Consider the following 72,089-nt stretch of genomic DNA (forward strand, 5'->3'; position numbering starts at 1 on the left):
TTGTTTTGTGTGAAGCCTTTACAAGTGAAGGATACTGAATGGTGCGCTCTCAGTTGTGAATCAAACTTTCTATCGAAATTCTCTAAAGTATGGAGTGTGCTCAATCTAAGTCGTAAAGCTGTTGAGGATGTTCGTGTACTACATGATCTTGTCCAATATAGACAATGACTTAGAAAATTCTTGAGCAATAAGGCGAAAAATAGAAAGAGGAGAAGAATTAAAAAAATGGAACAAAAACATTGTTTAGAAGAAAATGGAAAAAGCTACCTAGAGGAGTCCAATGAAGACCGTTCTTCTAGTGTGGGAGCTACCACTTCTAAGTCAAAATCCAGATGGAAAAAGCTACCTAGAGGAGTCCCATGAAGACCGTTCCTCTAGAGTGGGAGTTACCATGTCTGAAATAAAAATGTTTAAGAAAGTTTGAGTCCAACTTGTGAGTGTTGCCAAGAGGTGTTGCCAACACCTAACTACAGACTGATCACAGTTTGATCACATGCGTGTACATTTCATTTTTGATCATATTTTAGGAATAAATTTTAAGATTTTCATATTGCTGTTATGTAAATTCATCATGTCCAGTGGGCTATCAGTTCTTGACTAATGAAATACGAAGAAAAACCCCAACCAACCCAATCTTGAAATACATTGTTATCTAACGGTTAGTGGGGTTAATTCGATGTGGCGTTTCATTCTGCCTGATTTTTTTAATGATTACACTGGCTCGGAAAGTTACCGTTGGATGAGAGTAAACTTTGATTTGGAAAGAGGCTGCAGTTACGGGTCGAGAGAATGTTACCGTTGGAGGGGTATGCTTAATACTTAGGAATGGATGATGCACAACTTTACTGTCTGTGATTTTCTCGCACATTATAAAAATATTGTCCTGCTCTCACTATTCATTTGTTGCGAAAAATTATCTCTGTCTTCGGATTTTCTTGTGTCCCTTCGATCCACACTATTTCTTGTGTTCTTTATTCTACAGATGGCTGGCTTCGATCGTCACGACATCAAAAATGAAATGGCTGCGAGGTTGGGGGAAAAATCACCTGACCCAACACCCTCAGCCGAAACCAATGTGGAAGGGATGGCAATGGTCAGTGTACCAGAAGAACCAGTGCCGCTGGAAATTATTGCTCTTGGTGAACCCGGGAATGCAATCGACATTGAAAATCCACCAGATTTTGAGGCCGTGAATAGAGCTTTTCCCCCTTTCCCTATGCGTCGTACGTCAAAGAGACAAGCAGGGTTCGACCCTGACTTTGTCCCTACAAAGAAACCAAGGGCATCTACCGTCCCATTCATTCTGGACCCTGACTTCTCATCAGGAGACGAATCCAATGATGAGGACTTTGAATTGGTGGCTCGCCCGAAACCAACTGCTGCAGCAACGGAAAGTGGCTCGTCTTCTGGTGTCCAAAAGCAACACCCAGTCATGGACAGTCAAGATGATTCTGAAGAAAGGGTTCTTGATGAGGCTGAAAACGATGAGCAATCACTGGCCGAGTTTCTTGCACAGCTTAAAGAAGATAAGGCAGCCAAGAAACAAATGGCTCAGGAGGAAGAACCTGATTCAGAAATGATGAAGGAATTTGAACAAAACCGGCCTGGCGCTTCTGACGACTCATCCTCATCGTCTGTATCTGACTTTGAATCAGAGGAACAAGGTGATGATGCATCTGAGGACACTGACTCTGAAGCTAACGAGTCCTCTGAGAATGCTGCTGCTGCACCCTGTGTTGAGGAGGATGTTGACAACACCTCCCACAACACTGACTCTGCTGAATATGATCTCAGTAAGTCCTTCTCTCCGAAGTTTTACTCAGAAGAGGCCTTGGCATTGTGGCCCATATTTATTCATCGAGAGTTGATTGAAGAAAAAAACATTGACTTTGATACGTATGGAAAGCAAAATCTGATTGAATTTTTGAAGAGCCGAAGGCTGCTCTCAACTGTCACCGCAGTCATGCCCTACTGTCGTGGAGTGGTATTGGAGTTTTATTGCAATCTTTTGAGGAGTGTGGCCGATGAGGACTCGGTGAAATACGGCAGAGTGTTTGTTCGGGATCGAATTTACAATTTCTCACCGACTGTGATAAATGTATTTTATGACACCCCAGATATTGAAGAGGCTGCAGAGGATTTAGACATTCATGTTGTTACCACTGTGCTTACTGGAGGAGTGGTACAAATTTTCCCTGATCATCCCAAGAAATTGAGTGCTGCCAATCTCACCTCCTTCTTTTTTGTCCTACACAAAACCGCTATTTGGAACTGGACACCGTCGACCAACACCACAACAGTGACTCGATCACAGGCCATGATGCTATTTGCTATTGGAACCGGGCGGGCTTTTAACTTTGGGAAGCTGGTTTTCCAGAATGCATTGCAATACGCTCAAGGAGACTTCAAGAAAACCAAGCTCCCTTACCCTTCGCTCATCTATGGAATCCTGGAATCTCAAGGTTTCATTCCGGATATTGATGAAGAGCTCTGCCCTGTTGGCGATTCCCTGAAGATTTCACCAGCTTACTTCAAAGGCAACAGAAAAATCGATCTGCCTTGGCTAGGTTCGAGTGCTGCTGCAGATGTTGGCCACACTGGTGAAACAACATCTGACCCTCTGCCTGACATTTCTAATCTGCCCCCGACACCGCCTGCTGGCTATGTTACATTGTCCATCTCCTACATTCGTGCTCAAATCGCCTATGGTCGACAACAGATTGTTAATGCGAAGGCGACCATCGAGCATTATGAAAATCAAGTGGCTGATTATGAGCTTCTGCTAGCTGCGAGTATCCATTCTGGACAAAAAGGGGGAGTAGACACTGCTGGAACCAGTGGGACAAAAATGGCTGATGAAGATGATGACGCGGACAGGAGTGAAGGAAACTGACTGATGTTTTGTGGTTGTTGGACTGACTCTAATTCTGACTACTTTGGTGCTTTAACTGCTTCTGTTCTGTTCTTAGTCTTTCCTTGTTATTGAACTAATCGATGTTATAATCTGAGTGTTACAACATCTAACCTACAACATCTAACTTGCAAATTTTTACTGGGTTTGTTTTTCAGGGGGAGTCAACAACTGGTTGACTAATCCAGGGGGAGTTACCATTTTACTAAGTTTTGTTCAGAAAGGCAAAAAAGGGGAGATTGAAAGGAATTTTATTCCTTGAAATATTTCCTTCTTTTAATACTTACCTTGTTTAAAAAGATCTTTGCTGTTTTGCCTTTCTAGAAATATTATATGATCTCCTATAAAATTTAATATAGTCATCGATAATATAGAAAAGATATGATATGATCTTTAAGATATGTTATCCTTAATTTAAAAAGAGTTTGTTTCCTTATAAAATTGGTTTTCCATATTTTATAGGACTGAGAAGACAAGTTAGTATAAATAGGAGAGGAAGATACAGAACTAGGTGACGGGAAGAGACGATTTGCAGAGACGTTTACCGAAGCATAGCAATCTCGTGATTGATAACTTGTTGCTGTGAAGTGCTGCCAACATCTGAAGACAACACCTAATTACGGTTGTGATTGGTGTGTTGAGTCTCGAAGAGTTTTCACTTCTCGGTTGATGCATCCGACATAGTTTGGTTATACAGTTTGTTAGAGGTGTAAGATGCAATTTGTTACTCGCCTTTATAAGGGAGTTGCTTGATTCTTTCACCAGTATTGGTTTTTTTTTGTAAACTTACAAGTTTTTCTAGTGAATTATTTTGCCCTGAGGCACCGCACAAGTATTTGATACTTGTGCATAATTAACTATCTCGTCTCCTGTTTTGTTATTATTTCAATTCCGTGTTGATGTGTTAAATATATAGTTTCCGCTGCATGTTGTAGTGAGTGTTACAACACCTACGTACAACACCTACTTTCTTACTCACACAACACTCACCCTCATCACACTCACACTGTGGGAACAGAACTTTCAAGATCCTCCAAATAACGCTCTCCCACATCTTCCAAGCACTTAGAGTGATCAATTGGTTTAAGAAACCCCTCTGCCACCCACAATTTGATTAGCTTAGAAACATCAATATGAGAATCTTCTGGAAATGCCGCAATGTAGAGAAAACATGGCTTTAGTCGAAGAGGTAACCGATCATAACTCAAACATAGAATCTTTGAGCATTGCATCTCAATTGTGGATTCCTTTGAACTTATATTTTCCGAAATATTTTCCCACAATTCTTCTTTTGTCATGTTTCCAGGAGACTGGAATAATCCGGCAACCACCACGATGGTAAGAGGAAGTCCCCCACAATTTCTTGCAATCTTCTTCCCAATTCCTACCAACTGAGGAGGACAAGATCCTTGTCCAAGATCCTTTTTTGAAGTAGTTCCCAACTTTGATCTTCATTCAAAAACTTCATTTGGTGGATCAGAGTACTAGAATATCCTGCATAAACAGCAATATCTGATAGCCTCGTAGTTAGCGAAATTCGACTTCCATTGTCATCATTTGGAAAGATCTTCTTCAAATCATCCCAATCCTTGGTAGTCCATATATCATCAATCACAATGAGATATCGCCTACCTGTGAGATACTGGTAAACTATTTTTTCCAATTGGGCAGTGCTCACATCACCTCTTCCCATATAAAATCAACCCTTTCAAACGCCATGTTTAAATCTTGATCCAATGCCATCTTCTCCGACGGACTCCATTCATCGATATTCGCTGATATCGAACACATATACGAATCAATGAAATCTTGAGCTTCATATGCAGCTCTTCTGATTTCATCTCCCACAACGCTATACTTGTCGGAATAATCCTCAAGGAAATTGAGGATGAAACAAACCTTCTCGTGGAGGGAAACAATTTTCCCTTTGTGAAGATCAGGATCGATGTACTTTTCAAGATTCAGAATCTGGTGTAGTGATCGAGTAAGGGAAAGAAGCGCGGCGTAAACAGCCATGGGAAGACAAAGTTGGAGGGCTTACGAGTTACAAATGAGAGAGACGTAGTCATGTATTTGTATCGCTTAATTAACTCACTTAAACTTATCATTTAGCATGTGGGGAACAACAAATGGTTAAAATGTTAATATTTAAATAATGTTATACTTAATTAATATTTTTTATGTGAGAACTGAGAACCAGTATTACATTAGATAAACGTCTGATCTAATGCAATAATCTGTTAACCATGTTTGACAGATCATGTATAACATGTTCATTTCAGAAAATATCGTTAGTCAAATACTCACTTAATACACTTACTGAAAATGTGGACATTATTGCTAAATGTACTTTATTAATCATTTGGGAGCAAGAGCTGGATAATGTGTTATTTATTTAAGAGTGGGTCTCATGTGAGACCGTCTCACGGATCTTAATCTGTGAGACGGACCAACCCTATCCATATTCACAATAAAAAATAATACTCTTAGCATAAAAAGTAATACCTTTCAATGGATAACCCAAATAAGAGATCCGTCTCACAAATATGACCCGTGAGACCATCTCACACAAGTTTTTGTCTTTATTTAAACAATATACTACTTGGTTTGATGTTGATTAGTTTATTAGCAAATATAAATAAGGATTTAAAACATAGTTGACTGACCTTATTTAATCAATCATTTTTATAGCATGTGGGAAATTAAACAGGTGTGGTATTTGACAAACCCTTTGTTTTAGTTAATCATTTAGGACGAGGAAATAACGGGTCGCATGGTATCAATATAATTCATCGTTATTCTAAGAAAAGATACTGATATTTTTACTGATTTAATTATTTATGTTAAGTGTGTGTGCGTGTGCGTGTGTGTATATATAATATATATATATACAATAGAATTAGATAAAACAATTTTTATGAAAAAGAGAAAATTGTATTTTCGGATTAGTATATTTGTATCTTCGTGATTTTGATTCTTTATATTGTGGATCCGATATTGACGTGACACTGACGTTTCCAGTGTCACATATCACTTTTGATGGAGAAAAAAACTAAAATTACAAAAATAAGAACATAAATGTTTAAAACTAAAATTTGGTAACACGGACGACTAAAATTGCAAATAATGATATATAATATTGGATATATTTGAAAACCAAAATTAAACTGCTTAATGATATTTCACATATCGTTTCCCTACTTCGTTCTCTAAACTTATCCAAGATCAACCATATATGTAATGCACATGGGCTGTTCCCGGTTGGACTGATGCAACACGGTTATCCCATTACCCATTACTCATAGAACTTCTCCAGCCCAGGCACTAGAGTTTTTGCCTTCCCCAGGATTAGAACCCAAGACCTCCTGGACTTATATAGATCTTGGCAGCAATCCTGGTACCAGTTGATCTAGTAGCTCAACTGGTTCCAGGATTGCTGCCAAGATCTATATAAGTCCAGGAGGTCTTGGGTTCTAATCCTGGAGAAGGCAAAAACTCCAGTGCCATCAGTCCAACCGGGAACAGCCCATGTGCATTACAAAAAAAGGAAAATTTTCTAAATAAATAATTAACTTGCCCAATTTATAAAATAAACATGTAAATAATTTTAACTTTAAAATAACAGCGGAAGTCAACATTGTATTTCAAACAACAATTTAAAAATAATCCAACATGTTAAAATCGAGTTTGAATGATAAATGATAAAAAGTGCATAAACTAAATCATGATGTCCTCGGGTCTACTACTGTTGTCCCAAGATCGCTCACTGGTCTCCGCCCGCGGTCTCGGCCTCATCAATATCTACAACAATCAAGTCTAGTGAGTCTAATGACTCAACATGTATATATCGTGAATAACAAGTAAATATATCATAAAATCGCATGCAACGTAAAAATAACGTATCGTAAAGCGTACGGTGAAAATCGTATCATGAATAATTATAACTACGTGCATATCTGAAAATCATACGTAAAAGCTTTGCTCAATAGAGCTCTGTCATAACATATTATAATTTTCTGGTAGAGATAATGTTTCTAAGCAAGTGGCCCATAACGTAGCGTAAGCGCATGATCAGACTAAACCACAGTATACTGGGCGGTAGAGATCAATCAAAGCCCTTGGACTGGATGTCCGTACCCATACATAATCATAAACCGGTCGTAAGTCACCGGGCGGAGAGGTCCTCGGTTGCGCCTACCGACTTCCAAACCCATAAGCATAAGGTGGCCACAAGACATATAGCATATATCTCAAAAATAAACATTTTGAATTTTATGCACGTAATATAATTATAATCTTATTTTTACCGGATGAGTTGGATCTCTCCCAGGCTCGCTGCGACTTAATTCTAATATGTGACACATGCAAATAATATTATCTTGACCTAAACTTGACAATAGTACCAAAACTTAACCATAAAACCAACAAAGAGACTATTAGGACCAACCACTTGATTTAAAATCATGGTATCATACTAACTCGAACCAACATTAAACCGACGTTTAACCACGATTAAAATACCCCAAACTTACTGAAAAATATGCATAAGAATTGCAAAACACGAAAATAGGTGAAAGGAATCCAAAAACATAAAACACTCTTTCGAGAGTCATTTTGGCACCTTTCACCGTAAATTCTCGTACGACCTCTAAACTCAACCAAATCACGAACGGTCAAAAACATGACCTTCCTAACTCATTGAGGTATTGTCCAGTCCAAGGCCATGGGCTAAAAGCCAACCAAGAACTCATACCAACCTCAGAAACCGAACTCAAGTCTGCTGTCAAAAAATAAAATACAGCAGCGGATATTGCGCGTGTGAGGGGAAAAATCCGAAATTTCATGACCATTGGCTTGAACCACCAACTAGAGACTCTTACCAACATCCTAAGGCATGGCTTGGACCATGGCTAAGGGCTAAAAGCCAGCCACAAACCGAGCCAACACATAGGACCATGCAACATGCTAGCCGAGAATGCATATTCTGTGCAGTGGTGTGTATATTGAATTGTTTTGCTGTCAATCTTCGTTCCAGTGGCTATATAATTAACCTTGGCTCGATCTTGACATTATGAAGTGTGGTATGAACCATGGTTATGAGCTACAAGCCAACCACAATCCATACAACACCCAAAAACCGAAACCATACTCACACAAATCAGAAACTAAAAGAGATCAAGTGATGCTTGTGTTGCTGTTTTAAAATATGATGGAACCATGAACCAGGATTTGAAAGGATACCTTGGTCACGTCCTAGACATGATAAATGAGGGTTCTAACCATGGCTATAGTCCCTAGGACAGCCAATATTCGAACACACTCTATAACCACCCAAATGACCAAAACCGTGACTTATTTCTGCACCTAAGGGAAGTTGCTGTCATTTTCATTGTTTGTGCGTGTATGGATGTAAACCAATGGACCAATAAAACCCTAACACACTCTAAATCATGCCTAGAAGCAGCCTTGTGAGCCTGGAACCGAAACAACTCCTGAAACCAACAAAAATACAGCAGCCGTTAAGCATGAACATAAACCGAGAGGCCTGCACAGAATTTTTTGTTAAAAAGTTGCTGTCCATTTCGTGATGCTGCTTGATTCATGAACATATACTACTTAAAAATATCTAATATGACTTGATTGAAGAGCAAAGAAATAATATATACATGCCTGGAATTTGTTTTGAAGAAAAACAAATCAAAACGACAATACGACGCGACGGAACCGAGTTGGATATCTTGTCTTGTTCCTGCTGTGATTTTCACGATTTCTGCAGCTGGTTTCTTCTTGATATTTCGGTCATAGGGATGGGGGAAATGTTATGTAATGGAGGTGGTGGTTACAAGAAGTGTTAAATGGGTATTCAAGTGCATTTAGTTGAGAGTTACAAGTGATGAAATTGGATGGAATTTGAAACACATTTTTATTCCCATTTTTCTGCCGATCCTTGTTCTTATTCTTGCTGTATACCCACGTGGATTTGCTAGGAAATGAGTTGAGGAAGAATTATGTGCATTATAGTATTTGAATGTACTAATAACTAGTGAATTAAAGGTGATGAATTGTATTCATTTTAAAGGTTATTGAGGTGACTTGAATGAATTTACTATACTTTTGAATTGTCTTGACCAAATATTATTACTACTTCTTACATGGCATAATTTAAATCTTGCATTTTAAATTCTTAAGGTTTAATACACTCATTATATATATTTTTAGTGAATGACAAATTACTTTAGGATAGAATATTGCATGGCATGCTTGACTTAAAATTTAAGTATTTAAATGTTATGTTTCATTTTTTTTGAATATTTGATACCTAGATTAATTCATCCTTATTTGTTTACACATTTTAATTTAAGCTTTAATTAAATATTTACCTAAAGAACTTATTTACCAATTTAGCTCTAATTAATTTATAAAATCCCAAGGATATTCTTTTTCTTTAAATTAAATTATTCTTTGACTTAAATTAAATTTAGGAATATTTTCTTATTATTAATCTTATTATTAATCTTATCTCTAATCTCCAAACTCCGGTCCGGCCTCGCGTATTTATCCTGAAAAGATAAAACTAAACATCTACTTTTAAAATAAATAATCATGATTTAAAATTATTTAAAATGACTTAAAAACTTCATATATTTAATTAAAAATTCATTTTTAATTTAAATAGTAGCAATTATGCATGGCTTATACGTAGTCTGATTTTCGGGTCGTTACAATCTTCCCCCCTTAAATTGAATTTCGTTCCCGAAATTCGCTAATCCTCGATAATCCAAAAGTTTAGATTCTTAATTCTATTATCCCAACAATCCACACTACCGCTGCGCTACTCTGATAAAAATTAAGTCATAGGTTGTCCTTACGTTTCTTCAATCCTAATTAGATCGTCTACCAAAAATCTCATTTGCGAATCGCAACTTAAAACGACTTATGGTAACTTAGCTTTACTTTACTATGACCTCGAATTCTAACTTTTCTCATCGTTCCCAATATTAGAATTGGTGGTTCAAACTTATCATGCCTTACCTTCCTTATACTATACCCGTAATATTCAACGATCTATTACATTAGCATTTACGCAGTTCAACTTAAAGACTCTTAGCACCAAAGGTTACTGATCAACTTCCCTCCTCGGTGATACACTTAAAAGTTAAATCTTATCTCAGCTCCATAACAAAATTAGTCTAAGATCCTTGAATCGAATCTTTATCTTACAGCCCAAACTTATATAACTTAACTATTTACGAGTATACCCCAAATATAAAATTGTTGCAAATCTTAAACCTCAAATAACGTTAATCCATAAAACCCAATTATACAACATCGACCTTCTACCAATATTTTAAAGCCCTTCAAGTCTCAATTATATGCTTAAACCATTTTCTTTCCAATTACAATATAGTTGAGGCCTAAGACTCTGGACTTTACTCATTGAAACAAATATCGCATTCTTAAGTTTCATCAATGCTTAATTAAGTCTAGTGTATAAAACTTAATAAGTTATCTCATGTTAGCGATAAGCTTACTCTAATAATTCAACTTCGCTCATATCACCCATAGAGTTCTAAAATTCCCATATCAAGATTTCGGATTTCTTACTCAATTAAAATCTCAATGTTAGTTCATTGGTACTCTATGTTGAACGCCTCTAATTCTCTTGTTGTTTTTATTTCACCCAAAACTTATGTAAGAACACCTATCCTATAAATCTTGAAATTCAAGCTTATGCAACCCAAATAATATTAGATAGTATAACTCTAGCCCACATATCCGCTTAGTCCCAAATTTCTTAATGACTTTCAAAATTCCTCAAGATAAGGTGTCTAATTCAATTCTTACATGCGTCTATCGAGTAACCTAACCATCCATCATACTCAACTTTCCAGAAAAATCAAATTCCCCCAAAGGTATAATTCTAACTATTAAGATCCTAGTTAAAACTTACGACACATCAAACTTAAATTCTCAAAAAAATTCGCTAACTCAATGTTTACTCTTATAACTTAGCTAGCCGATAAATTTTTACGTTAACTTGTCGTCACTTTAAATTCTTAATTTGCCCCGACGTTACATCACCAACGCTTAAATTTTCAAGCCCAAGATTTATTCATCCTACAGTGTCCTTGATTGTCATTCCTTATAACATTATAATCCAGCTATTTCGAGGTTCTAATCATCTTTCCAAGCTTAAATTACCGAAAATTCTTATCATTTAAACCTTTCAATTTTCATCTCAAGATTTTTTTTTAAATCCCGAAAATTCTACAATTACCTATGAGTTCTCAGTATTCCCAATTTCATTTTATAGATTTTCTGTATCATAAGGTTCAATAGCCTTAAGTTTATTAAACCTAAAATTAATTCCCATAACACGTCTTACATTTCTATAAATACTCAAAATCCCAAGTGTTCCTCAAAAGTTCGCATTTATTCCTTAAAAATTTTGAAAATTGCAACCTGACCCTTACAGTTCTCCCAATTTACATTTCGGCCCTACAACTCTTCGAAATTTGCATCATTGTCCCCATAAAATGTTCCATCTTTACCTCATTAAACTTTTAGATTCTCGAACTCGAACTTTAATCCCCAAAATTTGGTAAATTCGAAAATAGTCCCTTAGAATTTTTTTTTCACTTAGGTCCTCAAATTATTAGTTATTACAATTAGGTCCCTAAAATTCTCAACTCATGCAATTCCATCCTTAAATGTAACTAGGTAGAGGATGTATCCTAAATAAATTCTCATAATTAATCTTACATTTCCGTAGATACTTAAAATGTAATGCACATGGGCTGTTCCCGATTGGGCTGTATCCCTCTCGGTTGTCCCATTACCCATTACTCATAGAACTTCTCCAGCCCAGGAATTGAAGCTTTTGCCTTCCCCAGGATTAGAACCCAAGACCTCCTGGACTTATATAGATCTTGGCAGCAATCCTGGTACCAGTTGAGCGTCTTGGGTTCTAATCCTGGGGAAGGCAAAAGCTCCAGTTCCTGGGCTGGAGAAGTTCTATGAGTAATGGGTAATGGGCCAACCGAGAGGGATACAGCCCAATCGGGAACAGCCCATGTGCATTACAAAAAAAAAAGGCGCCTTTTTTGTAATGCACATGGGCTGTTCCCGATTGGGCTGTATCCCTCTCGGTTGTCCCATTACCCATTACTCATAGAACTTCTCCAGCCCAGGAACTGGAGCTTTTGCCTTCCCCAGGATTAGAACCCAAGACCTCCTGGACTTATATAGATCTTGGCAGCAATCCCGGTACCAGTTGAGCTACTAGATCAACTGGTACCAGGATTGCTGCCAAGATCTATATAAGTCCAGGAGGTAGCTCAACTGGTACCAGGATTGCTGCCAAGATCTATATAAGTCCAGGAGGTCTTGGGTTCTAATCCTGGGGAAGGCAAAAGCTCCAGTTCCTGGGCTGGAGAAGTTCTATGAGTAATGGGTAATGGGACAACCGAGAGGGATACAGCCCAATCGGGAACAGCCCATGTGTATTACATAAAATCATCAAATTGTACATTTATAATCCTAAAGATTGTCGTAATATTTGAATCGCTATTGCTTATATGAAATCCTCAAAAATTTACTCGACTAGCAACCAAGAACCATCAATAATTTCTTAGAAATTCTATAAGTCTCAAAAGCATTCATAATTTTCAAGATTAACTTATGACCCATAAGGAGGACATCAGTACTACTGACCTAAAAAATTAATATAGTCAAATCATTTTCAACTTCTCCTAAAGCCCAATATTCGAATTCTTAGACATTTCCAATTTCAAACGTAACCAACATGCATAATTACATTATTTCTTTAAATTTAAATAAATACTGCATAATCAAAATCTGAACGTAAAATATTTCATGAAAACAAGCTGTTAAAATATTTCATACTTTAAACAAAGTGCGTAAACGTAAAACTTACATACCGAAGACGTGACTTCATGAGCTTCTCGAGAGCAGTAGTAGTACAACCCTTTACAAGATCATAGGCTCTGATACCAACTGTAGAGGCCCGTATTTCGTATTCATAATTTTGCGGAATTATTAAAAATTTTCTAAATAAATAATTAACTTGACCAATTTATAAAATAAACATGTAAATAATTTTAACTTTAAAATAACAGCGGAAGTCAACATTGTATTTCAAACAACAATTTAAAAATAATCCAACATGTTAAAATCGAGTTTGAATGATAACTGATAAAAGGTGCATAAACTAAATCATGATGTCCTCGGGTCTATGGTCTCCGCCCGCGGTCTCGGCCTCATCAATACCTACAACAATCAAGTCTAGTGAGTCTAATGACTCAACATGTATATATCGTGAATAACAAGTAAATATATCATAAAATCGCATGCAACGTAAAAATAACGTATCGTAAAGCGTACGGTGAAAATCGTATCATGAATAATTATAACTACGTGCATATCTGAAAATCATACGTAAAAGCTTTGCTCAATAGAGCTCTATCATAACATATTATAATTTTCTGGTAGAGATAATGTTTCTAAGCAAGTGGCCCATAACGTAGCGTAAGCGCATGATCAGACTAAACCACAGTATACTGGTCGGTAGAGATCAATCACAGCCCTTGGACTGGATGTCCATACCCATACATAATCATAAACCGGTCGTAAGTCACCGGGCAGAGAGGTCCTCGGTTGCGCCTACCGACTTCCAAACCCATAAGCATAAGGTGGCCACAAGACATATAGCATATATCTCAAAAATAAACATTTTGAATTTTATGCACGTAATATAATTATAACCTTATTTTTACCGGATGAGTTGGATCGCTCCCAGGCTCGCTGCGACTTAATTCTAATATGTGACACATGAAAATAATATTATCTTGACCTAAACTTGACAATAGTACCAAAACTTAACCATAAAACCAACAATGAGACTATTAGGACCAACCACTTGATTTAAAATCATGGTATCATACTAACTCGAACCAACATTAAACCTACGTTTAACCACGATTAAAATACCCCAAACTTACTGAAAAATATGCATAAGAATTGCAAAACACGAAAATAGGTGAAAGGAATCCAAAAACATAAAACACTCTTCCGAGAGTCATTTTGGCACCTTTCACCGTAAATTCTCGTACGACCTCTAAACTCAACCAAATCACGAACGGTCAAAAACATGACCTTCCTAACTCATTGAGGTATTGTCCAGTCCAAGGCCATGGGCTAAAAGCCAACCAAGAACTCATACCAACCTCAGAAACCGAACTCAAGTCTGCTGTCAAAAAATAAAATACAGCAGCGGCTATTGCGCGTGTGAGGGGAAAAATCCGAAATTTCATGACCATTGGCTTGAACCACCAACTAGAGACTCTTACCAACATCCTAAGGCATGGCTTGGACCATGGCTAAGGGCTAAAAGCCAGCCACAAACCGAGCCAACACATAGGACCATGCAACATGCTAGCCGAGAATGCATATTCCGTGCAGTGGTGTGTATATTGAATTGTTTTGCTGTCAATCTTCGTTCCAGTGGCTATATAATTAACCTTGGCTCGATCTTGACATTATGAAGTGTGGTATGAACCATGGTTATGAGCTACAAGCCAACCACAATCCATACAACACCAAAAAACCGAAACCATACTCACACAAATCGGAAACTAAAAGAGATCAAGTGATGCTTGTGTTGCTGTTTTAAAAATCTGATGGAACCATGAACCAGGATTTGAAAGGATACCTTGGTCACGTCCTAGACATGATAAATGAGGGTTCTAACCATGGCTATAGTCCCTAGGACAGCCAATATTCGAACACACTCTATAACCACCCAAATGACCAAAACCGTGACTTATTTCTGCACCTAAGGGAAGTTGCTGTCATTTTCTTTGTTTGTGCGTGTATGGATGTAAACCAATGGACCAATAAAACCCTAACACACTCTAAATCATGCCTAGAAGCAGCCTTGTGAGCCTGGAACCGAAACAACTCCTGAAACCAACAAAAATACAGCAGCCGTTAAGCATGAACATAAACCGAGAGGCCTGCACAAAATTTTTTGTTAAAAAGTTGATGTCCATTTCGTGATTCTGCTTGATTCATGAACATATACTACTTAAAAATATCTAATATGACTTGATTGAAGAGCAAAGAAATAATATATACATGCCTGGAATTTGTTTTGAAGAAAAACAAATCAAAACGACAATACGACGCGACGGAACCGAGTTGGATATCTTGTCTTGTTCCTGCTGTGATTTTCACGATTTCTGCAGCTGGTTTCTTCTTGATATTTCGGTCATAGGGATGGGGGAAATGTTATGTAATGGAGGTGGTGGTTACAAGAAGTGTTAAATGGGTATTCAAGTGCATTTAGTTGAGAGTTACAAGTGATGAAATTGGATGGAATTTGAAACACATTTTTATTCCCATTTTTCTGCCGATCCTTGTTCTTATTCTTGCTGTATACCCACGTGGATTTGCTAGGAAATGAGTTGAGGAAGAATTATGTGCATTATAGTATTTGAATGTACTAATAACTAGTGAATTAAAGGTGATGAATTGTATTCATTTTAAAGGTTATTGAGGTGACTTGAATGAATTTACTATACTTTTGAATTGTCTTGACCAAATATTATTACTACTTCTTACATGGCATAATTTAAATCTTGCATTTTAAATTCTTAAGGTTTAATACACTCATTATATATATTTTTAGTGAATGACAAATTACTTTAGGATAGAATATTGCATGGCATGCTTGACTTAAAATTTAAGTATTTAAATGTTATGTTTCATTTTTTTTGAATATTTTATACCTAGATTAATTCATCCTTATTTGTTTACACATTTTAATTTAAGCTTTAATTAAATATTTACCTAAAGAACTTATTTACCAATTTAGCTCTAATTAATTTATAAAATCCCAAGGATATTCTTTTTCTTTAAATTAAATTATTCTTTGACTTAAATTAAATTTAGGAATATTTTCTTATTATTAATCTTATTATTAATCTTATCTCTAATCTCCAAACTCCGGTCCGGCCTCGCGTATTTATCCTGAAAAGATAAAACTAAACATCTACTTTTAAAATAAATAATCATGATTTAAAATTATTTAAAATGACTTAAACACTTCATATATTTAATTAAAAATTCATTTTTAATTTAAATAGTAGCAATTATGCATGGCTTATACGTAGTCTGATTTTCGGGTCGTTACAATATATGCTTGAGTTTTGGATGTTAATTATGGTTGTATTTAGATAGTTTATAATTAAAAGGTGATCGGTAAGTGCAGGGGCGGATCCAGGATTTAAAATTACTTGGGGCTGGCTCCGTCCCATGCTGTATTTAATAAAATAAATAATTAACTAAAAAATTTAAAATAAAAAATATGAAAACATTGACTTCATGAAAACATAGAACAAAAGTATTTAATATTTAATACCTTCAAAAACATGGAGCTAAAACACTACTGAATATAAATTCGAAAATCCCATTTACTTAATTCTGAATTTTTCCAAAATTCCTACAAAATTCCATAAATTCGCATTTATATTTTCTATAGCATCTAAACATCCAAATAATAAATAATCCACACTAAAAATCGACAATACTCAATATAAAATCTGGAAATTCGAAATAATGCTCAAATAAATTCTAAAAAATTATCAATATCATCAATCGGCTCAAAATAGTAACTACAATAAAAAATTTAATATATATCAATTATCGAAATTAAAAAAAAAACCAAAATACCCAAATTTTGAAGTACTAAAATCTGAAATTACCTTTAAAATTCGAAATCTAACGAAGAATAACAAGAACAAGCCGTATAAAGTCTAACATTAAGATTTTCTCATATTTTCTGTGAAAATGGCGACCAATGGGCGGCGGCTGATTTCAAAACGACAAAGAAACTTCGAAAATTTGATATTAAAAAAAAGCTTATTCCGTGGATTTTCCGAATCTACAATCGATCTTTAAAACTGGCGACCGATTATGAAGTTACGACAATTTGAAGTAATCAAAATTGTGATGATTTGAGAGAGAAGAATAGAGAAGTTAAAGAAGAAAAAAATACAGATTGGGGCTAATAAACAAATTTTTTAAAATAAAACATATTTATTTTTTTAAAAAAAAATTAGGGGGGGCTGGAGCCCAACCCAGCCCCCTTAGTGCCTCCGCCCCTGGGTAAGTGATTGGTGCAAATATGGAAATCGTACATGATTAACATAATTTTTATGTATCCTTCAAATTAACTTTAAAGTTTGTGATAATAATTTTCATGTATACATCAAAAAAGTGTTGATGTAATAATAATTTTCATATATATCTTGACATAATTCTCGTTAACATAATTTTCATATATCCTTAAAAAAAAGGGACCGGTCCATCACCATGAAATCTTGTAATAATGAGATTATGAGAGCATTAAAAAAAATGATGGCATCTTAATCTTTTCAATTAAAACTGATTGTTAGTGTATCGATCCACGCGTTTCTTGCTTCAATAATATTATTTATAATTCATTTTCTTTATATTTAAATAAAGATCAAAATATAATTATAAGAAATAGTGAATGATCATTATATGTAATTTTGATATATGAATTAAAAAAATAAATAGAAAATAAAAGAAAAAAATACCTTTAAGAGTTATTTGGTTCATTCATGTTTTACGTGTGAGTGTGTTGTTTTAGCTTGGATGTTTATTTAGTTTGTTGGTTTGAGAGATTTTTGAAATACCGGAAACCATAAGAAGTGGAGAAGTTGGGAATTGTAAGTGAGATGATTCGTTGAGAGATATTATGTGTCAAGGAATATTTTAGGGGTGAAAAATCACCATAATAGTAAAAACGGTTTATATATATTGCTTAGACTTAATAAGATAGTAAAAGATATAAGATATGCTAATTTTTTTTTCAGAATATTTATTAAAGAAATTTAATGTTAATTCAAATTTCTATGTAGGAAAGTAAATATGCAATATGAAGTATTAGAAGCACCGATTCAAAAATCGTGAAAGTTGAATTGGATGTTGACTTTTTCGCATGTACCCTATCTTCTATGCAATTTTTCTAAATATATTTTTGTTTTCAAATTTTCATATAAATAAAAGTTGAACGTGATATTAACTTTTTCGCATGAATATTTTTTAAGTTTTGACATTATGTGTAAGGTTCAAAATACGATAACATAATCCAACTACATGCAAATCTAGGAAAATAGAAAATGATTAATCGAATTGCTTTAATTGTGTTAATTAAATGCGGTAGGCATATTTACATGTTTAAAATATATTTTTCTACTACAATGCCTAAAATAATGTTTTTAAAAGTTATTCGAGACGCGATCGAGGAACAGAGACCGGAGACCATAAAAAGAATATATTTTTATTAAATTATTATTTTTTAATTATTTAATATATGGTATTTTAAATGTTATTTTCGAAAATTATGCTTTTGAGATGTTTTTACGTGCCGAGTCGTATTTTTAATTGGTAATCGATTTTTGACGAAAATGAGAACTTTTTGATAATTCGGGTAATAATTTCAAAAACTTTCTTAAACAAAATATTTTACCTACACTATAATGGGTCTAATGAGCCTATTATAATAGGGTTATTGTGTTAGCTTTCTACCCAATTATTTATCAAAAGATAGAGTTTCTTAAACACAAAACACTTCAAACCACATGTTTAAAACACTTCCACCATTAGCACACAAACACACACCAAACATTTTTTTAAAGCTATTTATGTGGATTTTAAGGAATTTTAGCAAGGTATTCTTCCCCGTCTCTCCGACAACGTCCCTCGCGTCAAGGATTGTTTTCGTGCGTAAAATACGCAAAGGCTCGCCTTAATCTTATTTCAACTATCGTTTATACAATATTATATGTATTGATACATGTATGCATAAAAAATATGAAACACTATCTTATATTTTCGTTTTTATGGAAAAACATGAACAAAACTTGAGTTTTTATGTTTCTAAATTCATGATTATGATGCACAAAGGGGCTGCCGTGATAGGGCTATGGGAAGGGACGTTTTTCAACATGTTTAAGGGTCCATAGATGCATAGCTGAGGGCTGGACAAGGAGGGTAAGAGGGTTGAACGAAAATTGAGTTGTAAGGAGGTTAGGGTTTCGATTTAGTGGCTAGGAAAGTAGGATGCTAGCTGATGTAGGGGCATGTTCATGGGTCCAATAAGGTCGATTCATGGTCCGAGATAGCTCGAGGGAAGGCTGGTGCAAGGCCTAGGGCTGTAGTGGAAGCAAGGGTCGCGTGAGTCAAGGTTGTGCACGAGTTTATGGCTGCAAGTGCTAGGGCTGTAGGGCTTGGTCCATTAGCTTGTCTAGGCTTTGTTCTAGGTCCTAGGATGGTCAGCTAGGGTTTGGTTGGGTCAGCCGTGGCTACGGTCGAAGGGGTTGAGGGTTTGTTCGAGCTAGGGTTTCAAAAATAAGGCAAGAAGTTCAATAGCTGTCTATACTTGTTCAAGGGTTTTAATTGGCTTGATTTGGATCGCATATGGTATGGTTATGTGTTAATAAGCTATGGGTTCAATTTGGTAAAATTTTGTTAAGTTTCGAGGCAATTCGGGTTAAAACCGAGACGTAGGTTTAAGTTTTAAAACGAACAGAAAAATTAGTCGAGGAGCTTAAGTTTACGTCTAAGAAATATTTATGGGTGTAATTTAAGGTGTTACGTTAAGTTTGGATAGATTTGGGTCGTCGTTTTAAGGTCTAAGGGTAAATTGGGAAAGTTAGGGTTTCAGGAGCAAAAAGATCATTTTACACCGGAAAAATGTTAGACGTCCTGGCAGTGTCCTGAATGTTGTACGTAATGAATGTTAGAATGATTACTTTGAAAGTTCATAGAATTTTATGATGCAAAACGATAAATGGTAAAAGATGTTTTGTATGTTTAGTTTAAAAGAAAATGATATTATTGCATGTATTTTTATAAAGTGATGGAAACGAGGAAAAATGTTTTGAAAGAAGTGATTTGATAGGCTCATAATAGTTAGTATTTTTATTTTCATATTTCTCGTTATTTCAACCTCCGATATGTTTAGTTGATACATTTTTGTGTAATTTCATTGTAGGAGGAACTTTTACGGTCTTGGAGCAAATTTGAGCAAAAAAGATGATGTTTATCACATTTGAAGTTTCCAAGATAGAGTTTTAAAGAGAACGGCCAAATCAGAAGAAGTCCTGGAATAAGGCGTGGCCACGCCTTATGACGATACTTCAGCTGCCAAAAAATTACAAGAAGAGAAAATCTAAATAAAATATTATCTATTATTTTATATTTTATGATTAGGGTTAATTAAGAGGTTAGTGGGCTTTTAGCAAAAATTTAGACCCAAACAAATCTACTAATCAAGGAGGCGGCAGCTTTTCTTTTTCTCTCCAATCACAAACCAATTTCATTCCATTTTCTCACGTGAAGGAAGAGAGAGGCGCAAGACTCCAAATTTTCCTCCAACAAAATCGTTTGCTCCTTTATGCTTTCTTATTTCTTTTTCATGAATATTTTATATCAAACTATGTTAGGCTAATTTTCTTAGACTGATTCAAGGGATAGTTTACTGTTTAATTTTATCACTGTGAGGTTTTGCACTTTAATTTATTATTCTTGTTTGCCCAAATATTCGTTGATTTATGATTTAATTATATGAATGTTATACGTCAATTAATCTGACAATTTAATTTGATGTATGATTTTCTAATGCTAACCATGAATTCAGTGATCCGTAATTGTCATGAACGATCGGTACATGAGTAGCGATAGATTAGGCGTGTTGTGCTATCATAACATATTTAATCTAAATAAATCGGTGAAACTCGATCTATCAATTGCAGCTATCTCGATTGTTAGATTTTAGGATTAACTGTTTTCACGAAACTAAAATGATGTCTTTAATTAATATGGAACGCTATCGTGCCCAGTTGATTATTGGTAAGTTTTGACTGGATGCTGGGTTTGGTCAATTAATTTAGGAAAACACAAGAATTTTAGCGGCTATCCCTATTATTCTAAGGTTAATTGTTTGGAATAACACGAATAAATGATTGGTTAACCGATGAACAGTGAGATAATTAAATAGTGGAATCCCCTTGAATCAGTATTTTTCTCGTATTAATTTCTTCAATTTATTCTCGTCGATTAATTTTCAATTCTAGATTCATTATTCTTTCTTGCTTGGTAATTCTAGTTTAGATTATTTTATTTAGTAATTATCAAAACAAATCCCCCCTTTTTTATTTTTATTATCAAAAGAAAATATATCTACTGTTCCCTGTGGATTCGACCCTACTCACCATTACACTCGTTTTTATTTAAAAGAGTAGGAATTAATTGGGTGGTCAACGACAGCACACCAAATTTTGGCGCCGTTGCCGGGGAGCGGTGTAAGGTTAATTTCTTTTGATTTTTTTTATTTTTTATGCCTCGTTCTTCTCGTACAGGTAAACTTGAATACAATCCGGAAATCGAGAAGACAGCTAAGAGATTGAGAAAAGAAGCAAGATTAAAGCGTGAAAATCAACCATCATCATCATCTCCTGATTTGAACGTATCATCGGACTCCAACGATATAGAAAGCGAATCGGACATTGATCTTGAGGTTGAAAGAAGTGAAAGTGACGAAAAAAAAAATGGCAGGACAAGCTCAAAGAACACTCAGGGAGTTAGCTAATCCTAATGTTATTCAACAACCATTATCATTCAATTCCCTACTACTGGTGCTACTTTTGAATTAAAATCTGGCTTGATTCATTTATTGCCTACTTTTCGTGGTCTTGCAGGTGAAGATCCCCATAAACATCTGAAAGAGTTTCATATTGTTTGCACAGCCATGAAACCTCAAGGGATTACAGAGGAGCAAATTTCATTGCGAGCTTTTCCCTTCTCTTTAGCCGACAAAGCTAAAGATTGGCTCTACTACTTGCCCTCTGGGACGATAACGACTTGGGATAATATGAAACAACAATTTTTGGAGAAGTTCTTCCCAGCTTCGCGAGCAGCCAACATCAGGAAGGACATTTGTGGGATTAGACAGTTACAAGGAGAGACATTATATGAATATTGGGAGAGATTTAAGCAGTTATGTGCCAGTTGTCCTCAACATCAGATTCCAGAACAGCTCCTAGTCCAATATTTCTACGAGGGTCTCTCACTTTTTGATAGGAACATGATTGATGCTGCAAGTGGAGGTGCATTGGTAAACAAAACGCCTCAAGAGGCACGAGCTCTAATCTCCAACATGGCCGCCAATGCACAACAGTTTGGAACTAGACAAGATAACCCTCCACGACAAGTCAATGAGGTAATTGTTACTCCTATCGATCAAAAGTTAGATTCTTTGACATCTCTTTTGGAAAAGTTGGTTGTAGGGCAGGTACAACATGCCAAAGCTTGTGGCACATGTGCGATGGTTGGACATTCGACGGACACGTGCCCTACATTACAGGAAAATCCAACGCAGCAGGTTAATGCAATCAATGGATTTCCTGGACAGCCTCAACACCGATATGATCCGTATTCTAATAGCTACAATCCAGGATGGAAAGATCACCCAAATTTCAGCTACAGGAATCAAGGAGGTCAACAAGGATATCCACAACAAAATTTTCACAAATATCCATCACCTGCGCAAGCCTCTAACTCAGGTATATCCCTAGATGAAATCGTGAAGGCCTTAGCTGAGAACACTCAAAAATTTCAACAGGAAACGAGGGCTAGCATTCAGAATTTGAGCACTCAAGTAGGACAGTTGGCGACCTCAATTCACAAGTTGGAAGCAAAAAATTTAGGTAATATACCTTCTCAGACAGTGGTGAATCCAAGAGAGAATGTGAGTGCAATTACTTTGAGAAATTGTAAAGAATTAGATGTTCAAGAAATTGGGGTACAAGTATCAATCAAGCAAAAGGAAGAGAATGAGATAAAGGTTGAGGATAAAATAATCAATCAAGATGATGCTCCGAAAGATAAGTTTTCTCCTCTATTTGAGTATAAACCTATTCCCCCATTCCCTCTTGCATTGAACAGGAAATGTGAAAGTATTAAGGAGTTGAATGACACTCTTTGTAGAGGCGAGGTAAATATTCCTTCATTAGATGTTATTAAACCAGTACCTCGTTGTGCTAAAATTTTAAAAGAATTGTGTACTACAAAAAAAAAGACATAAATTGAAGGGATGTAAAAGGGAAAAGATAGGAGAACATGTTTCTGCTGTTATTCCAAAAACTATTCCTATCAAATGCAGTGATCCAGGTATGTTTTCTATCCCTTGTACTATTGGCGATACTAGACTTGAAAAGGCTATGTTGGATTTAGGTGCTTCTATCAATGTCATGTCTGATTCTGTTTATAATTATTTGAAACTTGGACCTCTGACTGAAACTGACATTGTGATCCAGTTGGCTGATAGGTCCACTGTATATCCTAGAGCTGTAATTGAAGATGTTCTTGTGAAAGTTGAAAATTTGGTTTTTCTCGCTGACTTTTATGTGCTTGACATGGAAAATGATGATTTAAACAGTAAAATTTTGCTAGGAAGACCATTTTTGAAAACTTCAAAGTCTGTCATAGATGTTAATAGTGGTACCATTACTATGGAATTTGATGGTGAGATTGCAAAGTTTAATATTTATGATACCATGAAATATCCTCTTAGTGAAAGCACTATTAATACTCTTGATATCGCTAATCACTTGTCACAAGAAAATTCAAAATTTGTGGATAAGAATGATTTAGAGGAGATTATTGAAAGACATTTTGAAAATTCTAATACTAGATTTTCTCTCTCTGATTCGCAGATATCTAAAATTGAGCGAAGACTCCCTCCAGATCGACCCAAGCATGTACTCATGAAAAAAGGAGGAAATATCCAAGGGAAAGAGATTTCCAAGAAATTCAAAGAAAACATGCACATGCTGAAATTTGCTATGAAAATATTCAAGCGGGATAAAGTGGACAAAGTGACCATCTATGAACCACCATGAGCAACAAGAAAGAATGAATGTCGAGCATAACGACTTAAAAAAATTGCGCTTTTGGGAGGAAACCCAAATTTTAGTTCTTGTATTTTTTTTATTTATTTTTCCAGTAGAGGTTTTAGCATAAGGTGTGACCACGCCTTACTGAAACACCTCTACTGTTTTTAAAAAAAAAAAAAAATTTACAGCAGAGGTTTTAGCATAAGGCGTGACCACGCCTTACTAAAACACCTCTACTGTTTTGAAAAAACAAAAAAAAAAAAAAATTTACAGCAGAGGTTTTACCATAAGACGTGGTCACGCCTTATTGAAACACCTCTACTGTTAAAAAAATAAAAAAAAATTACAGAAGAGGTTTTCGCATAAGACGTGGCCACGCCTTATTGAAACACCTCTTCTGCTAGGAATTTTTTCATTTTCAAAAAAAAAAAAAAATTTAACCTATTTCTTTTGTTTCTCTACAGCGCCGTCCAAGCACAACTGTGCATCTCCAAATCTTCCCTCCCATCTAGCGTCTCCCACTGTACAAATTTCAACACCATCACCACCTCTTACGTCTTCTCACAGCGCCGCCGCACACACCGCCGCAGCGCCACCTCCGTCTGCATCCCAACCAGAAACCCGCTCGCACCACACCGTTCCCCCACCGTAGCAGTAGATGATGTTTCTTTTCGATGCTCAACATTTTTCAGGGGAGTTCTATACCTTTTCCTACTATGTTATCGTTTTAGTTGACCATCTACTTTTTGTCATTGAGGACAATGCCAAGTTTAGGTGTGGGAGTTCTTGATTTGATTGTGAGAAGTTTGACTTGATTGTGGGATTTTTTTGATTTTTTTTTTAATTTTTCTATTTGATTTTTAGTATTTTGATTTAAATTTTTTGCATTTTTTTTTTAAAAAAAATAAAAATAGTGACGTTGTTAGTTCCTAGCATCTAGTTCATTTGTTATCTCTTTCTTCTGAATCATGATTGCTTCCGATGCGAAAAAAAATGATGTTTTCTTTGCATGCAAATGTTTTTGCATTCTCATGTTTGCATTATGAATAAGTTGCTCTTGATGATAGTTAGAGAGGACAAGTGTGTGGGATTTAACACAATTGCTATATTTTTTTTTTGGTGAGCTTTGAGCCTATGAGCAATCATGATATCTTGCTCCATTTTCTTTGATTGTGTGTTGTCATTGCATTGTTAATTTTTCTAGAACTTGCATTGTTATACATGTCTTTGTCAACACTTTGTGGTGGATTAGGTGCATAGACAAAATGATAAGGGCATTAGGTTTAAACCATTTTCTTTCGCATCATCTGAGCCGTTCTTTGAGCCTACCTTGATTCATAGACCCTTAGTGAACCAAGTTTGAGCCGCAGCCTTTTTTCTTTGAATAAAAATAACCACATTACAAACCGTGATAAATCGTTTTTGTTGGTTATCCCCTTTTTTTTGAACTTGGAATTGGAGAATCATGTAAACTTTTCACAAATAGCACCACTCAATCCAAAATAGTGTGAATTGTTGGAATTTAGTCAATCTCGAATCCTTATCGTCACCGTCTACAAAAAAAAAAAAAACAAAAACAAAAAAAAAACAAAAAAGAAAAGAAAGAGAAAGAAGAGAAGTAGACGAAGTGAGAAAGAAAAAAAGAACCGAAAAAAAAAATTTGCTCTTGATGTTATTACGAGGTTGAAGATGTTATTATTTGGATGCAATTGTTTTTGTGAAAAGTGCATATGATTTCTCTAATTCTATAGCTCATTGTGTTCTTTTATTATACCTTACCCCTAGCCACATTACAACCCATTTATAGCCTTTTTTTGTTTGTGTATTTTAATTCATTCATTTAGTGGAAGGATGTGATATATTTGCAAGCCTATGGTAAAAAATTTCAATGCATTTGACATGAGAGTTTGTTGATATATATCCTAGACACTAATGAGCGGAATGAGCGAACCTTGTGAGGAGTTGTTAAATCCCATGCATTTTACTTTCTACACATTCTGATTGCAGTGATTGTTCATGATGTTATTTTGTGAGATGCTCTGAAATTAAAATGTCTTGTTGCATGAAAAATGTTTTGGATAAGTAAAGGAAGCAGAAGGAGGACGAAAAATTGAGATAATGAATTGATCTATTTTATACTTGAGGACAAGCATCGTTTAGGTGTGGGGGATTTTGATAGGCTCATAATAGTTAGTATTTTTATTTTCATATTTCTCGTTATTTCAACCTCCGATATGTTTAGTTGATACATTTTTGTGTAATTTCATTGTAGGAGGAACTTTTACGGTCTTAGAGCAAATTTGAGCAAAAAAGATGATGTTTATCACATTTGAAGTTTCCAAGATAGAGTTTTAAAGAGAATGGCCAAATCAGAAGAAGTCCTGGAATAAGGCGTGGCCACGCCTTATGACGATACTTCAGCTGCCAAAAAATTACAAGAAGAGAAAATCTAAATAAAATATTATCTATTATTTTATATTTTATGATTAGGGTTAATTAAGAGGTTAGTGGGCTTTTAGCAAAAATTTAGACCCAAACAAATCTACTAATCAAGGAGGCGGCAGCTTTTCTTTTTCTCTCCAATCACAAACCAATTTCATTCCATTTTCTCACGTGAAGGAAGAGAGAGGCGCAAGACTCCAAATTTTCCTCCAACAAAATCGTTTGCTCCTTTATGCTTTCTTATTTCTTTTTCATGAATATTTTATATCAAACTGTGTTAGGCTAATTTTCTTAAACTGATTCAAGGGATAGTTTACTGTTTAATTTTATCACTGTGAGGTTTTGCACTTTAATTTATTATTCTTGTTTGCCCAAATATTCGTTGATTTATGATTTAATTATATGAATGTTATACGTCAATTAATCTGACAATTTAATTTGATGTATGATTTTCTAATGCTAACCATGAATTCAGTGATCCGTAATTGTCATGAACGATCGGTACATGAGTAGCGATAGATTAGGCGTGTTGTGCTATCATAACATATTTAATCTAAATAAATCGGTGAAACTCGATCTATCAATTGCAGCTATCTCGATTGTTAGATTTTAGGATTAACTGTTTTCACGAAACTAAAATGCTGTCTTTAATTAATATGGAACGCTATCGTGCCCAGTTGATTATTGGTAAGTTTTGACTGGATGCTGGGTTTGGTCAATTAATTTAGGAAAACACAAGAATTTTAGCGGCTATCCCTATTATTCTAAGGTTAATTGTTTGGAATAACACGAATAAATGATTGGTTAACCGATGAACAGTGAGATAATTAAATAGTGGAATCCCCTTGAATCAGTATTTTTCTCGTATTAATTTCTTCAATTTATTCTCGTCGATTAATTTTCAATTCTAGATTCATTATTCTTTCTTGCTTGGTAATTTTAGTTTAGATTATTTTATTTAGTAATTATCAAAACAAATCCCCCCTTTTTTATTTTTATTATCAAAAGAAATATATCTACTGTTCCCTATGGATTCGACCCTACTCACCATTACACTCGTTTTTATTTAAAAGAGTAGGAATTAATTGGGTGGTCAACGACAGCACACCATGATTTAATTGTGACGGTAAGAAAATTATAGGGATTCGTGAGGGACAAGGCCCGAGAGGGAGCCCGTTTATGGAAGAAGGCTTCCGAGGGAGCCCAATCGAATTTCCATCGAAAGTATATGATGATGATATGTAAGTTCAAGGCTCAGTTGACGGGTGAGAGTGTCGTTGATGTCCCCGCCGACTATAGGCCAAGGCACATAACAGAAAAGTGGTTAATGTTTCCTTGCCGCCTGGTACCATGGTTACAGCTGAGATTGATCAATCGACCGAATGATATAAAGATGTTCCAATTAATGAATGAAATTCGCCTTAAAGGAAATATATATGTATATGTTTATGATGAAAGGAAAAAAGGTTTAAAGGATGCATATTCATGAAAAATATATTTATTAAAAGTATTTTTCACTGTCGTATGTGAATGTATATGTATTACTTGTTCTCATGGTTAATATTTGTTGAGTCAATAGACTCACTAGTTGTGAATGATGTAGGTGAGCATGATTTTGATGATGTTGGAGTACCTGATGATTGAACTAGTTGGACTGATGGTGCACATAACCCGAGGACCTTTGCTAGTGTAATGCCCGAGATTCTTGTTAATATATCTGAATGGATTATATTGTATAAATAAGAAATGCAAGAACAGAAGGAGAGAAACGATGTGGCGAAACTTGAACTTATTGCCAAAGTAAGACCGCACCCGCGGTGCCAGACATGACCGCACCCACGGTGCATGGACAGAAAATGGAACAATTTTCCAGTAGCCACACCGCACCCGCGGTGCAAGAATGACCGCACCCACGGTACGAACAAGACCGCACCCGCGGTCGTCGAAATTCAGAAAATGAAAGTGCTGCCGAAACATGAGCGCACCCGCGGTGCAAGCATGACCGCACCCGCGGTGCGACGTTCAGTGCAAAGAGCTATGCCACGTTTCATGTTATTGCATGGCTATATATATACGTGGAACTCAATGCTTTGTCATTGTTTCAGAAGGGAAATCGAGAGCTTTGGAGAGAATTTTATTTCTTGAGTTTAGAATTTGATTTACAAAGGATCCGTCCATTAGAATTCGAATCTGACTTTAGTTCTGAGTTCCTCTCGACACGAGCTACACAAGGACGTAAGTTTTGTTACGTTCTGAGATGATTTGAAGTTATGATATTGTCAGAATTGAATATGAATCGGATATGATGTTTCTGCTACAGTAGACATTGTATAATTGAAGTCAGATTAAAGAATAAACTGTTTATACAATTGTTATGATTTTCAGAGTTGAATTGATCGAGATTTGATATCAGAGTTGTGTTGTTACTAATCTTAAGGGTACAGATATTGAGATTATGAATTGTACTGATACTGATTATAGTTCTAGTATTATATCTATGATGTTGAGATTGACGGGGTTATTCAGATTGTATTTTTATGCCGTCGAAACATCAGCAGACTGACATCTGATCAGATTTGATATTGATTAAGATTGCATTGTTATGTCGTTGATTTTGATCAGATTATGTATTGAGTTGAGGATTAATCAGAACAGATTCTGAACTGATTTATATACTGATATGGTATTTTTATGAATTGTCATTATTAGATTGATATGGACAGATTGGGTACCAGACTTCGTCTTCGTCAGACCTGGAAGACAAAGGTATAATTCATGTTTTGTTTGAGGAAGATACAACTCAAATTAGATCTAATTTGAGTTTCCCAACCAAAATCACATACTAGAATGATTATTTATATTATGATTTGTTTATAGAATTTGTATTCAAATATTTTGAGATGTTTATGCTTTGTTTATAGATTGATATTCATTGCATTTAAGATAGGTGAGTTTTGACAGAAACAGTCAAACTTCTAGATGTTCGGTGATATCGCAGCTTAGGGGAAGATCATTCTCCTATTGTAGATGTCGATACAGATCAGACCGAGTTCTAGGAATAAGACGTACAGTCACCCTGATTGGGAGGGTAGGTGACAACCATTGACGTCTTATTCACACCGGGATCCCTAGAGTTAGAATCGAGTCGAGTCAAGACATGATTTGATTTGACTAGCATGTTTAGATAGATTGGTTCCTAGACCAGGGAATCTATTGTTATTATTTGCATGCCTATTTTATTGTGATTTCAGAGATTTTGGAAACCATTGTTATTGCATGCTTATTTGATTTAGTTTCATAGACCGTGGAACCTATTGTTATTGATTATATGCATGATAGTATGCTTTATGATTTATATGGCGTTCTTGCATGTTTATCATGTTTTATACTGGGATATTTATATCTCACCGGAGTATCCGGCTGTTGTCTTGTTTGTATGTGTGCATGACAACAGGTGGGACATGATCAGGGTCGAGAAGATGATGAGAGATCAAGATTAGAGTGGTGATTCCGGACTTGGATATAGATAGGTTTCATTACTTGATTATAGTAGTTGAACCTTAGTTGAACTAGATGAATGTTATACAAGATTTGTATTTTTATACTGGTTTGTATAATAGCATGATTCCATTACCTTCCGCACTTGTATTTAAAAGAAAAAAATTTTAGACCCTGTTTATCTTAATTAATAATTAAATCTCAAAGATGATTAAGAGATTGATTAGCGTCCGGGTCCCCACAGCTAGTTTTTCCGAATTAGTATGATTTTAAAGATTTTACGACGTTTATGATTTTTTGGATGCTTTTGTGTAGTTTTGAGAGGAATTAAGATGTTTATACATTAATTTGAAAAATATTGGTTTTAGGTTTGGTTGACATTTTACGATTTTATGTTTTTCACTGCGTTTTGGATTTTCAAATAATTAGCCGATGAGTTTATTTTAAATGGTGCAAAGTATTTATACGTATATGTAAGTATATTCGGCCGAAAGTATTTTAAAAAATAAAGAAAAAAATAATTATATAGTATATTTTAAAGAAAACGAGTAGTAGACGCATCATTATATTTACCTATATTTATGTATTACATTATACACAGACAAAATATATGTAGAACGGCTAATAACAATGTTGGGTGCAATAATTGTCCTTGCTTGGTAGAGCGATCGAACCATGGTGCTTGTGCTGCTGTGCGGTTTAAAAGATTTGAGTTGCACCATTACCACTAGCTATAGCTTTTGGTAAAGCGGTAAGCACTCGGTCCTACAATTGGTATCAGAGCCAAGGTCATGGGTTCGATTCCCATTGATTGCAAGGAGTGCAATTATTAGGAGGGAGATTGTTGGGTGCAATAATTGTCCTTGCTTGGTAGAGCGATCGAACCATGGTGCTTGTGCTGCTGTGCAGTTTAAACGATTTGAGTTGCACCATTACCACTAGCTATAGCTTTTGGTAAAGCGGTAAGCACTCGGTCCTACAAACAATTAAAGAAAAATACCAGATAATAACTATCTTAGACCATGATTGTTATACTGAAATAGAATAAAGTAGGAATGAAATCAATTTTGAAATAGAATAAAAAATATATAATGAATGATAGATTTATTTCGTTCAAATAATTGGTAAAAAATGAAATATGAATTTTATGAAATTATTTTAATTATCAAAAAATTTATTAATTAAATTTCAAAATACTACTACTACTATTATTATTAAAAAATAATATAATTATAAATATGGAACTTAATATTTTATTTATTAAATAATTGTTTTTCAATAATTATTTTATTTTATTATATACTTTTATATTATTACTACGATACCCAAATAGTTCGGAAGGACTTTAGGACACCCTTGGGAGATTGTGTTATGCCTTGAAAGTCCTGTCAGTAGTTAGAAGATCGTTCGAGAGGGGTGTCCTAAAGTTCTTCCCCCAAACTATTTGGGTATCCCTCTTGATGCGGAGATAGATTGAGATCAGCTGATTTTAGTACGCTTAATTATGTGCAAGGAATTGCCTTATTGAGTAACGAAAAGAAGACTACTTCCTGAAACTTTAACAAACTCCGCACCAGTGTATTAATCCATTTTTAATTAAATTATAATTTTAATTATTATCATCATCATTATTATTTTTGGTATATAAATTTTATGATTGTAATTGTAATAAAATATTATTATTATTATGAAGATATAAATTTATACTAGTGAAGCTAAATAAAGAAAACATCACTTTGCAGCCTTCTTTCCTCTATTCTTCTTGTTTTCAATCGGAGATGGCAGAAGTTAGGATGGAAAGCCTCACACGTTGGATCAATTTTTATTTATATGAGCTTATATTTGAATAATTATACGTTTTTTGTGTTGTCTTTTAAGTTAAGTCTAAAAATAAAATGATCAGTTAAAGTTTTGACTATTCATGAGCTTTAATCTATCTAATAGATTGCTATCAAAAAATAATTAAAGAATAAAACATTCCATTCATATGTAAATATAAATTGCTCATATTTATACGAAACAAGCACCCAAAAATCAGAATTTAATTAAGTATTGTTTTGTTAAACTAGTATACAAGTATACAACGTCACTATATTTATTTATTTGTCAAACGTAGCATCTTTTTCCATGGGCCCATTATCGAAGGAAGGTGGCTTTTTTGTATGAGGGTGGTGGAGAAAAGGGATCTAAGAAAATACGAGGGAGCCACCACCACTCTTGCATGAAAATGGCACGTAGCCAAATATATTCTTATTTAAAATTTCATATAATAAAGTCATGTAATACGTCTGCTGTATAAAGGAGCACATCATCACATGTTTCAGCTCACATGTGTGGTTATTCTCTATAAGCTTGTAGAATATTGGAGAGCCTAACAAACTAACAGGATTGATTCTTTTATTGTTAATTTGTTAATTATAGATTATCTCTCTTACACATGTATATAAATACCCATGTAATTTCTCAGTTGAATATAGTGAAGATACTTAATATTCTTCCAATTAAATTCTCCCTTTTCTATTTTCTATCTTGGTATCAGAGCACTCAATGGCGGAAGCCACTTCTCACGCAGACTCCAGTGTCTACACCATACCCAATCTTAGCCTCAACCCTCCGTTTGTAAACCCAGCAAATCAAATTAATGATGTGAAACTAAATGACGACAATTTTCTTCTCTAGCAACTACAGATTCTCTCGGGTATTAGAGGACTGGCTGCCAAGCGTGTTTTGTGCTTGTCGACCTCACCATTCTCCTTTAACTTTGTCTTGTAAACCAACTTTACACCAATTGTCTTATGCCCTTTTGGAAGATCACATAGCTTTCATGAATCATTTCTTTCAATGGCTATAATTTCAGCATCCATATCCTTTCTCCATTTTGATTCTTTGACAACCACTTCAAAAATGGTAGGATCACAATCTCCCTTAGAATGTCTGTTATTGGCCCACAAATGTCGGAATGAACAATCCCCAATGCCTTCTTTGCCCTCCAGGATTTTCCTTGTGGGAATTGATTATGGTGTTGTTTTCTAACAACACATTCATCACAAACTTGAGAAGAAACTATAATTTGAGGAAGCCCTGTCACCATGTTATTTTACTGTAGCGTTTTCAATCAACCAAAATTCAGATGCACGTAGCGAAAGTGCCATAGCCATGCCTTGTCTTCTAACTTTGCTGAGAAGCATGAATGTGTAGTGTTGTGGAGATAAAGTGGGAACATATGATTCGCCGTCATGTTAACTTGAGCATTTAAGGCCAACTTTGGGTCTTGAATTTGACATACTCTATCTTTGATAAAAAATCTCATATATTTTTTCTTGCAACTGACTCACACTACGCAAGTTGGCCTTTAAATCTGGCACAAAAAGAACATTAGCAATAGTGTGGGCGGAATTTCCTTTGGTTTGGATTGTTACCTTTCCTTTTTCCCATAACAGAAATTTTAGAGTTGTCACCAAACTTAACAGAGCTGCAAAAGAATTCTTCCAATTCAGAAAATGCCTTCTTCTCTCCACACATGTGGTTGCTACAACCAGTGTCTATATACCACATGTTTTGTTCAGTTTCTTTCTTCACGTGACACACGATCAAAAGAGACACATCTTCTTCCTTTTCTCGAAAATTAGATTGACCTCCACTTTGTTTATTCAAATCTGTTTGACATTCTAATTTATAAAGTCCATACCTATGACATTTGAAACATTCAACATTGGACTTATCTGATGACTTTGATCTATAATTTGTTGGATGGTGGCCTCCACGTCCTCTACCTCTTCTTTGATGATGATGATTTTTTTGTTGGTTCACATGATCATTGTTTCTTCTTCCTCCTCTTCTTCGTCCTCTATTAGCTCTACCAGGTGTAGAGTGATTTTCTGATAGGGCTTTCAATGCTTGTTCTTCTTTTTCTTGCCGGTTAATTTTTTGATCATGAACCAAAAAAACTTTGTAATAAATCAGTTGACATTAAACCAACATCATTTGCTTCTTCTATATCACAGACAACAAAATTAATTTTGGTGTCAGGGATCGAAGAATTTTCTCAACAATGAGAACATCCTCTGTCTTGTCGCCATGGATCTGCATCTTGTTAACAATTGTCATTGTTCTTGAAAAATATTCTATAACTGATTCTCCTGACTTCATTCGAAGTATTTCGAACTCCGAACGAGGTGCATGCTGCCTCTTAGCTCTCGTTGTACCTCGGTACTTCTTCTTCATGGAATACCAAATACGCTTGGATGTGTCTTGGCAAAGATGTTTTCCAAGATTGAGTGGTCAATAGCTCGGAAGAGAATTCTTTGCTTCAAGATCCTTTAATTTCAGCCCTTCAACATCTGTCTTTTGCGCATTTGTCATCACAACACTTGTTGTTGGTTCTGATACTGCAGAAACTACAACGTCCCATATTCTTTGGACCTCAAGAAGTTCTCCATGACCATGCTCCAGTGATCAGAGTTACCAACAAAGCATGGAATGGCTGCCAGTACAAAACTTTCGGAAGCCATCAGTTTCACTTTTTCCTCCTTGGAACTCAACCTTCTCTGGTACCACGGATGGAAACCAAAAAATACTGTATGACGTGTTTTTCACAAACAATAAGAAGCAGAGGATAAATATTTGATAAACAAAATACATAACTTAAAGTAACATGAAAATAGACATTATCCAACATTCAAAAACAAACTCCTATTGACTAGATAAATAGAAACAAACTTATAGACACTCCTAAAGACTAGGACAACCCAAACATGTAGAAACAAAAGAAATTAAAATTTCTAAAAAATAGGCTCGATTTTTGTTAGCGTAAACCCCACATGACGCGAGAAGAGGGGCAAGGAAGGCGGCTTGGGTGAAGCCAGGTATAGACTGAGATAACTCCACAGGGCCTAAAATCACTTCCGTCGACAGATTGGAAAATCAATGATAGAAGAGAGTATCTTGATGGTAGAAGATGGCGATACCGATGTGGTAAATTACGTATATGTAATTCTTTTAAGACGAGTGGTAATACTTCATGTTTCACTCTAGATATTAGCTTGTCTTTCAGAAGTAGTTTTCGATTTTTTTATTACAATTCATGTTTGATATTATTTAAAATATCAAAGATTGAAATATTAAAAAAAATATTATCTTTAGGACTTCTGCTTCAACTTCTCTTTATTGTTTAAAAATTTCAATTTCTCAATGAAAATTTATAATTTTCCTTTTCTTTTTAACTTTTTCACAATTTAATTGTTTAAATGTCAAATTTGTTTCTATCAGGTTTTTGCACTTTTTTTGGGTACAATTTATTTGGATAATAATTTATTGGTTGATATTTGTTTTGTTTATTAAGCTAGTTCCATTTAATCAATTCTAAATTAATTTAAATCTGATTCATAGAAAAAATTTGAAATTACATGTCCTATGTACATACTATTTTAAATGAAATTTCGATACATCTGATATAAGTTAAAATGAGTCATATGCATCTTTCATAAAATAATTATCTGAACTATACATAAAGATATTATATTCAAAATAATTACATGAATCATATGTAAAGATATTGGGTTTTTTTTAAAAAAAATTAAAAATTATTTAATTCAAAAATAAGGTAGGTTGTGGAGTTTGGCAAAATTTAGCTAAAATGCCATTATCAATGACGGACGTTGCAAAATAGCAATGTCCAAGCTATCATGTGCAGCTGCACATGCAGCAGATAATACTTTTTATTTTTAATTATTTTCATTATTATTATTTCTTTATTGAATTTGGACACATATCTTATTAGTAAAATAAGAAGGCTACATGGAAAAAATGAGAATTGAAACTTAAGTTCGATAATTTTAAAAATAGATCACTTTAGATAGTGAGTTATTCAACAAATTTTTTTAGAAAACAATTCCTTTATATGTAAATTAAAATATGATTAATTAATTTATCTTTTAAAAAAATTTGAACTTATTTAAGTTTTTTTTAAAAAAAACTTATTTAAATATATGAGGGTTTAGTTTTCGAAAAAAATATATATGCGTATCCATCCATTTCCTATTTTACTAAGGGCATCTCCAATCCCTACACCAAAATTGCGTTTCGATACAGGGGTTGTTCTCAATGTAGCGCAGCTCCATTTCCATCTGCGCCAAATGAGTTTTATTGTTTTAAATTTTTTTGTTTTTTTAATTATAAATATTTATATTAAAAATTATAATTATTATTTATATAATAATATGATATTATTATATTATTTTAATAATTAGATTATTTAATTTAATAATAAAAATTGAAATATTTAATTATTAAAATTTATATATAAATTTTAAAATAATTTTATAATTAAACATCTAACACACAAATTTATTGAATAATATTTAAACATTCAAGCACACAATTAAAATAAACATACGAATTCGAATTCAGATAATAAAAATGTAAATATAATAAAAGATAAACAAACAAAATAAAAATATGAATTTTTCGTTCGATATAAAAAAAAATTAAAGACAAAGAAGCTCATTATGCGTTACGAAATGCTATAATTGATAATTTATAAGATGAATATGGTCGTTCAAATATTTAAAATGATATTCGTAATATGTTATTTAATTTAATTTTGGGTATTAATTTTATTTCACCAATTTTAATTATTTTTATTTCAATTCGTATAATATAGATTTCTATAATATATTTCAAACAATTAATTTAATCATTTAATAATATTATCTTTATTATTAATAATATAATATTAATTATATCAAATATAAAATATAATTATAATTATATCACTAAATTTAAAAAATACACATTTAATAATTAATAAGAAAAAAATTAAATAAATCAAATAAAAAAAATATTTCGAGAATATTCTTTTTTAGAGTAAGATTTGAAGTAGATAGGTTGAAGATGAATATTGTATTTGACGCAGAAATTGCACTATTTTAAAATAGAGTTGTTTTAAAATAGAGTTTTGGGTTGGAGATACCTAATAGATATGAGTCCAAATTCATAAAAGTGCATATACAGATATAAAAGTGATTTTTTTAGAAATTTGTTGTAATTAGATCTCAAACTTGAAATTTTGTCTCAAATTTGAGATCTTGGTGCGAGTGAAGCTATAAGTAATTGGCCATAAAATGATAATTCTTATTTCCTCGTCCCACTATTTCCTTGGCATAATTGTCAAACAAAAAACTTTCATCGAAAGAAATGCAAAATCTTTCTATATTCTCTCTAAAATGTGACTTCAACTTAAATATTCGTATGAATAGTACTTAAAGACACGAACATGGAAATCATCGTTTCCATTTTCATGTTGATGCTTTTGCATTTGCTTCGCTGAGATTACCAATGATTTTTTACATTGCCGCAACTCAATATATCGAAGTGTCTCTATTTCTCCTATACCACTAGGAATCTCATTAATCCGCTCGACACGCTCAAGAATCAACCTTTCAAGACATGGGAAATGCTCTTTTTCCATTTCCCACGTCGACAGAGAATCCAAGGAAGAGTGGAAGTACTTGAGTTGAAGAAATTGACCTTCCATCATCACCCACTTTGAATCTTTATTGACTGCCATCCTTGTCATCTCGAGTACTTGAAGATTCGGAAGCGACCCAATTATGGTCATATTTTCCCAAGGAAAAAGGATTCCTCGTAGAGATAACTTCTTTAGACCGATTGGAAAAGCATGGTTCCATGTCATCGAGCGAGCAGGCCTAGTGCGCATTGAGATTTGCAAATCCTCGAGGCTTTGTAAATGGCAAAGGTTTTCGAGATTATAATAATCCCAATCATGATTCTTCATATAATATACAACAGCCAATTTCTTCAGATTCACAAGTTTTTTGATGATCTCTTCGGTAAATATGAAATCGGCCACTGTCTCAATTGTTTGTAGATCACTTTCATGAACAACTCCTATATCAGAGGGATAGGAAAAATGAATATTATCGTTCCAGATCAGATGCCTTAACTTCGGCATCTTCAAAATTTCATATGGTACTTGCAATTTACTTTCTCGTCCCCAGTCGACTACGCAAACATCTATAGTTTCGAGATTGGGATGTTTGGATATTGAGAATGGAAATCCATCGGGGCATGATGCATAGTCTAAGGCAAAAGCAAAGTACCTTAAATGGACGAATGTAGAGATTACAGATGAAAAATTCGTCCAAGTTACTTGGGGTGCATCCAAGATACCGATGTTCCTAGAACATAGATGTAATCTTGGCTCCTGATATCCCTGGGAGAAAAGTAGAACCGAATGTACGCTCGAATCTAGGATTTTCCATTCTTGAAAATCCTTCGTGCAATGAATTCTTAGGCGGCGATATGGATTCTCTACAAATTCTGTTCTGGAATTGGTTTTGGATGACACATGATAAAGAAACCCCTCTTCTTCAGCTTTTGTTATGCAAATCTCCCTCAACATATCATGGATTCCAACAGTTTCGAGCTTCCCATCAGGCCCTTTCTTGCTCACTAAGAGCAAACTTCTGTTCACCAGATCCTCCAAATAACGTTCCCCCACATCTTCCAACCATTTGAACTGATCCTTTGGTTTCAGAAATCCCTCAGCAACCCACAACTTGATTAGCTTAGAAACATCAATTTCAGAATCTTCAGGAAAAGCTGCTATGTAGAGGAAGCATGGTTTTAGTCGAAGAGGTAACCGATCATAACTAAAACACAGTATCTTTGAGCACTGAAGGGCAATTGTAGGCTCTTTAGAACTTATATTTTCCGAAACATTTTCCCACACTTCTTCTCTCATCACGTTGCCTGAAGAAAGGATTAGTCCTGCAACCACCACGATGGTGAGTGGAAGTCCCCCACAATTTTCCGCAATCTTCTTCCCGACTTCCACCAGTTGGAGAGGACAAGACTGTTGTTCAAAAACACTTTCTTGAAGTAATTTCCAACTTTGATCATTATTTAAACACTTCATTTGGTGAACAGGAGCATCTGAAGATCTCGCATGAGAAGCCACATCTAATAGCCTCGTGGTTAACAAGATTCGACTTCCACTACCATCATCTGGGAATGTCATCTTCAAATCATCCCATGCCTGGGTACTCCATATATCATCAATCACAATGAGATATCGCCTCCCAATGAGAATTTGATACACTAGTTTTTCCAGTTCTGCTTCGTTCCCATTAGATTGCTCATTCTTGAGGGACTTCAAAAGCCCTGAAAGAACATCTCTCCTTTGATACTCTTGCGACACTGTGATCCATGCGCATTTGTCGAAGTATTGAGAAAGGATTGAATCGTCGTAAGCTTTTCTAGCCAGAGTCGTCTTCCCGATACCCCCCATCCCAACAACTGGGATAATTTGGAGTTTAGCAGAGTCTTCGTATAACCGTTCTTTGATTGCGAGCAAGTCATCATCAAATCCCACAACCATTTTTTTGGCAGTGGCTTGGACCGTGGATGAACGATCAACATGAAAAGAATAAGATACGGATCGGAGATCTTTAGCCGTGTCACCGTTGTTCATCTTCATCATCTCTCTCCAAATAAAACCAATCCTGTCAGACGCCATGGTTAAGTTTCGACCCAAGTTCAAATTAACATCTTCAGAACTCCCTTCATCATCAATAGTTGACACCGAAAACTGATACGAATCCATGAAATCTTTATATTCATATGCAGCTTTTCTAATCCTATTTCCCTTACGACCAAGAGTTGACACCGAAAACTGATACGAATCCATGAAATCTTGAGCTTCATATGCAGCTTTTCTAATCCTATTTCCCTCACGACCAAGTGTTTCTTGATACTTATCTGGAAAATCTTCAAAGAAAGCAACGATGAAATCAACTTTTTCCTTGAGAGAAACATTATTTTTTTTGTGAAGAGGATCGATATACTTGTCAAGATCCAAAATCTCTCGTGATGATCGAGCAACAGCAAGAAGCGCAGCATAAACAGCAGCCATGGGAGGAGACAAAAATGGAGCAAGTACAAATTCATGTGATAGTTGATTGTTTAGTCAATTAATTATTTAGCTTGTGGGAAACAGCTGGTAGCATCCATTAATCATTATAATATAATAAATCATTCTAATTTCTATGCATCTATAAAATATTCATTTATGAAAATTAAATTTTCTCCTATCAATTATTTTAAATTTTTATTAACTTAAATATGATTTATTAAAATAATTTGTACAAGTTGTATAGTGAGTTTGGTAAATGTCGACTCAAATTTTAATATTTGTTAAATTTTAATTATACATATATATACATATATATGTATGTATATATATCTATATATATATTCTTTATTTGACGATGGAGAGAAGGTTCTTGATTTTTTCGTGAACCTCACATATAAAAATGAATAATAAGCATTAAATACAACACTGACATTTATGCTAAAATAACTTGTCAATATATACATTGTTTTACTTATAATACTTTAAAGAAGTTTGACGAGATTATTTGCTAAAAATATTTTGGCTAACAAATATTTTATTTTTAAATAAAGATGGTGAAAATGACAGAAACTTAAATGTCTCGGTCAATCCAAAATCAATTATTTAAATTTATAAATTTTTCTGAACTGCTATTTGAAAAATGATACTTGGCTAATAAATTAAGGCCATTAAATTCAAATGTTCCCATCTGTAGGCATGGAAAGTCAACGGTAGAATATGACAACTGATGTCAATTTTTTAAAAAAATTACAAATTGTGCATTACCTAAATAAAGATTGGTTAATTGTCGGGGACAAAAAAATATTATGATATTTGTCTTCTTAGTTATGAGTTAATTTTGTAAAACAAATTTTCGACTAAACATCATGAAAATTCTCACTTTTTATGTTCAAATTATATTTTTTGTTAGTTATGTTATGTTGATTTGAGTGAAAAATATTTAATCCGTGAATTAAATAATTTTATGTCTACAATACTACAAAATAACATTTTTTTATTTGTTATGTTATGTAAAAATATCGTATGATATGGGTTGATTCAAGTGAAAATATTATTTTTATATTAAAAATATATTGTGTAATAAATGTTCATACTTATCTATTTAATTTTTGCACAAATTTTGGTCATTAACGTATTTTGAGTGGGTCCAAACTTGAGAAAAAATATATCAAAATTGGGATAAAAGGGGGGCAAAAACTTGTATGAGACGGTCTCACGGGTCGTATTTGTGAGATGGATCTCTTATTTGGGTCATCAATGAAAAAGTATTAATTTTTATGCTAAGAGTATTACTTTTTATTGTGAATATGGGTAGGGTTGACCCGTCTCACGTATTAAGATCCGTGAGACGGTCTCACATGAGATCTACTCTAAAAGGGGATGATCGGAAAAAACAAGTGTGTAACAATTTCATCTAATTTAAATAAGATGTTCTAATCGACTATTTGTTATTATTTATGAATAAACTTAATTAAATTAAAATTATCAATTAGGATGCATAAGCGTTCTCAATTCTCAAAGAAGTAACTACATTTTTTAATTAAAGTTCATTTTAGAATAATGGCATCTCATAGATACTAGAGCTGTAAAATGGGATGAGATTTTCACCACTCAACCCACTAAAATTATTTAGCGGGTTGAGTCAATCTGACGAGAGTATGTATTTCATAAGACGGTCTCACGGATCAATCATGTCTATATTTACACGTCCATTAAGGCACGTTGTTTTCAATGATAACATAGAGAGAAGAAGAATAGGGTTTCTTATTAAACCGTAGAAACTACATAAAGAGTTTATATAGGTAAGGTTTACAATGAAAGTAAATAGACTAAAATATCCATAGGCACTAATAAATATAATATTACTAATATAATATAACTAATATTCCCCCTCAAACTCACGATGCTGCAGCGATAAGCATTGAGAGTTTGTCAGACAAGAAACGGAAGCGCGAAGCCGAGAGTGCTTTTGTAAACATATCAGCAATTTGCAGATGAGAAGAAACGAATGGCAATGTGATGGTGCCGATCTGTAGGTGGTGGCGAGTGACATGACAATCAATCTCGATATGTTTGGTTCGCTCATGAAAAACTGGATTGTGTGCAATCTGAATGGCACTCTGATTATCACAATGTAACGGAGTAGGGTGACAAAGAGAAATACCCATATCAGCAAGCAACCGGCGTAACCAAACGATTTCACAGGTAGTCGAGGCCATGGCACGATACTCTGCTTCTATAGAAGAGCGAGATATGACATCTTGTTTCTTGCTCTTCCACGAAATAGGCGAGTCACCGAGGAAAATACAAAATCCAGTGGTCGATTTGCGATCCGTAGGATCACCAGCCCAATCCGCATCAGAATAAGCACGCAACTCTAACGAAGACGTAGAAAGGAACAAGAGACTATGAAACTGAGTGCCTCGAAGGTACCTGAGAATACGAAGAACGGCAGCCCAATGAACTGTAGTAGGAGCAGTGACAAACTGACTAACCACATGAACAGCATGCGCAATGTCGGGGCGAGTCACAGTAAGATAAACCAAACTGCCTACAATGGTATGATAGAGACTGGAATCTGTCAAAGGAGTGCCATCCGATGGAGAGTATCTAGCATTAGTCTCAAGGTGAGTATCAACAATCTTGTTGTCAGTGAGTCGAGTACGCTCAAACAAATCAGCGATATACTTTGATTGAGATAAGAGATAGCCTATTGGAGAATAGGCAACCTCAATTCCCAAAAAATAACGTAGCACGCCCAAATCTTTCATAGCGAAGCAACGTGCCAACTCAGACTTCAAAGACTCAATACCATTATAATCATCACCAGTAATTATCATGTCATCAACATACAATGATAATAGAATACGACCTGCCGTTGTACGCTTGACAAATAATGCCGAATCGTGGTGACTAGGAAGAAAGCCAAACGAAGTGATCACTATGGAAAACTTCTCAAACCAGGCACGTGGTACTTGTTTGAGACCATAAAGAGCTTTGCGAAGTTTGCAAACTTTACCAGGTTGATGAGCTACACCGGGAGGAGGCGCCATATAAACCTCCTCATGAAGATCGACATTCAAGAAGGCATTCTTGACATCCATCTGAGATATTTTCCATTGACAAACAGAAGCAACTGCAATTAGAGTGCGAACAATCGTCATTTTTGCAACAGGGGCAAAAGTTTCTTCATAATCCATGCCATACTCCTGGGAATAGCCTTTAGCAACAAGTCGGGCCTTATAGCGTTCAATAGATCCATCGGATTTGGTTTTAATCTTGTAGACCCAACGAGAACCAATGGCATGTTTTCCGGACGGTAGCGAAACCAAATCCCATGTATGAGTCTGGTGTAGAGCAGTAAGTTCCTCAGCCATAGCAGCCTGCCAAAGAGGATCACGAACTGCCTCTCTATAGGACAAAGGCTCGGAAAGACGATGAACAGAGGCAACAAAAGAAGCAAAGGAAGTAGAATAAGTAGAGTACTCAAAATCAGGGAGTTTAGTAGACTTACGAGTACGAGTAGACTGACGCAGAGGAGGATCGTCCGCAATCTCATCCGACAACTGGGTGGTCGTAGGAGCAGGGGCATGAGAGGTGGATGCCTCGTGAACCAAAGTATCATATAGAACTTCATCGGGGTCGGTATCGAAGGGATCCATACGAACTAAATCTGACCATGTCATGTGATGAGAACTAGTAGGAACAGAAAAGAAGGGAATATGCTCTAAAAACACACCATGACGCGAGACATACAGTTTTTGACTAACTGGATCAAACAACGATATCCCTTTTGACCAACACCATAACCCAAAAAGACAAATAAGGCGGACCGTGGAGACAATTTATTACGCTCAACATGTGGTCGGAGAACAAAGCAAGTACAACCAAAGACGCGCAATGATGAATAATCAGGTGAATGACTATATAACTTTTCAAAAGGAGACAAACCGGAATTATGAGATATAGGAATTCTATTGATCACATGAGCAGCTGTAAGTACTGTTTCCCCCCAAAACTCACTTGGAACCTCGGCTGACAACAAAAACGAACGAGCTGTTTCAACAAGATGGCGATGTTTCCTTTCAGCAACACCATTTTGTTGAGGAGTGTATGTACACGAGGTTTGGTGGATAGTCCCATCAGAAGCAAGTAGCTGAGAAAAATTGTTAGAAGTGTATTCACCCCCCAAATCACACCGAAAACGTTTAATAACAGAGGAATGTTGGGTTTTCACAAGGGCTCTAAAGTTACTGAATATGGTAAGAAAATCAGACCTGCGTTTCATAAGATAAACCCAAGTATAACGAGTGAAATCATCAATGAACGAAACATAATATCTGGAACCCCCTTTGGTGGATACAGGAGAGGGTCCCCACACATCAGAATGCACAAGATCAAATGGCGCAATAGAAAAAGAAATACTTTTATAAAAAGGCAAAGCTGAAAATTTAGCTAGTTTACAACCACGACAATCAGAAATATCATGACTGGATAAATGACCTAAAACTCCTGTAGACAACAAAAACTTTAAACGAGACGCAGAAACATGACCCAAACGAGAATGCCAAAGATAAAAATCAGAAGACGAACAACTCAAACGAAAAGACGACAAATCCACACTAGAAACAGCAATATCTGATATTTGGAGCTCATCCAAAACATAGAGTCCCCCTTCCCTACGGCCTGTCCCAATCACCTTCTGAGATTGTGGGTCCTGAACACAACAATTGGTAGAAGTAAAAAGAACTAAGAGACTAGAATCACACAATTGACCAACAGATGCAAGATTTTATGTTAGACTAGGAATATGATATACATCTGATAGAGATACACGAGATGTGCTAACAGAGCCAATTCCTACCAATGGCATTGGAGTACCATCGGCGGTCATGACAGACAAAGAGGGAGCAGAAGTAAAAGACGTAAAAGAATCAATATCAGGAGACATATGATGAGAAGCGCCTGAATCTAAGATCCATAAGGGAGACGTTTTACCTGAATTAGCAGACAAAGACAAACCTTTAGGAGAAGAGGCTGACATGGCATGAGACTGTGAAGTAAGGAACTGCTGAAACTGCTCAAACATATATGGATCCAAAGACGGGGCAGCAACTGCATTGTTGGACTGAGGTGGGCGATACGACCATGGAGCAGTCTGCGGCGGGCGTTGTTGTTGCGGTGGTCGTTGTTGCTGCTGTTGCTTGCCTTTACTCAACAATTTCGGACACTGAGCCTTCCAATGACCTTTCCCCTTGCAAAAAGCACATTCATCTAGAGAGACCTTAGGTGTAACGTACCGTACTTTTCATACTCAAAATTTGCGGAAAAATTAAAAATTTTCTTAAATACGAAAATAAAATCAATACGGTCGTCACTACATCATCCATTCCCAATAAAGATTTTGTTAAAAGAAAAGTTTTCTCAAAACATCTCGCATCAAACATAGAATCAGAGTAATTTAACTTTTGCATAAACTTAAACATTGCGATCCTCGGGTTAGCCTCCCGCTCAGTCCAAGCCTGCCCCTTGGTCTCCACCTCCTGTCTCCTCATCAACATACTCACCTGCATCGATCAAGTCTAGTGAGTCTAAAGACTCAACACATATAAACTGGAATAACGAGTACTACATAATAAGGTCACATGCAACTTTAAAATAGGACATACATAATTTGAAACTTGAACTTGCGCATTAAAACTTGAACATACGTACATGCATACTTCGACGTGCCATAACTTAAACTTTCATAAACATACTGCATACGTAAACATACATAACTTCATCATTTTGCGTAGAGGCATGTTTCAAAGCAAGTGACCCATACATAATAAACGCCTGATCAGACACACCACAGTACTGGGCTGACAGGGACGTATCCACTGCCGCATACATAAGATCCCTGTTCATAATTTAACAGGCCAGTTGATCCACGTTCATAATTTAACGCTTCACAACCACGATCTAACCCGTTCATAATTTAACGGGCGGATTGGTCCCCGTTCATAATTTAACGCTTTCCAATCCTAACATAATATGGTCACAAGACATTTAGCATACCTCAAAAACTTAAACATATTTTCTTTGCACGTCAACATACTTACTTGGCGTTGAGGGATTCGTTGGACTTCGACCGGGGTAGTTGCTGCAACGTACTAACATGAATTCAAAGGCTTAACATGCATAACTTAGACGTAGAAATCATACTTACTCGCAAGCTCGATCATACCTTAGGACCTTCTATAACTTCCCACGACATGACCTTAATAATCCTTGCACTAAGCCATAACTTCAAACTTAAAAGTATCAAAAATTATTTTTCCCAAACAGTGTGTACACGGACCCCTAGCCCGGGTCCGTGTACGGGTCCGTCTACCTACTGTAAGGTACGCGTCGTGAAAATGAAGGGGCACGGACCCCGTGCTTGGATCCGGATGGGGGTCCGTGTAGGCTCTGGAAGAAGACATCGACTGAAACACGAAGACACGGACCCCGTGTGAGGGTCCGGGTGGGGGTCCGTGTACGTACTGCCTAGACGCACTAGGTGGGAAGCAAAGGCACGGACCCCGTGCTTGGGTCCGTGTCCGGGTCCGTGTGGCCACTGTACGTCGAAACCTGCGAGAAATCCTATACACTGCCTACACACCCAAATTGACACTTGAATATAATGGTTCTACCCCTTAAGACCCTTCTTAGGACACCATAACATTGCATCAAAACTTATACAAACACCTCAAAATACGACGTCCACTATACAACACAATGCAACACCGATTACGCAATTGACATCGATCGATTTCCTACGACCTTAAACTAATTCAAACGCCTAACGACCTACATCAAAACCTTAGAAATACCACAAACCTCGATACTAACATACTCGTACGCAGCAACGATCGCCCGTCGGTTTCCAACGAAGCCTGCAACATAAAACTTCAAGAAACGTATCAATAACATAATTTTCTGAAAATTTCAGTTTGCGCAGTCGCACGGAAAATATCATAACTCACTCATTTTTCGTCCAAAAATTTCGAATCATATATCAAATCGAAGGTATCGAAAAGTTCTACATTTTTGCCGTTGAAAGTTTTCCCAAAATATGAACAGAAAAATCGCAGTATTTGAAAAGACAGCAAAAACGAGTTTTAGATCTGAAATTTTTCCTTCGAAATTGATCCGATTCATGATTCGCTCAAACTACTATCATCATACATAACTTTTACGCATAAAAACAATGCAATACAATATATGACTTGATCGACACAGCAAGAACAGATTATACGTGCCTTTAAATCTTTAACGTTACCGAAACGACGATACCGAAGCGGGGATGGCGCGAGGCTTGATCCGGGACGACCGTGGCACTAAAATTCTTGAAGAAAACCAACGAAAATTTGCTAGGAATTATAGAGGGAAGGGGCGGCTGCACTGCAGACTAAGAACCCTAATACTTTTCCTCTCAAAATAATCAAAACTAAATGAAATATGTGTGTGTGTGCTTTGATTGGCTCTAGGTGTGTGTAAAAGTGTGTAAAGCGTGTAGTGTGTGTGTGTGGCGTGAGTTTAGTAACTTAGGGAATAAGAATTTACCTAATAATAAATTAACCATTAATTAAATGGTAGTAAATCACTAACTTTACTAATATTCCTTAATTTAAATAAAAACACACTAATTTAATAAAATTCTCCTTTTACCAAAATAGAATGCTCAAAGCCAACTTTAAAAGTTTAAAACTCATAAAATCACTAAATACATAATTTAGGCTTGAAAATACTAAAACCAAATAAATTATTTAAAATGCCCCACTCTTAACTTAAAATAAAATGCCACATTTTAAATTGCTAAAAATTGTCACCGGTCTTTTCCTCGATCCCGCCTCGAATAATCGCCTGAAACATGAAACTCGAAAAGTATTTTAACGTGCATCAATTAAACATAAATATTAAAATAATACAAATTCTTAAATCGTGAATTAAAACCCAAATCAATGAATTAAGTATGCATTAAAACCATTTAATAAAATACATAAGGAATTTAATAACTTGCACGCACGTGGTTCATGTGGATCTCAAATTTCGGGACGTCACAATCTATCCCCCTTAATTTGAATTTCGTCCCCGAAATTCGCTTATCCTCGATAATTCAAAAGTTAGATTCTTAATTCTAGTATCCCAACGATCCACGCTACCGCTACGCTACTCTGAATAAAATTAAGTCTTATGTTGTCCTTACGTCTCTTCAATCCTAATTAAATTACCTACCAAAAACCTCGTTTGCGAATCACAACTTAAAACGACTTATGGCGTCTTAGTTTTACTTTGTTATGAACTCGAATTCCGACTTTTCTCACAATTCCCAATATTAGGAATAGAGGTTCAAACTTATCGTATCTTACTTTCTCATACCAAACCCCTAATGCTCATCGAACTATTACATACGCATTTATGCAGTCCAACCTAAGAGGTCTTAGCACCAACGGTTACTGATCAACTTCCATCCTCAGCAATACACTTAAAAGTTAAATCTTATCTTAATCCTCATATGTTAATATTGGCCTACAATCCTTGAATCGAATATTTACCTTACGAGACAAACTTACATAACTTAGCTATTTACGAGTACATCCCAAATATAAAATCGTTGCCAACCTTTAATTTCGAGTAACATAAATCCGTAAAACCCCAAAATATATAATATCTATCCTCTTCTTAAATAATAAAAACTTTCTAGCATCAATCACAAGCTTAAACTATTTTCTTCACGATTACAATATAGTTAAAGCCTAAGACCCTTGAGCCTTCCTCATTGGAACGAATGTCCCACTTAGACGTATCCCCAATACTCAATTAATTCTAGCGTATAAAACTTAATAAGCTTCCTTTATTAATAATGGACTAACTCTAATGAATCAACTCCACTTATAACCCATAGAATTCTAGAATCCCCATATCAAACTTTTAAATTTCTTACTCAATAAAAATCTTAGTATTCATTCATTGATAACTTATATTGAACACCACTAATTCCCTTTTGTTTTTATTTCACCCAAAAATCCCGTACGAACAAATATCCCATAAGTTTGAAATTCAACCTTACGCAACCCAAATAGTTTTGGATAACATAATTCCAACACACATATTCACTTATTCCCAAGTTTGCTAATGGCTTTCAAAATTCCTCAAGACAAGGTGTCTACCTCAATTCTTACATGCATCTATCGAGTAACCTAACCATCAGTCATACCCAACTTCCTAGAAGAATTAAATTCTCACAACATAGAATCTTAATTCTTAAGATCATGAATAAAACTTATCGCACATCAAACTTAAGTTCCCAAAAATTTGCGAACTCAATGTTTATTCTTATAACTTAGCTAATCGATCAACTTTACCTCAAATCGTTATCACCCTGAATTCTTAACTTTCCGCAACATTAATTTCTAACGCTTAAATTCTCAAGCCCAATGTCAATTTATCCTACCATTCCCCTGATTACCATTTCTTATAATATTATAATCCAGATACTTCAAGGTTCTGATGATCCCTTCGAGCTTAAATCATCGAAAATTCCTATCACTTAAACTATTCAATTATAACTTACAGCTAGACTAGTCCCCAAATTTATTAAAATTGCAAAATTAGCTCTTAATTTCCTCAAACATTATTCAATTTGTCCAAAATTTCGAAAATTCCTCCATTACTCATAAGCTCTTGGCGTTCCTAATTTCATTTTATTGGTTCTCTGTATCATAAAGTTCAATAAATTTAAGCTTATTAAGCCCAAAATCAATTTCCGTAGCCTTGAAAAATTACTTATTTAACCCAAGTGTTCCTCAAAAATTCGAATTTAATCCCCAAAATTTTCTGAATTTGCAATTTGACCCTTAAAGTTCTCGAACTTACATTTTTGGCTCTACAACTCTTCAAAATTTGCATTTCCGGTCCCCAGTAAAATCTTCGATTTTAGTCTCATTAAACCTTAAAATCCTCGAACTCGGAATTTAATCCCAAACGATAAATTCGAAACTAGTCCCTTATGATTTTTATCTTTGCACTTATGTACTGAAACTATTGGTCATTACCACTAGTCCCTTAAGATATCAAAAAGTTCTACGTTTTTGCCGTTGAAAGTTTTCCAAAAATATGAACAGAAAAATCGCAGTATTTGAAAAGACAGCAAAAACGAGTTTTAGATCTGAAATTTTTCCTTCGAAATTGATCCGATTCATGATTCGCTCAAACTACTATCATCATACATAACTTTTACGCATAAAAACAATGCAATACAATATATGACTTGATCGACACAGCAAGAACAGATTATACGTGCCTTTAAATCTTTAACGTTACCGAAACGACGATACCGAAGCGGGGATGGCGCGAGGCTTGATCCGGGACGACCGTGGCACTAAAATTCTTGAAGAAAACCAACGAAAATTTGCTAGGAATTATAGAGGGAAGGGGCGGCTGCACTGCAGACTAAGAACCCTAATACTTTTCCTCTCAAAATAATCAAAACTAAATGAAATATGTGTGTGTGTGCTTTGATTGGCTCTAGGTGTGTGTAAAAGTGTGTAAAGCGTGTAGTGTGTGTGTGTGGCGTGAGTTTAGTAATTTAGGGAATAAGAATTTACCTAATAATAAATTAACCATTAATTAAATGGTAGTAAATCACTAACTTTACTAATATTCCTTAATTTAAATAAAAACACACTAATTTAATAAAATTCTCCTTTTACCAAAATAGAATGCTCAAAGTCAACTTTAAAAGTTTAAAACTCATAAAATCACTAAATACATAATTTAGGCTTGAAAATACTAAAACCAAATAAATTATTTAAAATGCCCCACTCTTAACTTAAAATAAAATGCCACATTTTAAATTGCTAAAAATTGTCACCGGTCTTTTCCTCGATCCCGCCTCGAATAATCGCCTGAAACATGAAACTCGAAAAGTATTTTAACGTGCATCAATTAAACATAAATATTAAAATAATGCAAATTCTTAAATCGTGAATTAAAACCCAAATCAATGAATTAAGTATGCATTAAAACCATTTAATAAAATACATAAGGAATTTAATAACTTGCACGCACGTGGTTCATGTGGATCTCAAATTTCGGGACGTCACATTAGGAGCTGATCTGTTTTGGTTGCTAGGTGGAGAATGTTGAGGAGCAACAAAGACGGATGGAGTCGTATTTGTGACAGACACCTTATCTACTTTAGACTTAAGCCGAATCTCCTCTGCTAACAGTTCATTAACCACTGAATCAACAGATGGAAGAGGAGAACGATGTAGAATTGTCCAACGCAATCCCTCGAAATCATTCCGAAGGGCCATCAAAAACTGTACCAGACGTTGTGCTTCTCTACGAGAAATATACGGTTCAAATGCTCGCAGCTCTGCAGACTCAGTGAGAGCCAACTGATCCCAGAGAATAGTCATGGCAGAATAAAACTCTTGAATACTCATATCATTCTGTTGAAGTGCGCGAATATCTGACTCCAATTGATACTGTTTGGCGAAATTAGACTGCGTATACAATCTAGCCAGATGATCCCATACCTCTTTAGCCGTCTCATACTTAGCCAACTGAACCCCAATAGAGTGAGTAACAGAATTGTTAATCCACGTAATAATTTTCGAATTATCAGCCTCCCAATTGTCGACCAAGGCCGCATAATCGTTTGCCTGGTCTTCTGTAGGTTTAACCCGCACACCTGTAACATAGCTCCACATAGATTTTCCACGCAAAAAATTCTTCATAACATAGCTCCAATACGTGTAGTTTTTACCATCCAATTGAATACTAATCGACTGAAGGGAATCATCTTTACGACTACCCATAATAAAAGAGACACAGAGAAGAAATCCCCAAATCTGAAATCCTTGAATCAACAGAATTTAAAATCCTCAAATAACCAAATCAACAGAGTCGAAAAATCCAAATATTGACAAAATCCAATCAAACAAAGCGAGAACAAATCAAATTGAAAAATCTGAAAAATCGAAAATTCCGAACCCCAAATTGCAGTCTCGTTTTTCCAAAACCGAACAGTCTTAGAAAACAAAAACAACGATCTCCACCGTTCAGAATGTACCTCTATATGTTCTAAACCAACTGTCAAAATTTCAAGATGATCCAACGGCTGAAACGTGAGAAATCGCAAATCTCGTTTTGCTGCTCCTGTAAATTCCGAAAATCCGAAAAATCCTTTTCTTTTTCTTTTCAAATTCGAGAAACATAATTCGATCCGCAATAACTATAGACTGAATTAACAGTCTCTCAAAACATCAAACAAATTTATATGGCGGCTCTGATACCATGATAACATAGAAAGAAGAAGAATAGGGTTTCTTATTGAACCGTAGAAACAACATAAAGAGTTTATATAGGTAAGGTTTACAATGAAAGTAAATAGACTAAAATATCCATAGGCACTAATAAATATAATATTACTAATATAATATAACTAATAGTCAAAAGAGCTCCTGACCACAAGCATGAGAGATGTGGTATCAGTCCATGATCATGGTGTAAAAACGATTGGGTTCTTCGAAAAGCTAATGGGTTTGGACCTTGTCATCCCAAGAGAGTTGTCCATGGACATACTATTGTTGTCACTTCCATCCTCGTTTGATAGGTTTGTGGTGAATTTCAACATGAAGAAGCTATGGGTAGCCTTGAATAGATAGTTAATATGCTTACCACATATGAAGCCACCATTAAAAAGGAAAAACATGTTTTTCTAATGAGCTTGTTTTCTGGTACGAGGAAATTCCTACAAGGGAAGGGAAATAAGCATTTTACCCCTTCCAAGAAAAAAAAATCCATCAAGAAGCAAGCTTCAAGTATTGTTGAAAGGCCCGCAAAGCTCGATAAGTCAGAAGATGTTTGCTTCATAAATATTTCAATTAACTAAACTTATTGGATATCAGATATTGGATGTGGTTCTCATCTATACAACGATTTGCGATTGATGATAATAAGTAGAAGGCGATATCAGATATTGGATGTGGTTCTCATCTATACAACGATTTGCAAGTGATGATAATAAGTAGGAGGCTAAGGGATAATGAGACCTTCCTAAGGATGAGAAATGAAGAAAGAGTTGTTGCAAATGCCATATGATATGTTTATTTGATATTAAACAATAATTTTAACTTATTTTTTTATAGATGTTTTATTTTTATTTTTTTCATATTTGGTTAAAAACATGTCCATTTCTATGCTTGATAAAGATGAATTTCTTGTGCTTTTCCTAAATGTGTTTGTAATATTTACAAGAATAAATCTTTAATTGGAGCAAGAAAATTAACAAACTATATCTACAACTTAAAATAAAATATATTCCACCAAAAGATGTCCAAGTAATGCGTTTTCAACAAAAAACAAAATAAAACAAGATAGTCTAAATCAAATACACTTATGGCACTCTAGGATATGACATATTTTCCCAAAGAATATGCATAAGTTGGTGGAAGATAGCATGTTTGAATTATCATACATAAACTCTCTTGACACATGTGAGACATGTCTGAAAGGAAAAATGACCAAAACCCCTTTATTATGGAAAGTATAACATGCACATTGTCACGTCTCGAGACCGTGGTTAATTGACATCGACGTTGTTTAACAATCACACAATCAAAATCAACCAACCTTGTAGCACAATATAAATCAAATTCAGTTTATATCATAATTTCAAATAAATAGTAATGTCTTACAAGCCAATAACCAAAAAATGACAGAATCAAATGTGGAAACATTACAATTGAATAATAATAAACTTAAACTTAAGCTAAAATCTTGAATGTTCACCAGTCTCAAAACTGGTCTGACTCCTCTTCCTCGAGTTCTTCCTCGTGTTTATCTGGGAAAAGATTGTAAGAGATGAGTGATATGGTTGTCACTCAGCAAGTGGGGGTCGTTCGAGCACAATATAGCAACATGCATACATAATTTATAACACATGATGCATAACATTAACCAGACATTGAAATTCCTCTACTTTCTATGGTTTACTGATATTAGTCCCTAATTTTTACTCCTCTGAGGGGATGAGACCATAAAACGGTTATAATCCCACCGTGTAAGGGCCATAAACATATCATATTAGGATTCCCACCCATATACAGTCGAATCCTCACAGTGCCCAAAAACCATATGACAACCAACATAAGAAAGGAGAATTTGTACTCGACCAAATTTTCGAAAACGAACATATGCATAAACCAAAAGTTTAACTTTAAAACAAGCCCACTTATCATATTCTTGAATGCTAAAAACATGGGTGCACAGCTTTGTGAATTGGATAGCTTCTTGCCTCTTGCTTGGGAAGTATTTCGGCTCACTTTCTAGCCCAACTCTTGGACGAATGCAAGCAGAACTTGCCTCCATTATGCTGCTGGATCTCGAAATTTTGAAGCTAGGAAATTCGAAAATGGTGGTGTGTTGAGGAGTGGGGGTGATGGCCTATTTATAAGTGAGGGGAGGAGGTTAAATAAAGTAGTCAAATCATGTCCAAATTGGCCTCCAAACCCTACATTTTTTTATTATTTTTTCGCAGGCCAAAATTTTTGAATTTGGGCAAAAAATTCGAAAGATAAATTTCTTAATATTTTTAAAATAAATAGTTTTCTAAATTGCTGATCGGTTTACTATTTTAAAGTTATTTCTTTGAAATTAGTCATTTTACAAAAAATGGAACTTGGATCTCCAATTCATTAATTTTAAAAATAATAAAATAAGTAGATCGACACATATACACTACGTTTTTAAAAAAACTACATCAACGTATATTTAAATAAATAAAAAATCGTATTCCAACTATTTTTTTATTAATTATAATACTAGTAATAATAAATAAAAAAAATGTTGATTAATAAAAAATGATTGGATGGATACGTAAATATTATTTTCGAAAACTAAATGAACACATATTTAAATAAATAATTTTTTTAAAACAAAAATAATTTAAATTTTTTGAAAGATAAATTAATTAATATTTTACAAATAAACATTTAAAAAAAATTTGGTTGACAACTAACCATTTAAAGTGACTTATTTTTCAAATTATTGAACTTGAGTTTTTAATCTATTTTTTGCATATAATTTTCCTATTTTACTAATAAGATATATGTCCAAATTCAATAAATAATAATAACGATAATAAAAAAATTTAAAAAAATAAAAAATAGCGTTCACTTCCTTGATAGCTTGGACACTGCATTGCCAAGTCCGTCATTGATAGTAGCGTTTTGCCTTAATTTTGCAAAATTCCACAATGTTCCTTATTTTTAAAATTACTTTTTTTTAAAAAAAAACATAGCTATTATATTCAAATTGGTATGTTCATACTATTTGCGACGGTTTAACCAAAAACCGTCGCTACGGCACGGGTTTTCTGCCATTCTAACCAGAACGCGTCACATATTCATTTGAGTCCGTGACACAATTTCATGCCTATAAATTGCACCGAGTATTTGGCGAATTCATCCCATCCTTCAGCTCAAATTTTCGGTTTCGGATTCTTCTTGAGCAGTTTTTTTTTTCTTCGGTCCGTGTCTTTTTTTTTTGTTATAAAAATTCAGTGATTCTCTTTCTCTTATAAATTGCGTCGATCGTGTGCTTCACGGAATTCTTAATTTGATTTGATAGTTTTCTGTCGCATAACAGAATTTGAGGGAATTGCGCCGAGTCTCAGTAATTCGGAATTTGATTTTTGAAAATTGTGTTGAGTATCATAATTTGGGAAAATTACGCCGAGTCTAATTCGAATCTCTGTTTTTCTTTCTATATTGAATTGTTTTTTGTATATTATTTCTGATAATGTTTGTAATATGAATAACTACAAATATTTTGATTATACTAATACTCCAAATAATAATCTCAATATAAACGATTAGTTAAATAATTAATATCATAATATATTTATATTCTATGTTGAATTAAAAATTTGTTTAAACATGGATGCAAAAATTAGTACACAATTAATACTATTATTATCTAAATTTAATTACTATAAATAAATATATTTAAATTACTGTCATTAGTATAAATAATGTAATTGTTTAAATTTACCGTAACTTAACAATGAAATGTTTAAAAAATGTTAAAAAATTTGTAAATTCTTTTCTAGCTATAAATAATTGTTTTCATATTTTAAGAGGAACATGAAAATCTTAATTTGTTTAATTCCAACAATGTTAAAAAAATTTACCGCAACTTCTAAATCCCAAAACAATTAAGATTCCCAAATAATAATAAATTCTTTGATTCAATAGTATGAAATATTGTTTGGGAAATAACGTTATTTTATTATTGTTTGGGAAATAACGTTTCTTAATTTTTTTTTTAAATTTTGGGAATTAACGACGGTTTTTGGTTAAACCGTCGCAAATAGCGACGGTTAAAAAAAGTTACCGCAACTTCTAAATCCCAAAAAATTTAAGATTCCCAAACAATAATAAATTTTTTGATTCAACAGTATGAAATATTGTTTGGGAAATAAAGTTATTTTATTATTGTTTAGGAAAGAACATTTCTTAAATTTTTTTTAAAATTTTGAGAATTAACGACAGTTTTTGGTTAAACCGTCGCCGAATTCCCTTTTTAAAAAAAATTAAAATCGGATTCTTAGAATCCGTGTTAGTCTGTCCCGGATTCTGACCGGGACAGTGAATCCGGAACTTCAAACTCCGGATTGTCATTTTTTCATAATGTTTTATAATCTGTTATATTTTAATAAATAAGTTTTAAAAATATATTATTTTAAAAAAAACCCTTGGTAAATGTCCATACAAATTTAATATTTGTTAAATTTTAATTATACATACACATATATATAAAGTGTTATAAGTAAAACAATGTATATATTGACATGTTACTTGAGCATAAATGTCAGTGTTGTATTTAATGCTAATTATTCATTTGTATATGTGAGGTTCAAGAAAAAATCAAGAACCTTCTCTCCATCTTCGAATAACATAATACATAGACGTCATTATTCATATGTATTTGAAAATATTAAGATAGAGTTTTGTGTGAGATCGTCTCACGGATCTTAATCTCTGAGACGGATCAATCTACTCATATTCACAATAAAGACTATGAGAAGGATTGAAACTTAAATGTCTCTGTCAATCCAAAATCAATTATTTAAATTTAATACTTTTTTCTGAACTGCTATTTGAAAAATGATACTTGGCTAATAAATTAAGACCATTAAATTCAAATGGTCCCATCTGTAGGCATCATGGAAAGTCAACAGTGGAATATGACAACCGGAAATCACGATCAATTTTTTTTAATTACAAATTGGGCATTACCTAAACAAAGATTGGTTAAGTGTTGGTAACAAATAATATTATGATATCGTCTTCTATGTTATCGGTTAATGTGAAACAAATATCTGACTAAATATAGTGAAAATTTTCACTTTTAGGATCAAAGTATAATTTTATGTTAATTATGTTATGTTGATTGGAGTGAAAAATATTTAATCCGTGAAAAGAATAGTTTTTTTGTCCAAAATGGTATTTTTTAATACAAAAATATCATTTTTTTATTTGTTATGTTTTGTAAAAATATCGAATGATATGTGTTGATTTAAGTGAAAATATTATTTTTATACTAAAAATATATTAAGTAATATATGTTAATACTTATCTATTTAATTTTTGCACAAACTTTTGGTCATTAACGTATTTTGAGTGGGTCCAAACTTGAGAAAAAATACATCAAAATGGGGATAAAGTGTATGATCGGAAACAAACAAGTGTGTAACAATTTCATCTAATTAAATAAGATGTTCTAATCGACTATTTGTTATTATTTGTGAACAAAATTAATTAAATTAAAATTATCAATTACGATGCATAATCTTTTATATGAGTTGAAATAGTGTTTCGTTTCGTTTCGTTCTCAGTTCTCAAAGAAGTAACTAAATTTTCTAATTAAAGATTATTTTATAATAGTGGCATCTCATAGATACTAGAGCTGTAAAATGGGATGAGATTTTCTCAACTCAACCCACTAAATTTGTTTAGCGGGTTGAATCAATCCGACGAACTTAACTCATATTGACAACTCTAAAATTTCTATTCAGAAACTGAAATTGTTGTTCAGTCTCTAAGTCAGAGTTCTTTTATTTTGCCCTCCTTAGTCCTTGGTCTAAGATTTACCTAATTTATTTACCAATTTCCATTTTTTAAAAAGGCAAAAACTTGTGTGAGACGTTCTCACGGGTCGTATTTTGTGAGACGGATCTTTATTTGGATAATCTATGAAAAAGTATTACTTTTTATGCTAGGAGTATTACTTTTTATTGTGATATGGGTAGGGTTGACCCGTCTCACAGATTGTGATCCGTGAGACGGTCTCACAAGAGACCTACTCTTTTAAAAAATATCTTTTTTCGTCTCCTCCCTCAACCTCATTTTTCTCAACCTTAAACAAAAAGAAAAAACAATCAGAAAAAACTCAAAGCTACGAATCGCTGTTGCTACACTGTCACCTTCTCAATGTTGCCCTTCATTCTCCTTACTCTTTCTTTCCTTCTCAATGCTCTACCAAAAAACCATCCAAAAAATCGCAGAGAAGTTTAAATGGCATATTGGAGAAAATGAATTTGAGTGACGAACAACCATCAGCGATGAATTTCCCCTGTTCCTCAGCAAGCTAAGGTTTGGTTTTTCAATCCACGTATTCACCCTTGTTTGATTTCATTCTCATTCGATAGGTTTCTGGTGAATTTCAACATGAATAAAATAGGGGTAGCCTTGAATAGATAGTTAATATGCTTACCACATATGAAGTCATTAAAAAAGGAAAAACATGTTTTCCTCATGGGCTCGTTTTCTGGGACGAGGAAAGACCTACAAGAGAAGGGAAATAAGAATTTTACCCCTTCCAAGAAAAAAAATCCATCAAGAAGCAAGCTTCAAGTATTGTTGAAAGGCCCGCAAAGCTCGATAAGTCAGAAGATGTTTGTTTCGTAAATATCTCAATTAATTGAACTTATTGGATGTGGTTCTCATCTATACAACGATTTGCAAGTGATGATAGTAAGTAGGAGACTAGGGATAATGAGAACTTCCTAAGGATGAGAAAAGAAGAAAGAGTTGTTGCAAATTTCATATGATATGTTTATTTGATATTAAACAATAATTTTAACTTATTTTTTTATAGATGTTTTTTTTTCATATTTGGTTGAAAACATATGTCGATTTCTATTCTTCATAAAGATGAATTTCTTGTTTTTTTTCCTAAATGTGTTTGTAGTATTTACAACAATAAATCTTTAATAGGAGCAAGAAAATTAATAAACTATATCTACAACTTAAAATAAAATATATTCCACCAAAAGAAGTCCAAGTTAATGTGTTTTCAACAAAAAACAAAAGAAAACAAGATAATCTAAATCAAACACGCTAGGCTATGACATATTTTCCCAAAGAATATGCATAAGTTGTTGGGAGATAGCATGTTTGAGTCATCATACCGAAACTCTCTTGACACATGTGAGAGATGTCTGAAAGGAAAAATGACTAAAGTCCCTTTATTGTGGAAAGTAGAACATGCACATTGTCACGTCCTGAGACCGGGGTTAGTTGACATCGGCGTTGTTTAACAATCACACAATCGAAATCAACCAACCTCGTGGCACAGTATAAAACAAAACAAGTTTATATTATGATTTCAAATAGGCAACAATGTCTTTACAAGCCAATAAACAAAAAACGACAGAATGAAATGCGAAAACGTTACAACTGAATAATAATAAACTTAAACTTAAGCTAAAATCTTGAATGTTCACTAGCCCCAAAACTGGTCTGACTCCTCATCCTCGGGTTTTTATCTGGGAAAGGATTGTAAGGGATGAGTGATATGGTTGTCACTCAGCAAGTGAGGGTCGTTCCAGCACAATATAGCAACATGCATAAATTTCGAAATCACATGACTTGCATACATATTCATAACATATGCATAACATTGACCACGCACTGAGATTCTTCTTACTTTCTATGGTTTACTGATATCAGTCCCCAATTTTTACACATCTGAGGGGGCGAGGCCATAAAACGGTAATAATCCCATTGTGTAAGGGCCATAAACATATCATATTGGGATTCCCACCCATATACAGTCGAATCCTTACAGTGCCCAAAAACCATATGATAACCAACATAAGAAAGGAGAATTAGTACTCGAACAAATTTTCGAAAACGAAAATATTCATAAACCGAAAGTTTAACTTTAAAACAAGCTCACTTACTGTATTCTTGAATGCTAAAAACGTGGGTGAACAGCTTTGTGAATTGCATCGCTTCTTGCCTCTTGCTAGAGTTGTAGTGACCCGTTCCAGAATCACCTACTAGTCAAGAACTAAGCATGCAATTAACCTAATTAACAATAATCAGAGATAACAGCGGAAAAGGTCAACAAAAATACCGATTATACAACTCAATCGAAGTCTAGAATAACTCAAAATAAAAATACCCAATACAACCATATCGAATCAAAACAATACCGATAAACTAAACCAACCAGCTACTCAACGTCCTCCTCCTGCTCCTCCTGAGCTGTCCAACCTGAGGCCTGCCCCGAGGGAATGGGGTGTCCAAGAATAAACAAAACCGAGGACGTGAGCGATAAGAACGCCCAGTACAAAAGTATGAGTATACAGACCTATATGAAATGCACATGCTATGATCATGATACCGGGGTAGTCAAGAAACAGGAATCACAAAAGGATCTCAACAATGCTCAGTCTAGAGGCGCCAAGTGGATAGTGCCGCGCGGTCCAACCTCTGGGTCACTGCATCCACTACAAGACAGACGTGGACCTAAAATGTCCCGGACCACCGAAGCCCTCCCGACCCGTCGGCCACTGTGTACTCTCGGTGTCCATGCGTCCACAAGACAGGGCTGAGCGGCCCCAAGATATAGCTTATCTCGAAAGAGATACAGCTCAACAGCAAAGGCTATCTCGAAGGAGATACGGCTCAACATGAAATGCAATATGCATCATAACTCGTGACATAATAGCATGCATCATATGACATATAACAATGCAACAGATAATCATGCAACACATATATGAATGTATACTCAACCAGGATATCTCGGATAGTACTTTCGTACCTCTATCACTGCAATCCTAATCCACTGGAACAACCAGACAACAGGTCTAATCCAAGCCTATTCATCAAAAGCATACCCAATGAACAATACTACCATGCTCGGCTAGCAAAACCAGTACTCCCTAGTACTACCAAAGGTTTAGGGTTTACCTTCGTCCGTCGACAGCCCTTTGATGTCGATTGCCTCGAAACTCCGGCGCTGCTATGCTACCAATCCCGGCAGCTCTTGGCTATCGCTCGAACAACAACTAGCCCTAGAATCCTTCCAAAACTCTCAAAGAGGAGACTTAACTCAAGGAATGGCAAGTCACAAATGAGAAATCCGAGCACTATTTATAGGCCATGTTCGGATCCTCCGAACATCACTTCGGAACGTCCGAACGCTACGTGTCCATTGGCTCTTGACAGCTCATGATCGGATCCTCCGATCATACACTTCGGAACGTCCGAACTCCCACGTGTCGATCAACTCTTGACACCTAATGGTCGGATCCACCGAACCCACTTCGGACCTTACGAACTCTTCGGTGCTTCCGAACCATCTTCGGTCCGTCCGATCATGACTCGGTCAAAATTACACCTTAAACCTTCTTAATCACCATTAATCCGTTAATTACCCAATTCGGCATTCGGGCTACTACAAGAGTAGTACTTCGGCTCACTTTCTAGCCTAACTCTTGGACGAATGCAAGCAGAACTTTGCCTCAATTATGCTGCTCGATCTTGAAATTTTGCAGCTTGGAAATTCGAAAATGGTGGTGTGTTGTGGAGTGGAGGTGATGGCCTATTTATAGGTGATGGGATGAGGCTAAATAAAGTAGTCAAATCATGTCCAAATTGGCCTCCAAATCCTACATTTGACTCCCAAAAAATTCCATTCCATGATAAATTTATTTAGCTACCAAATTGTGGGTTAATTCCTAAATCCCCTCCCTTGATTAGTTTGAAATGTAAGGTGGCTAGATCCAACGGTTTTGTTGCAAACTTTTGATGATTTGTTTTCAATTAACCATGTAAGCATCCTTGGATATATGTATCACAATATTTAGGCATAATTATAGTAGAATTTAGAATTTTTCTTGCAATATCATGCCTTAATTCCTTTTATACTATCTCTCAATCTTCACTTATTTCCTACGAAATTCGAAAATGTGCTTGCCTTAGTGTAGATATTATTAACTTGATATTAAAGATTTATACATAAGGATTTACAATATATTTCCCATTTAACACAAGAATCCAAGATCCTAATTTCCTTGCAAATATTAATTACAAGTTTTAAAAAGAAAAAAAATCCGGTTCTCACACACATGATCTATTAGATTTGATCCACACAGATGTGTGTGGTCTGCTAAGTGTTAGCACCAAATATGTGCATTCTTATGTCATTACCTTTACCGATAACTACTAGAGGTTGAGTATGTGTATTTATAAAATACAAGTCCGAAGCCTTTGAAAAGTTCAAAGAATTCAGAGCATAATAGAAAAAAATTGGGAAAAAAATATTAAAACACTTCGATCTGATCGAGGTGGGGAATACTTAAGTACTGATTTTCAAAACTACCTTAAAGATAATGAGATTTTCTCTCACAATGTACTCCTTCCACCACACCATAATTGAATGGTGTGTCAGAAAAATTTAATCGAACATCATGCAGTTGAGACTCAACAATTGGCGAAGTCTCAAAGCCTCAAACATATCAAGTTTTTTGGTTTGATGCAAATCACTCTCACAACCTTGGTTGTTTGAGTCATTGTCATCAAACAAAACTGATAGATCATTATTTGAGTATCTCGCCTCACTTTAAATTCTTTGCGAACCTAAAAAAATTGATGTTCCATGAACTTTTCTACACGACGCCTAGAGGCGGAAATATTTTCTATGGCCTTCTCAGTTGATTCCATAAACTTTTTTAGCACCTCTTCAAGTCGAGTCAAACTATATTTCTCCTCTTTATGTTCCAACGGCTAGTTTGAAAATTTTGGATTGTGAACTTCTGGTGGATATTGGTGACTCCAATTATGCAATGAGGGATCCTCATACCAATGGTATTCGAAATATTTCATATCATCTAACAAGTGTCATACATTAGATCAGACTACCCATAGCCCATATGGGTGTCAAAATCGGACCCGACCCGATTCGATTCGACCCGAAAAAAATCAGGTTTGGGTTTGGGGTTTTTGGGTTCGTGTCACGTCAGATTGGACCCGATATGTGACCCAAAAAAATAATCGGGTTGGGGTCCGGGTCCGGTTTCACTCGAAATTTTTTATTTTTTTTAAATATATAATTAATAAATATTGCCTGAATTTTTATATATTGTATGTTTGAAAAAATATTTATTGTATATTTATATCATAAATTTTCATAATTTAATATTTATTATGTAAATTTTTATTTTTTAAATAATTATTTTTTTGATTTAGTAAATATACTTTAATTTTCTACAATTAAAATTTCAAATTTAAATCATATATAAATGAGATTTTGTTATATTATGTGTTTAAATTAAATATTATTTTTTTTCGAATTTGTTTAAATGTTTTAAAAAATAAAAAAAAAATCAAAATCGGGTTGATTGGGTTAAGTCGGGTTCAGGTTGTGAGTTTTTTGGTTGGTTCGGATTTGGCTTGAGCAGTTTTTAATTAGTACTATTCGTCAACCCGACTCGACCCACCTGAATTGACACCCCTATAGTCAAAGCTTCATCAACCACCCATTGTTGTGTCAATGCATCCAACCCATTAAAGAAAAAACGAATAAGAGAAATTGTGATACCAAAAGGTGTTTGCCAAATTGTTCAATCTTTCTCATGGCTCATAGAATGACTCTACTGTTGTAGGGCACACTTGTGAATACTTGTTGATAGAAAATCTCAAAGTATTACATAAAATATGTTTTTGAAAAAATATTATAGAACTACAAAATCCTATAGCTTTCGATTTTCGGTCTATGACTATCAACATGTATCCAACCTTATATGTCATTTCAAGTTTTAGATCTATGGATTATGTTACTTTATTATGTTATAAAATCTAATTTTGATATCAATTATAACACATAAATCATCTAAAAGTATTTTACTTTATTATGTAGTTTGATTGAGAAAATTGACTTGATCTGCTACCCCAGCTTGATTTCCAAAATCATCTAAAAGTATTTTAAATTATTTATTTAACTCTTCTAAACACATTTATGATCTCAACAAACTTACTACATGAAATACAAAAAAAAAAATGCAATGGAATTAATGAAGTTACGCGATAAATTATCATTTCTAACATATTACTGGAAATAGAATTGATATGATAGAATTAAAAAAGTGGTTTATATGTTTAAAAAAATAAAGAGATTTATCTTTATTTTACGAGTTTTTTTATCTAATATATATATATATATATATATATATATATATATATATATATATATATATATATATATATATCAATATATATCACACTATTATAATAATAATAATTATTATTATAATTATTATAATTATAAATATATGTCTTTCATTTGTGAGCTTACTATTTTACCCTTTCACTTGTTTTATAATTTGTCATGTTCATAAGTTTTTTAAGTCATTTTCTATGTTAGTTCATTATGATCATTAATAATGTACTTAACTCAATCAGGATAATTATTATTTTTATTTTACTTTTAAATTTAATTTAATTACTTAATTTTATATATTTTAATATCAATCAATCAATTCAATCAATCATCATCAATACTATTATTATTATTATTATAGTTATTATAACTATATGACTTTCATTTGTGAGCTTACTATTTTACCCTTTCACTTGTTTTACAATTTATTATGTTCATCAAGTTCTTTAAGTCATTTTCTATGTTAGTTTAATATTATCATTAATAGTGTACTTAACTCGATCAATATAATTATTATTTTAATTATAATTTTAAATTTAATCTAATCTAATCTATCTAATTAGTACTATTATATTATAAATATATGACTTTCATTTGCGAGCTTACTATTTTAAGTTTTCACTTGTTTTAAAATTTGTCATGTTCATGAGGTTCTTTAAGACTATGTTTGGTAGTCATGATAAGGGAATGATTATTAAATAATCATCCCTTAGCTCATGTTTCGTTCATTTTTAATTTAGCATGGAGGCCCTTGATTATGATTGAAAGCCCTCAATATTTATGTTATTTGTGTGATTAAATATCTGTGGGGACCCGGACGCTAATCATGCTAATCATCTTTTAATCATGATTGGGACTAATTAATCATTTATAGTAAATAGGATCTAAATTTTTTTTTTTAAAACGCGGAAGGTAATGGAATCAAACTTCTATACATATCAGTATAAAAGTATAACTCTGATCAAATATACAAACATACACACTCAGGTTCAACAACTACTATCAAGTGTTTAAACCTTATCTCTAGTCCAAGTCCGTAGTCTCCACTCTAACTCGATCCTTCTTCACCTCTGTGACCCTGTACCTGTCCCACCTGTTGCTATGCACACATACAAACAAGACAACAGCCGGATAACTCCGGTGAGATATAAATATCCCAGTATAAACAATGTATTAAATGCATTCATATAAAACATATATAAAAGCATAAACAAACATCAAAACATGTATCCAATCTGACTACATGAATCAATGACTCGTGATCTAATCTTATCTTATCTCAAATCTAGGGATCCCAATCTAATTTAGACTTTGGTATTCTGTATCGAGTGTCTACGATAGACGTCGATCTACATCTAAAGCTTTTCGATACACCGTAAGTCTAGAGTCTTATCGGTTCTGAGAAAGACTCGGCGGTTCTGCCCTAGCTAGGCTGATCTGCCCTAGACTCGGACTCCGACTCTGTTCTAAGTCAATACATTAACATATCAGTCTGATAATCTGCAAATATCAATGCAATAAATAAAGCATGTGATTTAGGGAAACTCAAGTCAAACCACACTTGAGTTGTGCAATCCCAACTCAACATTAATTTATACCTTTCTTGCTGTCGATCTGATACAATCAAAGTCTGGATTCAAAGTCTTCCACTGTTCAATCTGGCAATGACAATATCAATGTTCTGTATCAATATTCTAATCAAATCACAACATCTCTGTTTTATCAAATTCTGACAGTACAACAGTACAATCTTGCGATACTGATAATAATATATCAGTGTATACCAATTCTAATCATTTACAATCAATCCCTGTTCAAATCTGATATTGATTCTAGTCAATTTCATTCTGAAATTCATAACAATTTTATATTCAGTTCGTTTCTTAATCTGACTTCGAATCTACACTGTCTAACATGTCAAGAATAACATATATGACGTGTATTCAATTCCAACAACATCATAATTTCAAAACATGTCAAAACGTAATAAAACTTACGTCCTGTAGTAGCCTGCGTTGCTATGAACATAGTACCGAAGTCGTATTTAAAATCTAACGGACGGATTTCTCACAAAAGGCGTAAGGATTTTCGATACAATTTCTCAGACCCTTTTCTCGACTTTCCTTCCTGATTTTCGGAGGATTTCGTACATATATATATATATCAATGCATGAAACAGCGAGGTGGCCTCATTTTTGCCAAACACGTCGCACCGCGGGTGCGGTAGCAACGGGACCGCGGGTGCGCTGCGCGTATTAATCCATATCCATTTTCCAGAAGTCAAGACCGCGGGTGCGGTCTTGTTTGCACCGCGGGTGCGGTCCTGCACCGCGGGTGCGGTCTTGTTTCTCACCGCGGGTGCGGTCTCAGTTTTTCAAAAATTGCTACCCTACTGGACATCGACCGCGGGTGCGGTCTAACCATGAGTGCGGGTGCGGTGTTGCTTCGGCAACACACTCTGAAATTCAAAATAAATCACCCCAGATTATCTTAAATCGTGTCTCAGTTGGCCCTTTCGTAATCACGTTAAATTATAAATCAATAATATTTGATTAGCAGTGATTAAATCTCGGGCATTACAATATCTCTCCTCAAATGTGTGATAATATATAATTCTTGAATAGTGATAATGATAAAATTGTATATTGACCATAATACCCTTGAATTGTCTTCTTCAATATAATATGAAAATTAAGATTAGTGAAAATTTAATAATTAATATAATGTTTAAATTTTAATTATATTTTTTATAAATTAATTTCATATATTTTTATTATTTTCAATCATTTTAAAGAAAATAAATTGTAATGCAAATCTATCTTAAATTAAATTTTTATAAATTTCTAATCTTGTTAATTAATTCTTTTATGAAAATAAATATTTATTAATTTCTAATTTATTTTTTTAATGATTACCGTAATATTTTCAAATATATTTAAATTAATTTTAATAAATGTAAATTATAATTATAAATATTTAATTATTTATCAAATTATTTTAAGAATATTAATAATTATTTTAAAAAATAATAATATTGTAATTATTACTAAATTTTATTTAACATTAACATTCAAAATATTATTGCTATTTTAATTATTAAAGTAAATGCATATTTACAAATTTATTTCTAATAAATTTATTTAAATTAATTTTAATAAATATAAAATATAATTATAAATATTTAATTATCTATCCAATTATTTTAAGAATGTATATTTAATTAACACTTGAGGCATTTTGGTAATTGCAATAAAATTTACTTATTACTAATCATTTACTTATCCAATCACACGTACCAAACGGAACCTAAGTCATTTTCTATGTCAGTTTAATATGATTATTAATTGTACACTTAACTCAATCAAGAAAATTATATTTTGATTTTACTTTTAAATTTAATTTAATTACTTAATTTTATACATTTTCGTGCTCCAAATGCAAGTCTATATATATATATAGTAGAAAGACTTGAAATACAGAAGCAGTAGAAGATGTTCCCTAACGTGACTATTTTAAATGTTACCGTTAAAGTCACCAAATACTAGTATTATTTGCAGCATTAAATACTATACGAAGTCATTTAATGCACTTTACCCAATTTAGTATAAAACAAGACTGTTTTATAGCTTTTCTGCAGGAACTTCTTTTGGTAATAAAGCTGACTCTATCAGTTTTCTGAAGACATCTTCTGATTATAGACGTTGAACTCAGTCACTTATATATACATGAAACAAACCCTTACGACAGAAGACACTACGCATAATATCTTTTCAAGGATCAAAGCTAATTTTCTCTATACGAGACAACCTCGAAATTCCTTGATTACTTAGAGTTCAACACAAAGAATAGTAGCACATGCTTCACAGCAAATATCTGATCTCTCAAAGATCATCTTGTGCTACTGATTCTTACTCTCTTCACAATCTTTACATCACTTATACTTTATCAGGAAGAGATTGTAATCTGAAAAGAGTCTTTTCAGAACTCTGTGTATTAAATTATTTGTGAGTAGAGTAACTAAGAGTTTCAGTTGGCTGAGGTGTAAGTCCTTCTGAAGTGGGTGTGTACAAGAGTTGTACTGTAATATCCAAAGTCTTTTAGTTATACCTTCTGAAAACAGAAGAAGGGGAGACGTAGAAGATTTCATCTTCGAACTTCCATAAACAACTGCTGCCTACTGTTTTTATTGTCTTTCAATTACTTCATCAGATTGTTTCCGCACGTTTTTATTGTAATCTAGGTGAAGGTATACGCAACAAGAAAAACTACTATCTCTAACAGGATTTTAGTACCTCAGCAGACGAAGGAAAAACCAGTAGAGTTTATTCACCCCCCTCTAAACTCAACTTCGATCCTCAACAATTGGTATCAGAGCGAGTTATTCTTGTTCTTGAAAAACTACAACAGATGACACACTTTAGCAAGATCCCTATGTTCTCTAAGGAAGATTTCGATGATTGGAAGATTACAATGCAAGCTCATCTTGTAGCACAAGATGATGACATGTGGTATGTCATCACAGATGGTCCATTGAAAATATTAAAGCCTAACACAGCCGTTGTTGTTACTGAGGGTGCACCACAGATGGTTGAAAAATCAAGAAGTGAATGGACTAGCGAGGATAAGAAGAAGGCCAATCTTGATAATGTTGCAAAGGATATATTATATAAAACGCTCGACAAGAACACCTTCAGCAAGATTAAAATGTGTTCTACTGCAAAAGATATTTGGGAAAAGCTCATTCAGATATGTGAGGGAAATGAGCAGACGAAAGAAAACAAACTGTCTGTAGCAATGCAGAAGTTTGAAAATCTGAAAATGAGAGCTGGTGAAACTCTAAATGAGTTCGATGAAAGATTCAGCAGCTTAGTAAATGCGCTAACAGCCCTGGGTAAAGAGCATAGCAACAGAGAAATAGCTCTCAAGGTGATGAGAGCCTTACCCAGAGAATGGGATGTAAAAACAATGGCTATGAGAGTGTCCAAAGATCTAAATAAGTTGGAACGGCACGATCTGTTTGCAGACCTGAAAGCATACGAGTTCGAATTGGAGGTGAGAAGTGAAGAAGAGCTTTCAAGTTTACCTACCAAGGCTCTTGCTGCTACTGCTACTGCCTCCTCTACTGCTGCTACAGCTGTACCTCAAGCATTACCTACTGTGATCATTGACAGTAAATTGGAGAAGACTGCTGAACAAATCAGTAGTGATGATATGTCCTTGTTTGTAAAGAAATTCTCCAGGTTCATGAAAAAGAACCAACGAACGTATCAGGGTCCCAATCGCAACTTTAAGAAAGATTCACCATCTGGTGATATAGGATGCTTTAACTGTGGAAAAATAGGTCATTTCATTGCTGATTGTCCTAAACCAAAGAAGGATGACCAAAAGAGAAAGGATCGCAAGAGGAATGACAAAAAGTCCAGAAGAGATCGAAAAGCAATGATTGCTGAAGAAAGCAAATCCAAATGGGCGGACTCCAGCTCTGAGTCATCTGACTCAGAAAGTCATTCCAGTGACAGTGATGCAGAAGAAGTAAAATGTCTGATGGCATACACTGATGCAACCTCGACATCTGGAGAGGTATTTTATTTTGATTCTGACGAATTCACACGAACTGATTTGATTAATGCTTTGCATTGCATGGTAGAAAAGTATTCTAGACTTTCTCAATCATTCGAAGAAGTCAAGATCAAAAATCAGAACTTGAAGAATCAGAACAGTAAGTTAAATTGCTTTCAAGTAGACAGCTGTAATGATTTACAAGTTGAGATGAGTAAATTGAAGGCGGAGAATGAGAGAGCAAAAGCAGATTACCAGGAGATGCTTTCTGAAAACCAGAAGTTATCACTACTGGTAAATGATTGGAACAAGTCTTCTATTTCACTGGAAAAGATGCAAGAGTTACAAAAACAATCTGGAGACAGGAGTGGTCTCGGCTTTTGTAATGATGAAGGTACTTCTGAAATGAATACTAAGCCAAAACTGGAGATGTGCAAAGGGAAGTATATTCACTTTGTGAAATCCAGTATGGTACAGAAACCAGAAGTACCTATTGTTTAAATAGAAAGGAATGTAAATCAGATGAACAGAAGAATGCATTATGGTCTGGGTTATGTTGAACCTAAGGAAAAAGTTGACCAGAGTTCTAGATTCAGAAAAGAATTCAACTCTGGAAGACAACCTCCTATGAAGGTTAAAAACTACTAGTACTACAACTCTAAACCTGTTCAGAAGAGATACAGGCTGGACAACAGAAACAGAAGGGAATAACAACATTTGAACATGCATACTGTTAGCAATAACAGATCTTCTGTTGCACACACATCTTTGGATACCCGAAGTACAATGTCACCAAAAATTGTACAAATGTGGGTCTCCAAAGGACTGATAAGGCTTGGACCCAAATAGATTTGGGTACCAGATACTATAATTTGTGTTTGCAGGAACAGAAGAAGAAAACAGAAATCAGTAACTCTACATGGTATCTGGATAGTGGATGTTCCAGACACATGACTGGACAGAAAAACCTACTCTCAGAGATAGTGAGTTGCACTGGACCAAAGATAACCTTTGGAGACAACTCAAAAGGTAAAACCGTGGGTAAATGTAAGATTATCCATGGTAACATAACCATTAATGATGTGCTATTAGTTGACAATCTTTGTTAAAATTTAATTAGCATTAGCCAACTATGTGATAATGGTTATTCTGTAGCTTTTCAGAAGCACTCATGTGTAGTCAGAGATTCTGCTGAAACCACTGTATTAACTGGAAAGAGAGAAGGCAACACCTATAGAGTCTCTTGGAACTCAAATCATGTCAACTCACCTACATGTTTAGTTGCCTCACTTAGTAATAAATACTGGCTATGGCACAAGAAATTGAATCATCTAAATTTCAAGTCAATCAATCATCTCAAAAAGCAAATATAGTTGATGGATTACCTGATATTAATTTTGTTAAAAATCATGTATGTTCTGCGTGTCAGCTTGGGAAACAGATAAGATCTAGTTTCAAGAACAAAGATAGCAAATCAACTTCAAGATGTCTGGAATTACTGCATATGGATTTATTTGGTCCAATCCCTATCATGAGCTTAGGGAGAATGAAATATACTCTTGTTGTGATTGATGATTTTTCTAGATTCACTTGGGTAGTATTTCTCGCAGGAAAAGATCAAACCATTAGCCTCTTGATCAAGCTTCTGAAAAGGATTCAAAATGAAAAATCTTCCTCCATCATTAAAATCAGAAGTGATCGGGGTACTGAGTTCACTAACAAAAACCTTGAGTTATATTTGGATGAACAGGGGATTCATCATGAATATTCAGCTGCCAGAACACATCAACAAAACGGAGTAGCTGAGAGGAGAAATAGAACAATGCTAGCAGATGCAGACATTTCTCAGCGCTTTTGGGCTGAAGCAATTAACGATGCTTGCTACACGCAAAACAGAACGATGGTCAACAAAAGGCACAATCAAACTCCGTATGAAATATGGAAAGGGAAAAAGCCCAACGTATCTTATTTTCATGTATTTGGTTGCAGATGTTTTGTGTTAAATAATGGCAAAAATCATTTAACTGCATTTGACTCAAAATCAGATGCTGGACTATTTCTAGGTTACTCTGCTGTAAGCAAAGCCTTTAGAATTTTCAACAATAGAACTCTTAATGTTGAAGAGTCAATTCATGTTGTATTTGATGAAGACAGCAGTGCTCCTGAAATATCTAACACGTTTGATTTA

At 34.4% G+C, this 72,089-nt stretch overlaps 2 protein-coding genes and 1 non-coding gene across 3 annotated transcripts; 1 reads left to right on the forward strand and 2 right to left on the reverse strand.

The window, feature by feature from the left end:
* Window positions 1–20,996: 20,996 nt before the first annotated feature.
* LOC140802891 (uncharacterized) lies at window positions 20,997–23,922 on the forward strand. Its single transcript, XM_073158511.1, has 4 exons — window positions 20,997–21,003; window positions 21,382–21,555; window positions 21,721–23,015; window positions 23,113–23,922. Exons 1-4 carry the CDS (start codon window positions 20,997–20,999, stop codon window positions 23,920–23,922), a joined length of 2,286 nt encoding a protein of 761 aa, XP_073014612.1.
* LOC140804111 (small nucleolar RNA R71) lies at window positions 21,942–22,048 on the reverse strand. The gene has a single exon (XR_012112070.1). It is a non-coding gene; the product is annotated as a small nucleolar RNA R71 (small nucleolar RNA).
* A 13,151-nt stretch (window positions 23,923–37,073) lies between the features above and the next one.
* Window positions 37,074–39,869, reverse strand: LOC140803378 (putative late blight resistance protein homolog R1B-16). The gene is made up of 2 exons (XM_073159242.1): window positions 37,977–39,869; window positions 37,074–37,764 (listed from the first exon to the last, which is right to left on the reverse strand). The coding sequence occupies exons 1-2, from the start codon at window positions 39,788–39,790 to the stop codon at window positions 37,752–37,754; spliced, it is 1,827 nt and encodes a 608-aa protein (XP_073015343.1). The 5' UTR covers window positions 39,791–39,869; the 3' UTR covers window positions 37,074–37,751.
* Between the last annotated feature and the right edge of the window lie 32,220 nt (window positions 39,870–72,089).

Source organism: Primulina eburnea, chromosome 10 (genome assembly GCF_022965805.1).
Source record: "Primulina eburnea isolate SZY01 chromosome 10, ASM2296580v1, whole genome shotgun sequence".
Lineage (NCBI taxonomy): Eukaryota > Viridiplantae > Streptophyta > Magnoliopsida > Lamiales > Gesneriaceae > Primulina > Primulina eburnea.

What these genes read in the sequence shown, in the direction of transcription:
- LOC140802891 (XM_073158511.1), top strand. An exon ending in TGAGGTTGAAAGAAGTGAAA is followed by an intron (nt 21,556 to 21,720) that starts GTGACGAAAAAA and finishes GTGGTCTTGCAG; the next exon opens with GTGAAGATCCCCATAAACAT. An exon ending in ACACTCTTTGTAGAGGCGAG is followed by an intron (nt 23,016 to 23,112) that starts GTAAATATTCCT and finishes CATAAATTGAAG; the next exon opens with GGATGTAAAAGGGAAAAGAT.
- LOC140803378 (XM_073159242.1), bottom strand. Translation starts at nt 39,790, where the DNA reads ATGGCTGCTGTTTATGCTGCGCTTCTTGCTGTTGCTCGATCATCACGA.